The sequence below is a fragment of the Melanostigma gelatinosum genome, assembly GCF_949748355.1.
Source record: "Melanostigma gelatinosum genome assembly, chromosome: 4".
In the NCBI taxonomy this organism is placed as follows: domain Eukaryota; kingdom Metazoa; phylum Chordata; class Actinopteri; order Perciformes; family Zoarcidae; genus Melanostigma; species Melanostigma gelatinosum.
The window spans coordinates 8,017,155-8,089,243 of NC_136637.1; the positions used below are offsets into that span (position 1 = coordinate 8,017,155).

Sequence of the window (72,089 nt, forward strand, 5' to 3'; positions counted from 1 at the left end):
AAGAAATAATTTACGGATACACTTTTGAGGCAATCTAATGGGTTTCAAATATGTTTCAAAAACGGTAGAATTTTCTGAACCGACAGAGAAGCCTGTAGTCCGTTTATTGACATTTAGTCATTTTTAAAGATCAACAGTTGATGGCAGCATGAGGGTGCAACACATCTTCACAATGATGTGTCTGTACATTGAATGTTTAGCTTGTTTTAGCACCTAAATGAACATGTGAATATGTGAAACGGACTGAATTGGTAATCACTAGTTTATGGATTCATCTGGTCAGCTCTATGTCAGTGAGTGTCAGTGGTGGAAGAAGTATTCAGATATTTTAAGTAAAAGTAGCAATACAACACCATAAAAATACTCCAATACATGTTAAAGTCCTGGCTGTTCTGTAAAGCATCAAAAGCAAAATATCCTTGTGAAGCAGCACATTTCTATATCAATGGGTGGTTTCATCAAACATTTATATTAAATCTTAATCTACAAACTGCAGCTGTCAGTGCAGTGGAGTGGAAGTTTAAAGTAGCTTTAAATGGAAGTACAGTACTCAAGTAAAGTATGCGTGGAAGTATGCGTACCTGTAGTAAGTACTTACTTTCCACCACTGGGGTGTTTCAAGTGTGTGTGTCTGTGAGGCCTCTCCCAGGGTCTTTAGTTTGTTTCGTTGGCAGTGGTGCTTATTGTGTGAGTGGGTCTGTCAACCACAGGGCCCTACTGCACGGTGTGGTGACTGTACTCGGACTCAGTGGGAGCACCGGATGTCAGAGGATCTTGTCAAAGGTTTGAGGATTTAGAGCAGCAGCGCCAGCAAGTGCACAAGTGCACAAGTGCAAATCCGCCACTGTCATTCATTTTCCAGCCCTTTGCATGCCTGAAATTTCCACAAGCAGCTGCAGCTTTCACTGTGTCAATCCTGCTGACGTGTGACTGACGCTCGAGGGCGACTGTTAAATTGAGAACCATCTTTTTGAAGGAAATTTCTTCTGCGTGGTTTGAATGATTTCAGACGACCAGTGTACAAATCAACAGCTGAACCAGCTAACCCATGTCCCAAAGCTTTAACGGATGGCTTTGTGGCGTCCACACACACACACACACACACACATACACACGATCTCTGTGAGTGATTCTGTAGAAATGACATTACGAACCAGATGAGTTGGCCCAGATGTTTGTTTTGAAATGCTGATAGTGAGTGAATATTTTGTTCTTTGTGTTCTTACGGTGCACTGTGGCATTGGTGATGCATTGAATAACGTGCAGTAAATGATGCCTCTTGGGAGGCAGTACCAGGGACTTGGTGTGGTTTGACTGAGAGTACCAGAGGAGACAAGTACAACATATCACTCTAAGTAGGAAGACACTGCCACCTAGTGGGCAAAGGTCTGCAGAAACGTTTACTGCTGAAAAACTTGAGCAGACTTTTCTGGAAAAATGATGTCAACTGCGACAGGTTATACTGGAGAATCAAGTGGAACATGTGCACCAATAATTTAAAGGGATACATACAAATACATTTCACTCTTTACAGCCCAAAGCCTATTTCTTACTGTTTACTTTAACACCACAATTTACTTGAAGGTTTTTACTCGTACCAATTGTGAAACTGTGAAAGCAGTATTGGACATCAAATTCAGTGATCGTGATTACAAATCAGAAAGGGATTTAGAGTTAGCCCAACATTATTAAAGAAAACTGATTCACAAAGGTGTAAAAGTGGGAATCCTGTGTGGGAAGTCACAAAGTGTAAAGTGTCAAATGAACAGCTGTTAACCTCACTGTAGCATAATCTAACAGCAAATTAAAATGTTGCATTAGGAACACATCAGCAGACTGTCAAGTTATCACAAAGTTTCCAGGAGTGCACTCTCTCCATGCTTCTTCTGATAGGCTCCTAAAGTGCCCTCTTGTGGAAGAACTTGATAATTGCGTGCATGTGTAAGCAATTCCGTACATACAGTATGTAACGTGACATGAAGGAGAGCAGTGCAGATGATCTGTTGCAGCAATCACCATTTTAAACAATATATCCAGCACATAGATAATCTTTTCTCATGTTGCCTGCTGACGATAATGGCATCCCCTCAACATTTCAACAAGCCCCTCCCCACACTGATTCCTTTTATCTACAGTGTGTGTGTGTGTGTGTGTGTGTGTGTGTGTGTGAGCGTGTGTGTGTGTGTGTGTGTGTGTGTGTGTGTGTGTGTGTGTGTGTGTGTGTGTGTGTGTGTGTGTGTGTGTGTGTGTGTGTGTGTGTGTGCGTGTGTGATGCATCAGTCCACAGTGGTTCATAGTAGGTCAAATCGTGTCAGTTCCAGTACCGAAAATAACAACATATGGGCCACCTGACTGAGAACTGCTTTCATCTTCTTTTTTTGGTGTCAATAACAGTCTATTGCAGATAATGTATATATTCTTGATGTATGAGTATTGGTTTTTATTACCCACTTTGAATCTTATTTCCCCCTTTCTCTCTGGTTGTCTACCTGTCTATATAGTAAGTGAATAGTTTTGCTGTACAGCAGTTTTGTTTCGGTCAGACTCCCTATTGGTTTGTCTACTCTTTTCATGTCTCTCCTTGACTTCTTATCTGCTTACCTGCACTTAACTTCTTGTCGTAGTCTTTTCTAGGTCAATGCTCTGCGGGTGTGTTCTGGAGGAGAAGCAGTCCCTGACCAATGAGACCGGACAACTGCAGGACCTGACCGATAAACAGAGCACACTAACGGGAGAGATCAGACACATGAAGGACCTGCTGGATGTCGAGGAGAGGAAGGTTAAAGTCCTGCCGAAGAAGGTAAGCGAGTCCAGAGTTTGCTGGGAGTGACATGCCCACAAAGAATGATCACCCGATAACATATCAGTGTTGTGTTTTCAGCCTGTGCAGTTTATAGTTGGGATCAGGGTTGGTTATACTCTGTCAATGACTGTAATCTATTCCTTTTCTACATTTCCCAGGAAAACCTAGTGCTCATTGAATTAAATCACTTCTACGCGGCAACAAAGAAGTGAAGATATTTGATCATTGGCTGGTTTGTTGACTGTCACCACATCACTTTACCTGGTTAAATAGACATATTGATGACTTTTAGAAAGGTTAGCTATTTAGACAGGGCCTGTGGCCCCCTGAGGTGGACATGGTGGCAATTCCTCTATAGACCAAATACACACATATAAAGGTCCTCTCAACTTCCTTGTTTCCTATCATGTCCTCAAATTAGATCTCCCCACATGAGGGAGCCTGAATGTTCGTATTGTTCTGATAGTTGTAGTCTACTTATAACATTGAATGTAAATGCATTTATTCGGTCTCATTTACAAAATGATTTACATATACGTTTTCAAAAACAAATAAAAGTAGTTGTGATTGATCAAACGTATATCTCTTTGAAATGGCGGATTAACCTAATCAGGATAAAATGAGGTGATGCAGAAATGGCAGTAAAAATGGTCATAATTCACTCTTCTTGTGATCTATAGATAAGACCTGTTGTGAATGGGGTCACAGTGGTTTGTCATTTTTTAAAACTGGTTCCTGAGTATTTCTCCCACATGGGACCAACACTCCCCAATCTTACAGCCTTTGTGAAGAGACCAAACCTGGCTGAAATGTAATACCCACTATCCCAGGTCTGGTTGACTGTGTGTTTAAAAGTAGGGCATCCTCATGTTCCTTCACCTTTTTACTCACCATGACAAAGAGGACAGCTTGTTTCGGGGCGCTGCAGTTCAAAAGCTGGACCTTAGTTGGTAACTTGCTTTTCTTGTTGCTTCTTGGAACAATATGTGTTGGTAAGCTATTTACACTGTAAAATTAATTACAAAACAATTTTAAACTTTTTTGTGCTGTTTGACAGCGTTGTGTGTCATATTGACTTTCTATGATCACACCAGAACAAGTATTGTCATTCTACAGTTAAATGTAATTTGCATTGTTTATTTATTATTTGATAATAATGTAAGAAAACTGTTTCTAAACGTGTCGCGGTGACCATGAAGTGTTGTAGAGAAAACAGACATTTGTAATTTATATATATTTCTTGGTCAAACAAGACAAGTTGTGTTTTGCGAATGCGAGCGCAACAGCAGTTATGAACACATCCAATTAATGCCAAGCTATCTGTGGCCAAACACAGCGTTGACTCACATGGACCACGTTATTATCTCTCTTCTAAAAGAAAGTTGTTCTTGGAAATGGAGAGCACAAAATGAAGTGGTAGCACACAAGTTGGGATATAGAAAAGTGGGAAAAGTTAATGTTATGGCACTGAAATTCTTCAACTGCAATGAACATCACAATAGCCACGTTTATTTGTAAGACAGGCATTGTTTATTCAAAGCTGCCCTGTATCCGGAAGTACCTTCACTGTACTTTGTATTCTTTGTATTCTTCTTATCAATGTGTTGCTTTTTTCTCTTCGGAGGTTTCGAATTTCAAATCTCTAATGTTTCAAACATGCAAGTTTACAATAAACAATGAAAAGTAATAGGATCAGAGATGCTGCAATTGTATTCTGTTGGTTTAACCTTTACCAAATGTCTCAGGTTCTCAGGGGGAGTGTAGGTCGGGTAGAGGAGCCGCCTCCAGGTCATCTGAGGATCAACCACTCCTACAGACTCCACATGACGTCAACATGACAGAAAACAATGCCAGAATAAGAAGAAGCAGCTCTCCCGACACGGAGGAATCAGTTTTGCCTCCAAAGTTTCTGAACGCGTCTCATCTTTCTTCTCTTAAAGATCTGGTGTCAGACAAGAAAATCACAGGTTGCGAGACTTTACCAAACCTCTTCACTCAACTCAAAACAGCATGATGAAATAAAAAAAAAAAAATGTTATCGGTCAACTGAACACAAGTTGACCTGGAGTACTTTTAGCAAATACGTTGTCATGTTTGTTTCCCTTTGCTCCAGTGTCAGATGGGTACAGAGCAAAAACATCAGCAATATTTAGCATTTAAAAAAGGTAATTCTGCACCAGTATTTGTCCAATTTAAAACTTTTATTCGTTTGAGAAAGGCAGTGAGTCATATCAGCTCTAGCAGTGTTTAAATAAACGCCGCACTTGTTCGGGAAATTCACTGAATCAAAAGCACTTTAACAGTCCACTCTAGGTCGAAACACTGCACTACAGCTGTAAAGCCTTTGGTGGTGGGACACAGGGTGCACCATTTTCAACCACAAGATGGCAGCAAAAGCATGATAAAAGATGTGATGCTTGAGGGATTTTGTATTCTTTATTAAACCAGTCAGACAGAGAGAAATGTTGTTGAACAGGTGCAGACACTTAAAGATAGCAACTGTAACCATAAAGAGAACAGAAGACAGGAGGAAGCAGTATAGTCCGCCATTGGGAGCTTTACCACAGCTCACACATCCCTCCATCATTGGTCACTAAAAACCTTAATTTTCCTTTTCCTTTCTTGTATATGCTTGTGATTTATTCATAACGGAAAGGACATTTGTTGCTGTGAGTATGAAATGTGGTCTGACTTGGAAAACTCTGGGATGTACAGTATTACCAAGTTAAAGATGAATGTATTTACTTTCCAGAAATGAATGAATCTTACTGGTCAAATTACTGAAGAATTCGATTTTTTTTAGAAATAGTGAAATAGTGAACATCCTCCAGCCTACCAGAGACAAAATAACTGGTTGATATCTGATATTTGATTAATGACCAAAATCACCAATATACCAGTCAGTCCAATATATCCCAGATTGCAACAATTATTTAGCCCAGGTCTGAATACATACGCTCAAAACAGTTGTGTGTCATTTTTTTGGCACATTTAAATTCATGATTGACAATTTCACCAAAGCTTGTTTTTATATTATCACTATAGAGCAATTCATTGAGAACTTCTCTCTCTTTTTTTTGCAGTTCGCTTAGCTCTCCGTGTCTCTCTCACTGGTCCAAGTGAGCTTCTTGACCCTCAGCTCCTCCTTCACCTGAACAAAGAGGTCAGTAAGTTATCTAACACACTTAAATATCTTGAAATGCATAGAAATGGGAATTGTGTTCTTTAAAACATTTAAAAATGTAAAAAGTATTGTGATTTCAGAGCGAGCTGCTATACAGCTTTCCCTTGTTGTAAAACAATGTTTGGTGGATGTAGTTTGGAGGGATTGTACAGAGTTACGTCATTATTAGTGAAGATTAAAAAGAATATCAACAGTTAAGAAGCGAAGCAGTAACCCCAGTCAGTCAGTTGGACTGTAGGCTAATGACATGAGATACTGTTTGAAGAAAAGCCAAACAACAAACACAACGCCCAGCTAATCAAAGTGCAGCAAGTCTAAAGGCCAGAGGCCCAATCCTCTGTGTTGGCTTTGATCAGATTTTATGGTTTCATCATTTATTCCGAAGTAAACAATGAGTCAATCCCACACAGGCTGAGTAGATGAAGTAATTTTATTTTGAAGTCATTGAATTTCAATTCATGAACTCAGTGGAAAATCAGACAAACAGCAGATTGTAATTAAAGACGGTGGATTAGAGGATTAGAGTCTCAGGAGCTCAGCCTGCTGATGTAGTGGGGGTTTAAGGGTGAAAGCCATTTTTCATCTTACAAAGAAGTCAAAGTTGACTGCTAATTGAAAATGTTGAAGTTGGTGCTTATGACTGTTCTCGCTTTGTTTCTTCTGTTCTATGAAAAGCCAGGAATCTACAACATTGGAAGGAAGGCAGGACTCTTTTCAATGAGAATAGTGGGAATAAAGAGAGTGACCTCCGCACCCTGATTTCATCATCTAAAATCTATCCCACAATCTTTTTATTTATGAGAAATCATTTTTTTAACTTTCTTCTTTGTTGTTGTATGATGTTTAATGTGAGTTTAACTTTTGTGTTTAGTTTAGTCATCCATTGAAGTTGTTTGTTGATATTTTACATTATTTTTAATGTGTGATTGTGTTAATATACTATGCCTATCGCTGATACATTTCTTGCTCTTTAAACATCTTGACACCTTTTCATTTTTGACCTTTTTTACTTTTTGTTTTCTGTCACCCAAACATAAACAAACAAGCAGTCTAGATTTTGATGCTTCATTATAGAATTATACGTTTAATATTTCATAAAAAAGTATCCAAAAATATATATAATTCATCTTTTGTAGGCTTTTGTGGCTCGTTGCTGTGAGTATATTCTGTTTTTCCAGGTATCTCGCTTTCCTGAATATCTATTTTATTGTGTGTGAAATATATGTATATATATATGAAACAACTTTTCAAACAACGTTTTATATTTAGTTTAGTCATCCAATAAAGTTGAAGAACTTAATTATCTTGAAACAAGCCGATGTTGTATACAGTCATGACTGTTGGCCCCGCCCACCAAATGGACCAGCCAATAGACATCGACGCTGAGTCTTTAGGCCCGCCCTCCTTGCTGGTGACCGTGAGGAAGTTTTCTTTTAAGAGGGTAGTGACTAGCTTGACAGCTCGCGGTAAATAAAACGGATCAACGGATAAAAAGGATGGCAGCCTTCCTTGAGTCCACGCTGCCCGAGGAGGAGAGGGAGTTTCAGAAGATTATAGCTTTGACCGGAGGTAAAGAGCGGATTTATTTGGTGAGCGATACCTGTACAAGTAAAGAGGTCGACGGGGATGACGCTGGAATATTGCAGGAGTTCATCCGTGAAATGTTCGCCAGCAGCAGCCCGGCGAACAACAATGGACAGACCCAACCCGCTTCGTTAAACAGTAACGGAGAGACTGCCAGTGTGAACCCCATGTGCGGCAAGCCAGAGAGTGTTAAAAGCAATGACATGCCTTTAACAGCGAGGTCCAATGATTTGGATTTGAGAGCATGTCCGGGGGAAGAGGACGGGGACAAGGTGAAGAAGCCAACGCGCGATGGCAACGCTCAGAGAACAGCAACAAGGAGGGCGAACATTTCCAGCCTAAAGCGAATCATAGACTCTCCTATCATCATATTCATCTTCAGACAGACATTCATCAGCAAACAATCCAACGAACTGTGCTTAAAAGAGACACTGAAGGACGTAAAGGCACGCACGAAACATGCCAGAAACGCCCGACCAGCTCTGATTGGATTAATACGCACGAGACAGGAGAGCGCCGAGACTCACCAGTGTGCGCAACTGCTAGAGCGCCTGATCCGCGCAGTGTTCCACAAACAGTCACCAGAGACTGTATGGGTCGGCAGTTTCATCCCGAAGACAGAGGCCAAAATGCTCAGCATCAAGAAAAACGCCTGCAAAGTGATATGCTCATCTCAAACAGCAGGTGTAATAACATACATCACCCACGTTCTTTTGAGTTGTACACGTATCAATCCACTGCAGATAATATATGCATCCTGCAAGTGTGTAGGCTTTACTATAATGTAACTCTTTTTATCTCGTTTGCTCAAGCACACGTCAGCAGTGTAGATCTGTCAATTTGGAGTTTGAACCTTGGTGTGTTTAACCAGGCCACCATGCAGATTTGATGAAGCATAAAATATTAGATTGCCAAAATTAAGAACTACAGATTGACTTGTTTAAAAACACATTAAAGGGAAGACTACTGTACAGATATATCACACGCCTACAACTCATTTACATAATTACTGCTGATTAAATTAGAATTAACATAGAAGTGACTAAATGAATATGATATTCATATTATAGTAGACACATTTACCTATGATAAGATCATTGTAAGCTCAGTAATGAGCACTGCAGTGTGAGAATAGTTGGCAAACACTGTAGTGATTTGTGTTAGTGCACTCCACTTGGTCAATCCACGAGATTCACATTTTTCTTCCCGGGCATGGCTGCAAAGGCCCGGGACCAAAAGGAGCATTCATGAAACAATCAGACCCTTAGATAAGCTGCCAAATTGTTAAACGCTCATTATTGCCTTTCAGATAATACTGGGGATAGAGGGAACCAGCTTTTCTGGCCATTCCAATGCTTGTTCTGGGCTCAGAGAAGAGGCCAGGCCACCAACTCCTCATCCGGGCAAAGAGGTAGCAGTATCGTTCCAAAGTTCAGACTGAGCGATGAAGACATTTCCATTTCCACAGGATTCTTTCAACTCGTCTTTTCTTCATCCAAATTCTAAACTAACTTAGTTCAGGGATGCAGTAGACTGTAGCCTAACCCAAAGCACTACATGGGCAAAAGGCATAGCTACAGGCTGCCAGTCTAACACGTGACCAACAGCTAACCAAAGACATTAGCACATTTACTCTTCATGGGCTTGTCTTTGGATCAGATTTTATGCAGTGAGGATCAACAAAACAAATGTATTTTGCATTTCAGTAAAACACTGTCTAACCTTTTTCAGAAATTTAAGAAATAGTTTTCCTCTCACTAACACTGATATATATATATATATATATATATATATATATATAATTTATTTCATTATAAGTAACATTGCTTTTCAGGTGACACTGGAAGTAAAGAGGAAGGCATCCCTCTGAAAATCAGCTCGTTGTCTGCTGGACCTCATGTGAATGAAGAGTCAGCTGGAGGAGACAGCTGATGTCATGACACATGGCCTGCAGACAATCCTGTTTTAACTGTGACGAAAGGGTTAGCCTCACAGTGATAGAGCCTTACTACATGTTAGTGTTTCTTCATAGTGCTCAATAATCCCACTGCTGAGCTATCATGATTGTTGTCAAATCCGTCCTGCTGATTTACACATCGTCTCTGATGCACAAATGCTAAAATGTATTTAATGTGTTTGGGCTGATGCTTATTCAGTCATATGAACTGTATTGCATCATTTAACACCACTTTTGAGACCTACAGAGATGTGTCTGTTATTTTAGTACATGTTGAAACCACAGTATGATGAGTTTAAAGCAAAAGCTCATGACATAAGTAGGCCTACACCATTAACATGATGCATAGAACAGGGCTGGGTCTTAAGTGAGTCTTCATCAATAGAGACCAAGCAGCTTCTTTTTCCTGCTGAGGTGCCTCAGAATGTGAATCCAGTGATGCTGAAGTACTGTGAATCTTTTCTCCTTTTTCATGTTAATTTGTTAGAATGATGTGCCTTAGATGAGTGCTAATGACAAAAGCATTATCTGCAATAGAAGTGGATGAAACTACTTTTCACAATTTATGTATTTATGTAGGATATTCATTTGTAAATAAACACATAAGCTTTTGTGAGTGTGCAGCTCTCTTTATATGGACATTCACTGTCAATTCTTTTAGACTTGTGTGGAAATTTGGTTGAAAACTCAGTATCAATTCCTTAATTAACACTGTACTGTCAAATATGTATTTATTATTACTGAAATGACAGCCACATTGTACCTTTGATTTCTGTAAACCTATCATGGATGTAGGTCATGGATCCATGTATGAAGAGAAGAACAGCAGTCATCTCCAAAGCCTTCCGTGCCAAAGAGCCAACTGATAGACCTCCTTTGAAAAAGCCAGTCCATAAATCGAATATTTTCAACATCATCTCCATGATTTTTTTTAAGTGCGATTGACAATTGTAAGATCGTATTCTATATTATTGGAGTCCTATTTATTGATATCAAAACCAGGAGGATATTATATTAATAATATTATATGTCTGCGCTTTAATCAGGCGTAAAAAAGGCCAGCCAACACTAAGGTCCTCTGGAAGGGGACTTGCGGCATTGGGCAAAAAGAAGGTAGCCGAGTCTGCGATTGTCCCCACTGTTGTGAATTTTCAGATACGACAAATCTTTTCTTTTCATTATCTCTCCGAAAAAGCGCACGGAATTCCACTGTTGAACAAGAATCGTGGGGCTGAGGAGGGAATAAAGAGCCAATCATGATAACATCTGCCGGTAAGTCGTAAAAGGTGCTTTTATTTTGCTAGCTGCAACTGTAGCTAGCCGCCATTGATTTAGCTGAGTCACACGGCTAATGTAGCAGTTGTCAGTCAGTCGTTAACCGGCAATAGCTTATAAACCCACCATCAGGAGGGACGAACACCTTGAAATGTGACTTTGCTAAACCTAGGCGACGGTTCTGATTACTGCAAGGCTGTTTTAAATACAGTAATTCGCAATAAGTTATCGTAACGTCGATGCTAACAGTCAAGTCATCAGTAGCATTGCACTATACATGATCTTAGCTCTACAGCCTTGATAAGATGTTAATGTTTTTATGGACAGGAACGTTTTTCATCTTGAAAATAATTATCAAATAATTATTTTACTATTATAATAAACTTTTGATCAAATCCTGACATCTTATGATTATAGACATACTGTATTTCAACCGAATAATGTGCTAATAGTTTTTGTTTCTCTCCTTTTCTAGCTGGAATTATTTCCCTCCTTGATGAGGAGGAGCCACAACTCAAGGTAAGCTCTGGTTTGAGAGTGCCTGAATATGGCAACCTCATATAGTGATTATGTAACGTCAGATCATATCTTGTCAAACAGAAGTAAAGAGATTACATGTGAGTGTGTTTTTTTACTTGTTTGTAGAAGCACACACTTTAGTACACTGGCTTTCCATGGGAGGTCTCACAAATAGCCATTAATAACGCTCTCAAACTAATTTAAATGTATTAATGTACGGTATATCAGATTAAAGAGTGGCTCCTGGAGGTTTCTTTAGATGTTTGGAGTATGGCATCTTGTTCTCTATGTACCCAAAAGGAGGCACATACTGCATCATGGCTAATAAAGACTTTCATTGGTCTGTCTGTCCTCCACATGCATTAATTGATTTGACTTCCAATGCATGATGGGTCAGGAAGAAAAAGGTTAACGCAACAACATGTCTTTTTCCCATTGCAGGAGTTTGCTCTGCAGAAGCTAGATGCCATTGTGAATGACTTCTGGGCTGAGATTTCAGGATCTGTCGATAAAATGTAAGTATTACTATCGATAAGCAATGGACACTATAACCCTATCTGACATAAGAATGATACATCAGGAAGCAATAACATCAACTCTTTAGTTTTATTCTTTCTATATCTTCAGTTGGGAGAAAGATCTAGAAATCTATCTTGACACTGAATGCACAGGGTGCAATGTGCCTCATAGTCACCAGTAGTTTACTGAATATTCTTTCAGTGCTTATGAAGCAGATCTCGGCATCCTTCGTGATTTGGTTTTTGGTTTTCTTCTTGATTTGGTTTGCTGGTAAAAACTGCTCTGTGGGACAGATGCATATAATGTAGAAGTGATCATTTACACTTAATAGTTAATACAAAAAGATCTCTTTTTGGTTAAGATTGTCAGCGTTATGTAACCATCTGTTGTCTTCTCCCAGCGAGGTCCTGTATGAGGATGAGACGTTTCGGAGCAGATCGTTTGCTGCCCTGGTGGCCTCTAAGGTTTTCTACCACCTCGGAGCCTTTGAGGAGTCTCTGAACTATGCTCTTGGTGCTGGAGATCTCTTCAAAGTCACAGATGATTCAGAATATGTGGAGACTATCATTGGTGAGTAATCAAACAGAAACACATGATCATTTACTTAACTGCCATTCCTGTTGTTTGGATACTGCTGTAACCCTCATACTAAAGGCAGTGTGAAGTAAATAACATAAACGGGGGAAAAAACACCTTTTTTACCTCCAACTTACAAACCTCAAGCTTTCTGGTAGGAAAAGCCAATGGATGACATATGGAATAAGATTTTGACTTTAACCGCTTCATTTAATCCGGGAGTAAAATGGAGGCCCTCTGTTTTTTGTTTGCTGCTAGCCAAATGCATCGACCACTACACCAAGCTGCGGGTGGGGAATGCAGAGATGCCAGAGGATGAGGAGAAGAAAAGCATTGACCCCCGCCTTGAGGGCATTGTCAACAAAATGTTCCTGCGTTGCCTCGATGATCACAAGTACAAGCAGGCCATTGGCATCGCCCTGGAGACCAGGCGACTTGACATGTTTGAGAAGACCATCTTGGAATCAGTAAGCCCCTCACAGCTGATTTGAGATAGTTTAGGAATACCTACGGTGAGCTTTAACACTCACCAGGATAGCCCTAAGTCCAAGAGTCTAGCAGACTTTGCATGATAATGCCCCAAAACGTTGATGGAGATAATGAGTCACTTTATTCAAATACAGTAAGTGTTTGTCATCGCGACATTGACATATTTCACAGTACAGGACGGTGATTTTGATCACTGCTGTTGATTGTACATTTCTTCCTTTTCATTAAACAGGTTAATGATTTTTGTTTTGCTTCTCTTGTCATGCAGAGTGATGTGAGTGGCCTCCTTGCCTACAGCCTGAAGGTTTGCATGTCCCTGATGCAGAACAAGAAGTTCCGCAACGAGGTGCTGCGGGTGCTCGTCAAGCTCTACATGAACTTGGAGAAGCCTGATTTCATCAATGTTTGTCAGGTAACAATCAGATCCTCAAATGCACATTATGCATAATTTCCCTGACCAACTTGTCAGTGTGATAAATACATGAAAAGATTGGGCGCTAATGTGACGACTAGTTTCTGTTCACTCACTATTTAGTATAAGATATTTGATTGACTGAGTTAATCCAATACAAACCCTGATTTGTAAAGATGCTTTCAGATCAGTTTCTTTGTGTTTTTTAAATTGGTAACTATCACTATTTTTTATTTTTGGTCATTCAGCCCCAATAACTTGTCTGGACATTTTAACATGTTCTATTACGCTTTCTACTTTTAAAATAATGTAATACTTTGATTGCTTGTAATGTTTAGTGTGGGTTTGGATATTTACTCTGCTGATGCTCCTATAATATACACTCTGTTGTCCACCGAGCTAAAACTAATGCAGTCTAATAAAACAGTAACTGGAATTATTCCTAATAAATCCGCAACTAAGTGTAGTTTAGCATGAGTTTAGCTTTATACTCAAGGTGGCATCTCATATCTTTGCTTAAACCTACCAGCATTAGCGCTGAGTCATACCTACAGCTATTGCTGTGCTCCAATTGGAGACAATATTTTATACTGATGAAATGCATTTCTCTACTTCCATGGAATTAGATTTCCCAAAAAGGGAGTCTGAACCTATAAATCCCTCTCTAATCACCTTTTCTCCTCCCCTCTCTAGTGCCTGATCTTCCTGGATGACCCGCAGGCTGTGAGTGACATCCTGGAGAAGCTAGTGAAGGAGGACAACCTGCTGATGGCCTATCAGATCTGCTTCGATCTGTACGAGAGCGCCAGCCAGCAGTTCCTCTCCTCCGTCATCCAGAACTTGCACACAGTTGGAACACCTATCCCTTCAGTCCCCGGCTCCACAAATACGGGCACTGTGCCCACACCAGACAAAGACAGGTGGGCGTGGAAACACAACAAGGACACACACATGTGACATGTTCACAAAGGCTGAGGGATTTTTCACTTCTTACGGTTTTGATTTAAACTCTAGAAAATACTTACCTGCTAGGAAAGTAACCAAAACCTCAGCATTTATAAGCATGGGAGGAAAAGATTCATCTCAGTCTGCAAGTCCTAAGGCACTGTATGGAACATTGAACTTACCAGTAGGGGGTTCATTACGCACGTTCAGATTCAGAATATGTAGATGCCTGACAAGCTTTGTTTCTTTGGTGTGTGTCTGTTTTATACCTGCTGAAAATAACCTAACTAAAGAAGTTAACGTGAGAGCGTGAATGAAACTGTACACCGGCTCATTTGAGTCAAATTACTTTACTTATGATCAAATGATTCAACACTGAAAAGTTTTTTTTTTTTGTGTTGTGTGTTACAGTGATGCAATGGAGACAGATGAAAAGGCAGGCAGCTCCCCTGCTGGAAAGCCAGTAGAAACGGTACGCTCTTTGGGTCGCTTTGTGCTGTAGCACTCTTTTCAGCCCAGTTGCTGGTAACTGTTCTGTGTCTAAATAGAGCTACTTTGCTTTGGTTTGGTTGACGACTCATCGGATTGCTTCTCTGTGTTACTGTAGAAAGATGAGCCTAAAGACCAGAATGCCAAGATGATCAAAATCCTTAGCGGGGAGATGGCCATCGAGCTGCACTTGCAGTTCCTAATCCGAAATAACAACACAGATCTAATGATCCTCAAAAACACAAAGGTAATGTGGGCTAGCAACAAGACGACTGGCTTAGAGAACACAAATAAATAAGCTATTAGGTCCGACGAACTACAGCTTCCTCCTGACTTTTTATTTCTTTTTTTCTCCGTCACTCCAGGATGCAGTTCGAAATTCGGTGTGTCACACAGCCACAGTAATAGCCAACTCCTTCATGCATACGGGAACCACAAGTGACCAGTTCCTCAGGTGATTGTGCTAGCAGAACTGAACTGTATATTTCATAGCTGTAGAGAAACAAAGTTACTCAAAGTGACATTTCACCATTGATTTTGTTTGACGTTGTAGAGAAAACTTGGAATGGCTTGCAAGAGCCACCAACTGGGCAAAGTTCACAGCTACAGCAAGTCTGGGTGTCATCCACAAGGTAAAACTATGATGATAATCTACAGCAAATTTAAAAAACATACTGCATTACATTCCGGATTTAAATTTGAACATAACATGCTGTGTTTTTCAGGGCCACGAGAAGGAGGCTCTCCAGTTAATGGCGACCTACTTGCCCAAAGACACCTCCCCTGGCTCGGCTTACCAGGAGGGAGGAGGCTTGTATGCTCTGGGACTCATTCATGCCAACCATGGTGGCGACATCATTGACTACCTGCTCAGTCAGCTCAAGAACGCCAGCAATGATGTTAGTTTTCTTTGACGTTTACTTTGAATGCTGGTTCTTTTTCAATTATATATGAGAATGTTACCAACACAATGATTGCTGAAAGAGGGGAAACATGTCAAATAAGACATTTTGTCTCTGAAAAGTATAATGCTTTAGGATCAAAAAGCCTCAGCTAGAAGTTTGTAGCCGAGACCAGCCTCTAGTTTAAGTCACTGTTTCAGGCGCCTCATTTATGTTTCAGTGTTCCACCTCTCATGGTCTGTTTTTCTTCTTCTGTTTCACAGATTGTCCGTCATGGTGGCGCCCTCGGTCTTGGCTTGGCAGCGTTGGGAACAGCCAGACAGGATGTTTACGACCTTCTCAAGTCCAACCTGTACCAGGATGATGCTGTTACTGGTGCGTCAGCCTCGGACAAAATACATTTCTGAAATGCAGGGGGGGGGACCAGTTTTTGGTCCAGACCCCTCTGCTTACTAAACATAATCATTTCAACCAAAAGGACAAACATCTTTTATTATTATTATTATTATTGTTATTATTATTATTCCGATTCGGCTAAACAAATACAGAGAAAAGGTGTCTACTACGGTATGAATGTTAATCGACCAATGTCGCTGATATGCAGTACTGTTAAATATCATCTAGTTGTGTACACTAGTACACATATGTTTATGAACTAAAGGATGAACAAGCCATGCTGACAATATCGTGTAACCCCTCAGGTGAAGCTGCAGGCCTGGCCCTGGGTCTGGTCATGCTGGGCTCCAAGTCAGCCCAGGCCATCGAGGACATGGTGGGCTATGCTCAGGAGACGCAGCACGAGAAGATCTTGCGCGGTCTGGCTGTGGGAATTGCTATGGTCATGTACGGACGCATGGAGGAGGCGGATACCCTCATTGAAAGCCTCTGTAGAGACAAGGTAAGGCCGAAAAGCCACCAGAAAGCATGTCGGGGATCAAGGATCATTTATTGTCCTAATGCAACACAGGGATGCAGAGTGAAATTCAGCTGTAGACGATTGGTAATACAATAAACACATGACAAACAAAACAAAAGCAGTAGTACATTCCTGCAGTGCATTTTTAGATTTTACAGCAGCTACAAAAACACGTACACCATGGAATCAGAGTTGTTTTATTTTCCAACAATAAAGATTGTTTTTGTGGCATTGGTGCAGTTTATGCATATAGTGACACAGTATGGATTGACACAAGCTTGATAAATCCAGAGAGAGAAAGATATGAGGAATGTATGAAAAAGATCATTCTTACTAGATCATTGCTCTTCATAAAACCTTCCGATCCAATGTTTCATTCCACTGTTTGATGTATTGAGTTCTGTATGTACTTATAACCCCGGGGTTATGTGAGTATTTCATGTCGCACGCGAGCCTCTTCCTCTTAACGTTGTGCCAAGAATCCTTCTATACCGGCTAGATGTGCGTAATGACTCAAACTCTGTTGATCGTAGTTGTGACTCCATCCACAAAGTCTCAAAGCTCTGCTTTCCTTCACTGTCCATGACAGGACCCCATCTTGCGGCGCTCTGGAATGTACACAGTGGGCATGGCCTACTGCGGCTCCGGTAACAACAAGGCCATCCGACGCCTGCTACATGTCGCAGTAAGTGTCTCTGTTCGGCCCTCTTAACAACAAATTATTTCACAGAGTAGAAGACGGGTTTATCATTTTGGCTGTGAAGCGATGCCAAAAGCCAGGGCTGCACGACTGTGGCTGGCAGCTTGATTGAAATTTGTTTAATATGGTGATTATGATTGTTTATATGATCCATACTAGGCTCTATTGTGATTCAGCTTTAACATAGCACATCGGGGGTTTCCTGTTTGTGTATGAATTCACCGTGAGGTTAACGATGCAACACGTAACTTAAACGTGAAAAAACATAGGGTTATGACTTCAAAGTGAATTAATGTACATGCCATTCATTGGGCTTTCAGTGCAAATGCAACATACTTCTGGGGTGTGGAAAACTTGTTGTCCTGTAGGTGGCACCTTATACAAGCTGAAGTTATTAGATGGTGTGATAGATATTTCTTTACACCGTGAACTGAAAGGGAGCTACATCATTAAAGGTAGCTACTTAATTGCAGGATTTGATGAGTCTCAGTGTCATCTTTGGTTACTTGAGTTCTTTCATTCTCTTACTTAAGGTGAGTGACGTGAATGATGATGTCCGAAGGGCTGCCGTCGAGTCCATTGGCTTCATCTTGTTCAGGTAAGGACCAGACTTATTTACTTGAGCTCTAACCACTCCTTTCCTCACATGCACCAGAGGACTTTCTCTTTTGAAGTAGCGTTGTGCAAATTGGAGAGACGGTACTCCTTTTTTGTGAACCATTGCGATCCCCTTGTAGTATTTTTAAAATGAAACATTTGTTTTTCATTATTTTTGCTCCTTTTTTTTAGTTTTGGTACTTGAGATGTAGTAGAATATGAACACCATGTCTCTGGTGTGATAGGAGAATTAAGATGGCACTGTTGTGTGGGATTTACAATGACTCCCTGGTATTCATGGACAGTATTCCCGTGTGAGAGGAAGCTGGACGTACTGTCACTCACACATTCTCTTCCCAAGCTATTTATAGTGATTCATCACTCAGAGACCATAGCCGTGTCAGACAGAGCGTGCAGCCAATGCACAAATATCAGGGTGTACGTTTTAAGCCCAAACAAGGCTATGTGATATTCTGCGTGATCAATTGGCCGCTAGATAAACTTTGTGTAAATCTTCACTGTGTTTAGAAAGACTTCTCAACCAGAACAAGTCGGTTCTCCAACTTCCTAATGGCTCAAGGAGAACTCCCTCCACTCCCCCGACATATACACCAGCACACACAAACGTCCGCTTTAATGTCTTTTGTCTTAAGTCTCTATTCTTATAAAGGGATTTTCGTTAACATTGACACTGATTCGGTCTAATAATAAATTAGTGACACACTCCAAACTCGCAGACCAAGCTGGTGGAGCGTTATCCAAATCTCTATCTTTGATTAACTCTGTTTATTTTATGTTGTTTAAGCTATTATTTATTTTCATGGCATCCGTATTCTGGCTTACAAAACTGCTACAAAGGGACTGAATATAATGCTAAGTACACTGTCCCACAGCTTTCTTAGTTATGAGTATTCTGGTATTTACTATTTGCTGATTTAAAAAAAGTTACGTACTGTTGAAATAAAGAAGCATAATAATGTAGATATCGACCGTAAAAAAGAAAAACGATTTGTGCAGTTTTCATTCAGAACAGCAACACAGAAAATATCTAGTTGAACACATTGAGGTTTATATTTCATCTGGGTTTTGTTCGTTAGTATTTACAGTCTTTTATTTTGAAAACTTCTAACATGTCAAACATCAGCCTGCAATACACATACAAGAGTGCTCCTCAAAGGTCCAGCAGATACAATAAGTATAATTTCAAGAGTGCAATGTATTTTATGTGTCTGCTGCAGAAAAGATTTGAAAGGTAGAGTCTTTTGTCTTAACAACATATAAAAGCATGTGGTCTGAGATGGTTAACAGCATATTCAAATAGCCCAATGAGAAAGGATCAGCATAGGAATACATTGTATGTCAGCACAGAGAATTTAAAGGTTATCATTATGTCTTCATTCCTAACATGTTTGTCTGGCGGCCAGAAGTTTGTTGACTTTTGATTTTTCATAGACGAGGACGTACTCCTGTGTTCTAGTGTACCTGTTACAGGTCATCACAAGGTTTCATAACGTTTGAAAACTCAAACTCTCTTCTGGTATGCTATGCGCTGTCTTTGAGCATTCACATTATTCATTTGGCCTGTGTTAAAGGCCCAGTGAGACATATGTTGACCACATATTCACATATATAACAGTAGAGTTTGACTTATGCATGACATGTGTGTTTCTGAAATGATCATAATTGATAATATTGCCTTTTCTTTTAGTTTACAGTGAGCACGGGCATTAAACTATTTGTCAATTAAATTGAGAGTAACAGCAGATTCAGAATTATGCATTTTGACTGTTAGCTGTGGGGCTAGCCTTCATCTTCAAAGAGATTTTAAAAAAAGGTCACACCATTAATATGATCCATTTTAAAGTGCTCCCTTTTATTAAATTGTGTGGTGTTTCTATACACAGCTAACATGTTCTTCCTGCTTACCACCTTCATAATCAGTCGGAAGCATTGTGTCTAGCAAAACACCGCTGGAGGACTGTACAGGTGCTTGCCGGCTCCTCAGTGGACTTTGGTAGCTAACCATGCCGTTCTTCATGCCACGCTTCATGAACAGTTTAGAGTTTTCTGTCACGGAGGATCTGAATGAAATCCGCGTACGGGTCCGATCCACGTTTGATGCCCTCTGGTGCCTTTCTGGGCCGTGACTAGCAGAGGTTTTGTAATTACAGGTCATGTAACGCGTGAACGCTTGCCTGAAAGTTTTGTTGAATAGGGTGTAGACCAACGGGTTGATGCCCGATGACACGTAACCCACCCAAACAAAGATCTCCATGAGGCGGGCTATTACACGAACATCACAGCTGGTGCATAGCACAGAGGTGATATTGGTGATGAAAAAAGGGCACCACATGACTACGAACAGGAGGAAGACGATGCCGAGCACCTTTGAGGCGCGCTGCTCATTGCTTAGAGTCTGCATTGACTTCTTGCCAATTGTCGACATTCTCCGAAAGGATATTTCATCTCTCGTCGGAGAGTTTGTTGCATCCGCATATGTTTTTGTTTGCATCCTGGGAAGTCTGCTGTCCAGATTGTGAAGTTGCTCTGCTTGAGGTGGACTCGCAGCCTGTTCCCTTTGAAAGACTGTGGAGACTGTCGGGTAGCTAAAGCGCTGACTCACCCTTGACCTGAGCAAATACACCTTTTTGCGCAACACCTGGACCGTTAGCAGGTAGATCACCATCATGATGGTCAGCGGGATGAAGAATGCTGCCAAGGAGCCAAACATGATGAACTTGTGGAAGGTGTCTGTTTTCAGCATGCATGTGTGGTTACTGTTGAAGGTGACGTTGTTGGGAAGATGGTGGTTCTTAAGCCCCTTAATCGGAATTGGGATGGCAATACCTGGAAAATGAGAAGGACAGTTAGTATTTCCAAATATTGATGCTCTATTTGTTTTCTGTAATATAATTTTTTTTTTTTTTTTTTTCCAACACTAATTACAGAAGTTTTTGGGTTTTCATCTGAGGGAAAGAGATTCCTGTGTTAAACTTTAATTCTACGTATGATGGTAGTCGTAGAAATACCCAAAAGAGTCATGTTTAATTAAAGGACAGTTTTTGGAATAACCGGGCATGTTCTGATTGGAGGATTTCCTTTTGCGTTTTTAAAAACCAAGTAAACTAATCACCCATGGCTCGCTATGATCCTTCGTAATACGAGCAACAGTATAATAGTTTATACTCTTGACTGTATACTGGTAGTGAGTTGAAGTGCTGCTCACTTCATTCCATCTGATCTTGTGGCTTTGGTCGTTAAATGAAGCTCAAATGAAATGAAATCCATCAGGCAAACCGAGTGCTTTTAGTGGACCGAGTACTGGGCATAGAGCATTGAGCCGTGATGCCTCAGTGAATTTGGCCATCTTTCATATTTTTACACTCTAGTGTTAAACATAATGGACAGAAGCTACGCTTTACATTCTTAAAACAAAGCACTTTTTCACCTAGGGACACATTTCATTTGCTTTGGATGCACATTGCCCTTTGGACAAACTCCAGTTGCTCATGAATTTTGACTGGGTTGTCTCCTAAAGACTGGCTTCATTCAATGTTACTGATACAGTGTGAGAATACAGTCCCATCCCCTCAACCAACCCACTGCCTTCACATAAACACTGCAGCTGGCAGCTTGCTGTTTTATACAGTATCTACTTTTATTGCATCTGGCAAATATTTCTTTGTCTTTTAACCAGGTCTGCCAAGACATCAGACTGTTCCTGAGAAATGACTACCGGTAATCAAAGTAAACTCCTGCAGAGTTGTAAAAGTTAAGAGAAATCTGAGTTGTTATACTTACAAATGGATATGAGCCACACCAGTGCAATCTTCACCATCGCTTTGGCTCTCGATTTGTACTGGCTGTGTTGGATTGGCTTCTTGATGGCAATGTAGCGATCCAGTGAAATGGCGCATAGGTGCATGATGGATGCGGTGGAAAAGAGCACATCGAGGAAAAGCCAAATAGGGCAGAGGGGCTCCGGAAGAGGCCAGTCAGAGTCTAAAGAGAAGATGAGAAGGAAATTAGTTCATCGCTCTCCACAAATAAGCTGTCGTTTTCAATCACTTATCTGTGGTCGTGTCTCTACGATGCACTTGTGTGGTATAGTTTCATTCCAAAAATAATTATGGTCCTGCACACCACCAGTTATGGGAGATGTACCACAACGGCATGGGATTAGAAGTAGCACTCATGCAAAAGATTGGCGTTTGTTTATCTCTGTGAGGAATGACTTTACTGGAAAAAGGAGGGTTCACTGACTGTTTACGGAGCTAAAAGCTCTTTATGTAGATGGGCCGCAGACGATGCTCAACAGTAGTGTTTATTTTCACTTCCAGGCATAAAATTGGCAAGTAATTGTTCTGGCATTTGTCCTGTCACACATTGACATTGTCGGAAATATTCCGTTGCATAATTATCTTTTGGTATGCCACCCTCCCCTTCTTTTCCTTGCACCACTTTCTAGTCACAAGTGGATATTTTGAGTCATAGTTTTGATTTGCTTTTCATCTGGAAGGCTTATTCATTGACAAAACACGTACCAAAGATATACTTTGAGATGTGTTTAGTCCCAATGCCGAGTTCAATAAACAGTGTAACTTCAAAGGTCCAAGTAGCTGTACAAGAGTGACATTTTTATTTGTTTAATTGGATTTAGAAACTTTGAATCGGTAACCTTTCGGTTAGCCCTCTGCAATGGGCCCAGCGCTAGGTTTTTATGTTTTTACATTGTGTTTATGTGAACACACAGTAAGGAAAAGAAAGTTTACTTTTGAAAATGAAAGATTGTTTCACAGAGGGCATTAGATCTCTGAGTACACAAGGCCGTGGTCAGTGGATAGGAATTAATGTGATTGCTTTGTTGTTGGTTTACTAAACTCATCTGCGTTTATTTAATTATTTTGTATTCAGTCTGTGTATTGGCTGTCTGCTGAAACCATTCTGTATTATGTGGTATTTGTGTTTGTGGCTTGTATTTAATGAACCAAAACTCATTGCCATATAAACATAAAGCAGAACGGAGAAGGAGAAAATAATTAATATGGCACGCATGAATGCTTTCACACCTTTACTGCACTTACTCTCAACCTAAGGATTACGGTAGACTTTTTTTCATCAGGGCGTGAGATAAACCATTTGATCCCAATGTGGACCGCATGTAGACGGATTTATTACGAGTAGAGATGCAATAGTCGATGAACCGCACGGTCCTTATTCATGGAGCCTCTGCATCAGGGAGAGATGAAAGCAGCACCTGTGAGCAGACTCGTGAAGGCCTTTCAGAGCAACAGTTCTCATGCAAAACATGATTTTTCTTTTAGACCACAGATCACGCTATACTCCACTCCTATCTGTGCGAGAGACATCATTATGATCTGGCTCATTATCCTCCTGTTGAATTAATGGCGAGCTTGGCCATAGCTCAGTGGTTTGCAGTTGAGTTAATGCGTAGAGAATAGAAGTCTGAATCGGTTCCATTGCAGCTGTATTTACGCAGCACTGTCACAGGAATTAAAATAAAACCGTTTTTATTTCTGTGGGTAATGATCACACAGACCAGTAGTGCTGTGCAATGGCCACCAAAGCACTGCCAGAGGAAGTAGCATGTTTATTTTCCAATATCTCTCGTTATATTTCATCGAGAATAATTTGTTTAGCGACAGTCAAGATTGTATCTAGTGTTGCTCACACACTATTTGTATCCTCCCTCGCTGTCCGTAAGTATGCTTGCCTGTTTTGCTTTGAGAATATTACGATTAAGAACGGTTTCAATTTAATGGGGGACTCTCTTTGTAAAATGTCGCCCCACAGACACTCTTCACACTCACTCTAAATCATTGCTGTCCTTTTCTAGTAATGGTTTATGGGTGTTATAGGTCTTTCAGGGTAATGAATGTTGCCAAGAAATGTATCCGGGAGATGTTTTTCCAGGTGGAATCAAGTATTTATTGCTATTTTGCGGTACAGGTTTGTTTCAAAGATAAAACGGGGTTTTCCAACGCACGACCCGTTCTGAACTTACCGTAGAGAACAGTGAGGAGGGCAACAGGCATCACGAGGAGTCCCACCAACAGATCAGCCACAGCAAGCGACATCAGAAAGTAGTTAGTGGCGTTCTGCAGCTTTCTTTCAAGTGACACGGCGAGAATGACCAGGATGTTCCCTCCGATAGTGGGGACTATGACCATGACGATGAGCAGGGCGGCCCATTTCAGCTTAACCTCGGCTTCTCCTCCAGACTGTGAGCCGTTCGCCTCGAGCGCAGCTGCGACTGCTTGAGACATGGTGCTGCAGAGGGCACAGCGGGCCTTAGCGCGGGTCGGGGCTCTGATCCTTCTGGTGTTGGACACTCGGTCAGCATGGTCACTGTGTCCCTCGGGCAAGCGGTGTGGGGCGTGACGGCTCGGGGTCAATGCACAGGATGCTTCATCCCTGTTGCACTGGGCGAACCAAAAGAAAGTAGCTCAAAATCAGTAGCGGATCCACTGTTTGGAGGGAATTCCAAAAAACAAATGGGTTTCCACTTCAAACTCCAATGCTGGCAATAATCCCGACACGATTATTACTTCCGCTGTGAGATGTTAGCGGGGGTCCTGACTTTCCCAGGGAGTTCATGCTCTTGTCGTCCACTGTGCCACTTAAAAGAACAAACAGGTTTGTTAAAGAAACAGCAATACCGTGTTACCCGCTCGCTTTGATTTGTCTGAATAGTGGTCTAATAAGATGAGATGTTTATAAGATGAGAGGAGGAGGGTCTTTACCATAATGTGGTAATGGTCGCCACACTCCACACCACTCCTTTTTCAATATTTGGAAAGGAGTTGGAAAAATTCCGTAATGCTTTTTGCAATTTCTGTTTCTTTTTCAACTAAAGAACAGATTCTTTAAATGTCTATAGAAACATGTTTCTATACATACGATAAGTAAAAAAAAATAATGCGATCATTGTTTTTATAAAACCAGTACAATAATGTGAGATATTGAAGTTTTTTTTACGTATAAAAACGGACATTAAAAATCTCCATGAAGCTTTAAATTCAAGATACTTGCATCACTCTGTCTACACAGACGTGCACACGAATGGCCGTGGAAGCGTTGACAAAGAATCAAACTTGATCAGTAATTAAAAGAAAACGCTGTCAATTATCATTAAAATGATTTTGCTTGGTTTCTTACCTGCTCCTGAGTAACATCTGATGTTCATTTAAATCCTTGTCTATGTCGAGTAACTCCTCGAGTATTTTTCCGTGCCGCTACGTGTTCACTTTCATAAACACTAAAGCAATATTTAGTTCTCGGAGAACAGTGCAGCTTGAGGCCCCGATGCATTTCAATCTCCGTAGCCTTCTCACTTTAATATCTTTTTTTAAAGCGCCCTATCTCGCCTTTACATTTCCTCCCTCCCCAAAATATGAACGTGACGGAGAATGCCCTCTCTCAGCGGTGGAACCTAAATCTGTCTCTGTCTGAAGCAGTCCATGATGTGGAATTTGTTTTTCTTCCACATGTTTGAGGAACCCCCAGTCTTGCTTCGCATCAGCGACCGCGATCATTGGTTTCAAACCTCCGTCTCTCTCCCACTCCCACTCGCTGCATCTCGTTCACAGCCTGCGATCCGCCCGCACACTCTCCCGTCTCGTTCGCTCTCTCACTCCTCCCCTCCTTCCCCTCTATCTAGCTTGTGAGTTGGACTCTGTATAAAACAGATGAATGTCTTGCTGCTGGCAGTGTGCCAGAGGTTCTGGGAGGTAATTTCCCTCAACACAGCCGTCCCACTGTTTATATTTGTCACTTTCTGTTCTCTCCTCCATCTGAAGCGAGCAGTGGTGGTGGGGGGGATCTAGTAGTGGTGTATTGGAAGAAGCCCTCTGTGTTGTAAGGTGCTTGGGAACTGTACTTGTACCCCCATAGCTATTTTATGTCATCCAGCGTGAGCTCATTAAGTTCGGGGAAGTCATTTAAACACCCATCTCATTTTCTTCCTGGCGATCACTTTTGAAATTTAGACCCAATTTGTTTTTCCTCCTGCTCTTTCTGCCTTAATGAGTCAAAATGTGTTCTCAATGTTTTGCTTTTAAAAGCAGATGCAAAATGTTCAAAGATGTTGTAATAAAATATGTCTGGAGTTTACAGTAACCAGATGATGATTCTTCTCAGGAAAATGTGTGAAATACTGCCAATAACTCCCCACATAGATCTGTGTACCCGGAGGTCTCCCAGGAAAGAGTCGGCCATGGAGCAAATGTTTTCGAGGAAACATGCCTCCTACTTTGCTTATGGTGCTAATACCTCATGCGACGGTAATTCCTACATGGGCTCCTTTTGTTCACACATTTCAAATGTGTTTAGCGTGTTCAGTCCCCGGAGTTGCTACTGCAGCTCTAATGTCTGTCAGAAAAAGGCGAGTGCATGTTGCAAGCTGACCCGGTGTGATTACTGTGAAATATCACCCAGCCCACCGTCACAGCTTCTTGATATATATTTTGTTCATGATGCAAGGTACAGCTAACGGTGGGCTGCCAGCAGCATGCTGACTTCAGCTTACACCACATCAAATGCATGACGCACGGGCACATTTTTGAATGAAAACCAACCTCACTGACTCAGATTGCAACCTTCGTTGACAGAGCTACACTTTCGAACTGCTGTAGCAATCAGCACTTACTGTTGTGACATTTTTATTCGTAATATGTTCTTTTGGAAATTTGCAAATTGTCAAGATTATTAAAAAAATAGATCCGTTGTTGATACTTACAGGGCTTCTCTCTCATTTCCCTTTTTGTTGCTCTTGTTTTTAAATTGAATTCTAAAAGCCATGCAGCCTCTTTGCTTTCGTTAACACAACATTGTCCAGGTACTTTCACAATGTATTTGGGTGACTGGTTGTAACCGACAGGAAGCAAGCTCATGAGATCTGCTCTCTAACAATTCGAATGCATTAGTAACTGGAACAATCACATCTCGTGTGTCAAAATCGACCTATAATTTGTTTAGCTACGCTTTATTCCGGCTATTTTTTTTTTTTTTTGCCGACCTCTCAATGTGTATGTTACTTCCCAGGGCAGAGGGAGTTATTAGGTTGCAGCTATATCAGCCGCTGTCACTCACCATTATACATGTGAGGCATGCACATATAAGCATACCGTCCATTAACCAGTCAAGTAAAAAGCCTGGAGCATTTTTGTAACCTTTTTTAAGGAAATATTTCTGAGTTGGCTCGCATGACCAATAAATTACAGGAGCACTGTACACTGCTCAAGGGTTAATTGTTGTAGTGTAGGAAATGGTTATTTGTTTCCAAAAGAATAAATTTAAATGTCCACAGCAGGCCGAGTGTGCTTGCAAGCCTTTCGCAAGCGTTACATGTAATATGTTGTAATTATCGTTTCTCTTCTCACCTCTTTGAGTTTTCAAGTAGTTCAGTCCATTTTAAATCCATTGCACATTATGAGGATGTTTAAGTCGGGCTTGAAATACAGATGTCGTTGCTTCACTGCCCTTTCAAACTAAACAAATGCTGGATATTGATTTCTTCTCTCCAGCAGAGTTCTTCCATTTTGCTGATTGTTGAAGGTAATTAGCTTATCTTTTACTTTGAAAGGGTTGAGAAGGCTTTAGATTAAACGATTTGAAAAAGCCACTGCAAAGTTTTTGCAAATTGTGCTTCAAGCTGCTGTAGTCAGCTAAAAGGAAACTTGAACTTTTGTAGGCCCGGTTCATACTTTTTTTTTTCATCTTATAATTAACAGGTTTTACAGTCCGTATCAAAGCATAGATTGAAGGACATCACCAGACTACCACAATAGAATAAAGTAGCCTCAAAGGTGAAATTGAAAGATGATCTAGATCTCCCAATGATTGCCATTTGTGAGCTTGATTATCCCGTAAAGCTTTTAATTCCAAACAGACTAGTGGAGATTATACTTGGAGAGCATGCCACTTCAGTATATTGATGTACAGGAATCTATTGAGGCTATTTATTGGTTCAAATCAATGGAGGCTGAACCCAAATCCTTACGCCTCCTTATTGTACATTTAGGCAAAGCTATTAATGGTGTGTTGAATGGAGACAGAGGGACTCGATCGTCTTGGTCACCTTCTCTTCTTTCACTATTTAGGGGTCAATAAAATGTAGCTGTAGCCATTGCAATAATGTTTTTGTTTTATACTCTTTCTTAACTTGCGTTTGAAGTTTTATTTGGTTCAGTCTAATAAAATCTGAGCTCGTAAAAGCAGCTATGCTAGAAGTCCTTTCATTTAGCGTATGAACTGACAAATGTATTAAGCACAGTTATTATTTATTTCAGGAATCATTTATTAGTTTTCTTCATTTTCTGTTTTCATCCGTTTAATTGCTTCGCGCTGCATCATTAAGCAAAAACACAAACCGGCTTTTAGAAGCTGAGGGCCAAGTACAGCCGGGTGATGTAGCCTTGCTTCTTTTCTTTCTTCTACAGCAGCCTCTTCAGTGGGAGGGAAGTGTTGTTGGGTCAGTTTACACAAAGTGACATTTTAGTGAATTGTGGAAAGTAAAACCACAGATTATGTTGCTGGCTTCTTGACTGGACTTACAAAACTCTTTGTTCTTATCTCTTCTTATCTTTAGTGATAATAGCTTGCAATTCCAACCGCCTCCTTTCACTCCTGATGGCTGTTTGTGACGGACCAAACCTTTCTGTTAATATTACTCAGCGCCTTTGAATTTAACAATCAGCACATCTGTGAGGCGAAGGCAGCGCTGGTGTTATCAATGCCTCCATTCACAAGCAAATTGTCAGATGGCATTGTTGGTTATATAACTGATTGCCTCATCATTTTACCCCTTTATTTCAAGTTAAGTATCTCTGTTGGACCAATTCAACAAATACCCACAACACGAAACATTACTATTTAATCTCGCAAATCTTTTTGTTGAGATCAGGAGACCACCATATTGATGATGCTTGGAAAAGTTGGCATTCACACCGGGTGACCTAAATCTAATGCAACGAGTCTCTACATTAGTTTTCATCACCAAGGCGGTGCATGTATGTGGCATGTACCGATTGCAGAGTGTCTCATTGTGGCTGGAGAGCAAACGGCACCGTTGGCCTCTCATTTAGACCTCATCGAGTTCACCCGGATTGCCGAATAATTGCGCAACACTTTGACTCACAATGCTTTTGTCATGTAGTCAACAGTACGTTAGGCATATAGATATGAGTAACTTATTTAGTGCGTTTGTTTTTTTACTACACTCCATAAATCTTGAATATTCCAATTACAATTTTTTTGGTAATAAATGTTTGTTAACCAACATCCACAAAGAGAGTTTGTAATGTATATGAGGTGGAAATAATTCTTAAGTATGGTTTGGCTCACTGATTATATTCTCCCTATTTCACGGCTGCACCGATGGCAGAAAATGAATAAGGACATAAATCAAAGCCCCACATTTCATCCCCATGTTGTTCCACTTTTCTCTTCTCTCTACACTTTGTCTAATAACAGGGAGTCTATAGATGCTAAATGCACCTGTGGCATAAACATTTTTATGGTATTTGGTCCTTAGCACTTTGTGCCATGTTGTACAAATGGCACCATATTGGTGAAAATACCATCCTTTTGATAGATGGCCAAAGCAAGCATTCCCCATCATCTCAAGATGTCTACAGTTGTGACCCACAACTGTAGACATCAGTTGTGGGTCATGTGGCTCTTTTGCTCAAGACCGCTAAGGACCGTAAGTTCTGAAATTTAGTCCTGTACTTAAATGCAATTTTAACGTTCTTGTACTTTACTAGCATTTCCATTTCATGTAACTTTATACTTCTAGTCCACTACATCTCAGAGGAAAATAATGTACTTTTAATTCACTCCATTTATTTGTCAGAATTAGTGACTACTTTGCAAATTCAGATTCTTAATGCTAAATATGTATCAACTCAGAAATTATAATTCATTATAAAGAAGTGTATATAGCCAAATTAGTAAGTATATGAACTAGTTAAAGTTAGCTTCACCTTTACCAGCAGCAACATTAAAGTGATGTGAATAATAAATGTGCAAGATTTCCATTGCCTGTCAACGTCTCACTAAGAGGGCCAGTCAAGCCTAAAACATATTTTAGGTTGATCATGAATCTCTGATGGGATAAAATAGACCTGTGGCAGACCGCCACAGTCTAGGTCCTGAATGGAAAAACACTGGCATAGTTTGTAAAAAGCTTCCTGCACACGTGTACCGCAGACAAACAAGTTGGGATATCAGAAATTGATTGCATCACCGTTACTCGTTAGGGACACTTTCCTCAACCTGCTGTCATTTTTCATTTGAAGAGAGCAAAAGATTCTTCGTGCTCTTTTTCTCAACTCTGTGTCGTTAAACTTCAATTCTTGACTCGCTCTTAATTTCTCTCCGTCTCTCTTCAGGACCCCTGAGCAGTGTCCCAGTGTGGTGTCTCTTTTGTCAGAGAGCTACAACCCACATGTGCGCTGTGGGGCTGCCATGGCGCTGGGTATCTGCTGCGCTGGGACAGGCAACAAGGTGAGTGCCTCCCCCATAACTTTTTATTTTTCTCTGTGGTGAACTGCTGCAAACTAAATGCAGTGTTTAAATGTAAAGTCTTACCAGGAAGCATAGGAAGTTTGCTGTCTGAACTGTTTGTGGACTTTCAATGTGAAACATGCAACTGTGTTTGACGTAACACAAATATATTAAAAGAGGGGAAAAAGGCCTGTTTCAAAATAAAGGCCTGGCGACTATGTGAGAATGGAAGTCTCATGCTCCAGCTCTCATTAAAGATGCTATATAAGAGTGAATCATATTTACCAAACCTAAATTATCCTAAAATGAGCCTACAAGACTGTCCTCTTCTTTTGAACCTCATCTGGTTCAGGACAATTTTCAAATCATGCCAGACTTTGATCAAAGACCATAATCGTAATTACTGAATATAGTGATTTAAAAAAATAAAGTAAGCAGTTACTTGGAATCTTTTGACATGAGCTTTGATTTCCATGGAATATCAGCAGCACCGAGGAGCTCATAAATTGTGGAAAGGTCTCGGTAGATTTGCTGATAAAATAGTCCAAATTGGCTCACAGTCACAAGGCACCTGTCATCGCATTTGGGTTCATTGGAGTCCGAAAAGGAGAGTGAAGAAGACAGGAGTCGAGGTGCTGCCAGTTCCTGAGTTGTCTAACTCTGTGGGCTGATCAGTCTCAGGTGGCAGAGCTGGAGCGGAGTCACGGCTCATTGCCTCCTGAGCCTTGAAGCACTAAAGTGAATGTTTTTGGACCAGATCGGGCCCGAGACATGCTGCAGCTGATCGGCTCCAAAGCACTGCTGCTTGGTTATCCCGGATTAAGACCTCTAGCACAGTGATTCTTAACCATAGGGCCGCGGCCCATGATAGGGCCGCGGCCCATGATAGGGCCGCGGCCCATGATAGGGCCGCGGCCCATGATAGGGCCGCGGCCCATGATAGGGCCGCGGCCCATGATAGGGCCGCGGCCCATGATAGGGCCGCGGCCCATGATAGGGCCGCGGCCCATGATAGGGCCGCGGCCCATGATTGGGCCGCGGCCCATGATTGGGCCGCGGCCCATGATTGGGCCGCGGCCCATGATTGGGCCGCGGCCCATGATTGGGCCGCGGCCCATGATTGGGCCGCGGCCCATGATTGGGCCGCGGCCCATGATAGGGCCGCGGCCCATGATTCAGTTTTGCAGCTGTGGGCCGCGAGGGCCGCGGGACCGCATAGGTTATCAATTGAAGACACCAGAGATATCACTGTTATCCATCAGACGCTCAGTTACAATACAGCTTCCCACCACCGGGTGGCGGTAATGCGTCAGTCAGTTGTTTAACAAGCTGCAATAAGCAGAAGAAGACACTCAGCTAGCCGCTAGCCTGTAGCGAAAGTTATGGATAAGTTATTAAAAAGAAAAAATGAAGACGACAGTGGTGCCATACCCCCCAAAAGTCTAAATGTGTGCGCAAGTACAACCCTGACTTTCTTAAGTCCGGCTTTGTGAACGGAGGCAACGAGGCAGAGCCGAGGGCTCAGTGTGTGGAATGTGAGCTAATGCTATCAAACGAAGCACTGACGCCTTCAAAAATAAAGAGACACGTAGCGACGAAACATCCAACGCTCGTGGGAAAGTCTGTTGGGCTTCTTGTTGTGTATGCAGCTTTACATACACATGATAATAAATGTCTTTGTGATCATCACATTGTATCATCTCATTTATTTAACAAGGGTTTTGCCTGTTCAACACCGGCATCCTCGATCCCCTCCCCTTCCGGTCCTACGGCTTGTTTGCGCAAATACGTCACAAAACATGTCCGTGTTTGGTATCCCAGCATGCCCAAAATCCTCATCCTTGCAAAGAAATCATCGGTTTTCTTTCATTTCTTATGGTTTCTCCACAAAAGGAGCCCACACACACTGTCCAAAGTCGCCATAACCGCTGCAAGTCGTATCTTGCAGCATTTCGACGGAAAAAGACACATTACAGACCTGACAACGTGCTAGCGGATGTTACCATGGAGCTAGTGGCTTCAGAAAACGCTAGTACTTATAGTACCAACCTTATCCTCCTCTTCCATAAGCCGTCAAACAACGTTTGCGTAACTGAGCTGTTCTCATTCTCGATCGTGCGCTCCGTCGCAGCCATTACGCACAGCAAGTCCGCTACTCACACACCATGTCTTCGACCACATATACATAGTTTTTGCAATTTGCAAAGGCTAATAATAAAAGTAAAATAATATAATATCACAATATAAAGGGAGAAACACCTTTAGTGTGTCAGAATATCATGTGGTTACCATGTGTCCATTTGGGTCTCCAAATGTCCTTTTAGAGCTCGGCCTGGATCTCTTCATGAAGAAACACTGTAGAATGGTCATACTTTGTCCAATCTTCTTCAAATTTGAGGCAGTTGTTCACTGATAGTGTAGTTACAGCCCTATACTGTCCTTTACCTGTACAGATACAGCCACCGGCAGTTATTTATACTGAAACATACTTTTTTATTTAATGTGGACAAAAATCTTAAATTTTTACTGACTCCAAAGGCCCACTGCTCTGTTTCTGTATGACCTGCAGGTTGTCTGACACTTTTGATGCATATAGTCAGAGTGGGCCCCGGGACACTTTGTACTTGAAAAGTTGGGCCCCGAGGTCAAAAAGGTTAAGAACCCCTGCTCTAGCACATTAGGTCCTTGGTGAGAATAATGATGTTGTGGCAAGAGAAGCGGGTCACTTAATAAGAGGGAGCACATTCCTTCGCCATCATTTATACACCTTGGGCTTGGGATGTTTCTTCTTTTTACTTTGTATGTCGAAGGAAAAACGTAAAAGAAAGAACTGCGCAGGAAAGCGGTTTGACCCTTTTCTGTTTGTTTTGCTACTTTTGTGCCATAATGAAAATCTTAAATACTGTTCAGCTGCTTTAGTGAGTTGGGTGGAAGCATTGTTCACCAAAAACCAACCACCATTTCAGAATACGATATGTATATATATGATACACTTTGTATAAATATGCGTGGACATTGTGTCGTGATAAAGTGTGTTCGGCACTGTTCCATTTATTTACACAAGCCTGTAGCCAGTTTGTAGCAGAACTGAATTGAATCTAATTTAAAGTTCAGCTCACTCTGAGGCGAACAGTCCACCGCTGTACGTGGATTAAGAGGATCTTAAGCAAACCACATTATGTGTCATCCCTCTCAGCTGATTGGGTCTGACAGTAAATACTCTCAATTAAACCCCTCGACAGCCTAGCGGGAACAGGATGTGGTGGACTGGCGTTGGCTTTGCGCTCCAACTTATCATCCTGGTACACTGCTGTCTCAGCCAGCTGAGCCCAGAGCACAGATGAAACATGGTTTATTTTACCTCCGCTGTCATCGTCCCAGTTTGTTTCTCTTTCCTCTGCGGAGCTGACGCCTGGTGTGGTGTGTGTGTTCCAGCCATTACTGCTCAGCTGAGGACAGAGGGGAGTTTAGAAATACAAGAAGGAAAGAGATGGTCCTCCCTGTTTTTTACATTCACAGTGATCATTGGAGGAAACTTAAAAAAGGCGGGGCCTCTCGTAACTCAGTTTTCCTGGGAAACCAGATACGGATGACACTAATTGTATTAATGTGTGTGGTCTGGTTGCCTCTGTTGATAACAGACGTTCCTTGTATTCAACTGTTGCACTGATCTGCTCAGTTGAAAATGGCAAAATATGAAATGTTTGGAGTGAAATGCATAAAACTATCATTGTCACTTAAGATGTCATTATTCCATCTTTTTTTAGGTTGTACTAAAGGAGTAGCCTTGCAAAGGCGTGCTTAAAGGTTGTAGTAGTGTCCATCATTGTTGCTTTTATTTTGCATTTTTAGCGTAGCCACCTGCTTCATAGTAGAAATCCTTTGTCCCCCTTGATGCCGTTTGTGAGCGAAACAAATATATGTGAAATCGCCTTTTTGCCATTGAAATGTGGGGAATGCACAGGACATCTATCACTACCAATTTAAACGGTACAGCAGCCATTCTGACAACATTTATCCCCAAATGATGGTTCTAAGACTCGCTGTTGGGCTGCGGGGCGCTCGGCCTTGAGACTTCAGATTTTCTGAAGTAATAAACACTTGCTCGGTCAGTGCAAAGTGGATAGTCCTACTTGCAGCAAGGTTTTTGGTCCTAATTTTCATCACAGATATAAACTAAACACAGCAGCGAGTAAGCAGTAAAGACAGAGATCAATATTATTTTACATTTCACCAAAAACTGCTGGTCCTTATCCTCATTTGAAATACATACATGGGAAATTCATTTGATTGAATCATTGTTTATTTACATCAAAGATCTACTTTGATGAGCCATTCCTTGCTTCCCAATGTGAAAGTGGCTTGCATACGGGCAGTCGATGTTAATTACAAGACCCGTAAGGGTTGTGCAGCTTGTAAATAGGCAATTACTGAACGTACACTTGATTTTAAACCAGATTACCAACTTTTCTGCTCTGCCTTTTGTCTGCACAGGAGGCAATCAATCTGCTTGAGCCGATGACTAATGACCCGGTGAATTATGTGAGACAGGGCGCCCTCATTGCCTCTGCCCTCATCATGATCCAGCAGTCCGAAGTCACCTGTCCTAAGGTAAGATCCAAAACGTTTGTGTTTTGCTAATACTTTAGCCAGCAGTCATGGCAGCCAGGATCTGCTAGACCTCGTTCATAGGTCGAGCAGACATTTACTCAGCAATAGCTGTGGTCTGGAAGAGTTCCTCCTGTTTTTAAAGAGTGAGGAGAAAGAAAAGAGGAAGACTTGACCAAAAGCAGAAAGCATCAGAGGTCCGTGTCACGGAAGGCTGGAGAGTGACTAGTCCTGGTATAACTGCACACACTCACCCTTGGAGCACCTCGTACGTTGTCATAGACAGTTAAGATTTGCCAGACACATTTTCACTCATCTGCACAGCAACGGTCCTAAAGCTCAAGGCGGTATGCAGGATTGTGCTTGAGGCAGTTTTTTATTTATTTTTTTTCAAACGGTGGAATGTCGGATGGTATTCTATCCATGACTGTTTATTTCAAAGTCCGTCTCTTTGTAATTTCTAACTTGTAGACAGAGGTATCGGGCCTCTAGTTTTAAAGTGGTAAATTGGCCCCAATTTGACTGCTAACTACACAGCACAGTGTTTACTCAAGGTTTCACCGTGGTGCTCGAGATCTGCTGTTAGTGCCGGGACTCCCACAGGTATTACACCATCATCATGGGCGTGGCCATGCTGACGTGGCTTTGGTTTGAATATTGTGCTGACAGCAGTTTGAATGTGGCTGTCGCAGGCTCTACTGCGATTTGTGAAACGTATCTTCCCCTTAATTTAAAGCGCCTCTAACAAGGAGTCACAGAATTCAACAGAGTGGCACTTAGTGGTGTAAATGAATGTCATACATGTCATGTTAAAATTCACATTTTGACAATTCTTCTGGAGTCAAAATTTGTATTTTAACAAATAAAATGTATTTGGTCATTGGTGTCACACCATCAGTTCTGTGACGTACATTAACAAGTCCCCCCCCCCCCACTATTTTAGGTTAACCAGTTCAGGCAGCTTTATGCGAAGGTGATCAACGACAAGCATGATGACGTCATGGCCAAGTTTGGAGCCATCCTGGCTCAGGGAATCCTCGATGCAGGTGAGTCTGAAAACACACGTGCACAAGACATATTTAGCTGTTCATACAGGCCGGTGGTAGGGAGGGGTCAGGTTTTTCGAACACTCATTCAATTGTAAATAATAGAATAGTTCATGTATCATCTTGTCTTGAAAACGTGGCATGTTCAGTTCCACTCCTTTCCATCGGCGCGTGGGGGCGTTTGGGTTGGTGGGCGTCCCCGTAATTTGTAACATACTGACATCGGCCGGTACCCGAAGCCCAGGTATCTGTATCGGGACTGAAATGACCGGTGCATCCTTAGTTCCAACAATCTGCTCATAATAAACCCTTAATTCATAGAGTTGGATTGGAAAATGTCCTGGCGATCTTTGAATAATGATCAAATAGTTCCCAGTGATTGTCGAGTAATACTTCTGCCTATAATGCCCATCCCTACTAATGTAGTCTGTTCAAGACACCAACTTGATCTCACCAGTAGGCGATGGATGTGACTGAGCAGGATGTGGTCCCACTTGCCTCTGTGCCCTCAACCCTCAGGGGAATTCCAAATGACCCACATTCTTAATTACACTGTAAAACAAGTGAAGTGCTCTCACCTTAATGTGGGTTTGTGGTTTGCTGTGTATGTCGTCAGTTGAGTTCCTTAAAGCTCGAGCGAACCCAAAGTGACCCTCTCTGGTTGGCCACCCGTGCACCGTGTCTCTGGAACAGATCATGCTACGGTGCATTAGCACCTGGCGCTCCTACCTCTCAGCCACATGGCCTGTTGGTCTCCCACTGGTGATTACTGTTTGTCTGATGCTCTCTGTGTTTGTATGTATGTGCGAGTGTTTGTGGACACAAGTGTGCCGCATATGTTTGTGCGTGTGCGTGTGTGAGGTCCTAGAGAGCTGCACATCATCACGTGGAGCGCTACATACTCGCGTACACACAGAGCACCCACATATTCACGTGTATACACAAACCCTCAATGCAGGCTGCAGCAGAAATCCATTTTCTAGCACGAACATAAAACCCTGTGAACCAGAAAGAAACCAGCTCTGTTTACACACCGCTGTCAAAATTCACTATCTGGTGTTTTCAACTTACACAAAGTGAAGTCTGTCAAGTATTTGCACCGTTACTTGAAAGGATAAGTGCAGTGAATGTGTATTTTTTTTTTTTTTGATGTTGTGACTCATGAATGTTTTTCATCAGCCATATAATTGCCTCTTAATTAGCTCCGCCCCTCCTGGAGCATGATTCGACGGGTTGTTTTTGTTCTGAGCAGGTTGGCCGTTGGACCTCGGTCGCATATCAAATCGGGTGCATTAATCGTAATAAAGTCAGCAGACACGCCAAGATGACCCTGCGTGAGACCGTCCAGACAAAACCACTGGTTTCATGTTTCACACAGCAGACGCACTCCCCACTCTCCCTCGGCTTGTCATGCCAAACTCTTAATTCTCAGTGTTTAACCCGTGTTTTCAGTACAGTTCAGTGTGACGCTCACAGTTTAAACACATTCATGCAAGAAACGCCACTCCTCCTGTACGAGTGTCGGATGCGCTCAAGCTTGTGTGTCGTGAATGTTTTAAGTATTCTGGTTCTTCTACGGGGTTCGCCGATTTTGAGGTGCTCGGGTAATTGTGTTTAATTTGACGGGCGGAAGCGGTTAGAGGTCAGTTTCACGATCACTGGCGATAATCACCCGGGAAACGTCACGCTCGTTTTCTCACCCCTACATGTTCGTCGAGATAGACTTTCCCTCCTTTAATTGGCTTTATTCAGGGAAAAAACACATTATCTTCCGTTTGACAAGATTTGGTTGGTTTCACCTTTCTTTTCTTTTCTTTTTTGTAAAGAGACACAGCGAGCAAGTTGCTTGTTGATTTTGTCATACAACCCCTCACGAGGATTCACTCCCATCCCCGTGCCTCCCTCACGAACTTATTGGAATGAAAATTGGCCCACTAAACGTAGAGTTGGCAAAAACAGTGGTTGGGTGGGTGAGGGAGAGGACCTGCTAGTCAAGTCCTCTCGACCTCTTAAGTTTTCAAGAGACTCTTAAGTACCCGGTTGTGGCGCAGCAAGCGGACCTCGCGGCTCATTCTGGCCAACGTTCAATCTGCGGGACTGGAGCGGTTTCAACACCAGTTCAGATGTCAAGATGAGGCCCCAGAGCTCAAAGACAGCAGATGATTTAACTGGTATTGTCTGGGAAGATCTCATTTTTAGCTGGAAGGGCTACTCCCTAGTAACCTACCTTCCTTTTTAAGGGAAAGTATTTATTTTGTTCCCTAAAGAAATGACAGATTCATCCTGGTTGCCTCCTACCGTCTCTTCCTCCCTTTGTCTTCCCTTCTGCAGTCCCTGCTTATCGTTTGTTCCACAAAGGCCACGAGAGGTCTGTTAATCTTTGGTGCTGCTCCAAGGAGCGCCCTTGACCAATGTTCCCTCTAATTTTTCATGTGTCTGGGCATACACACAAGCTCCCTGAGCACACTGAGGACCACTGTGAGCAACATCAGATGTGCACGCTGTGGCCACACACCAGTATCACACCTGTTCAAAACCTTGGATCATAGCAAGTTACATGGCTTATTAAAAGAATCAAATTACAGCAGCAATTTTCACTAGTTTACTTTTAATATAAGTGATTTGACAAACTTTAAAGGAAAAAGACAAAAATCTTGTTGTTCATGAGATGTGTAGTATGTTTTATGTGACAGTCCTGCTTGGCCATGGGAAGAGTCTTGCTTTGGCCTGTGTGAGGTCCTGTTGTGGCCTGTGTGAGGGTCCTGTTCTGGAAGAAATGATACATATACACCTTTCAGACATAACATTTTGTTCACATTAAAACATTCACATTTTGCACAATGACGTGTGCTGTAGCTTGTGTGATACAGTGTAAATTCCTGTAACTCTGTCTGTAAAATATGTAATTACTCAGTTTTTTATTATCATTTCTACTACCCATAAATTATCTAGTAGTAACATAATTTAATGATTAATATCCATAAGTAAAAAATCTTAATAAATGTCACTAGAATATGCACAAATCTGACTTAATTTTTACCTTATTTTTCACGTCTGTCCTTCTCACTTCTCCAATGGTTTTACACTTTGTCCAGGTTGATGGCTTCGTCTGCTTCTTGCTTTGACTTTATGTCGCTGCCCGTTCGTTTCGCCATGATAAGGGGTTAGCATTTGCGTCTCGTAACTCCGCCGCACTGTTGATAGCTAGCTAACCTGCACGGCGCGAATGGGCAGGGCAATAGTGTCAATGCTATGATTGGCTGCGTAGCGTAAGTGAACCGAATCGTATCATTGGCTGGACACCTGTCACTCACTGAGTTACGTTGCAAAATAGTACAGAAAACAAAATTATTATTATTATTATTATTATTGGTTTAATTGATTAGATAAGATTATATTAGATATTAATTAATACGTTTATGTTGAATTTTATTTTATGCGCTGCATAGATTTTCTTGTGCGCTGAGAATGTGCGAGCAGTGCGCGATTGCTCAAGCGCGCAGCTTAGAGGGAACATTGCCCTTGACCCCTATTCATCGCCCTCTTTTTGTTCAGCTCTTCAGACGAGCTGATACCAACCTACGTTTCTGTTTTGTCGAGTACGCACGTTCACCACGAGTAACCACACCGAGGCCAAACACAAATAATGAGCCATGTCGTTGAAAACTTTTCGGTCTCAAACTCTCTCACTCTCATTTCCACCGTCTTCCAACAACAAGTCACACTCGGTAGCAAAAAGACCAGACCGAGGGAAAGTAGTAGATCTGTCGGCTCATTTCCACAATGCTATCAGACATTTACGCTCACAATCTGAGCCGGTCGGCGATTTAAAAACGAGCACTTTATAGTGGACGTAAATCGACGATACAGAATATCCCCGAGCGATTACATTGCAGCCCGTTTAGCGGCTGTCGTATACTGGATCCATTTCCCAAACAATAGTGTCCAGATTGAGAAATGCTGAAGTAATCTATAATTATAATTAGTAGAGGCGTCTGTTATTTTAAGGCAGCTGTCAAACTTCTTACGGTGTAGAGTAATTGTTGATCTCCTTTGTAGCTCACACCTAATGATAATGAATGAAGTTTCTTCTTCTATGCAGGATGCACTAGACAATGCATTCTTTGGTTTCATTGGCTCGTCAGTTTGTCGCTGTAATATTTTGCCCGTGGGATCAACAGATCAGATAACTCTAAGTCAAAAGACGACCTCCTCGGGGTGGTGACCGCCCTGGTCGTTGCCCTCATTAACCTCCCGCTCCTTCATCGTACCGCTCCTGTGCCAAGTGGACACGGGTTAGCTTCACAATGAGCGATCAGTGTGGAGCCGTTTTAACGATTACGTTCCTGCCTCCAGCTACCTTTGCTCACAGCAATCTATACACGGGCAGGTTGTGTCGAGTGCTACTGGTGGCAGTGGTTTCACTCGCAGCTCTCTTCTGCCCAAACACAGTTTTCTACCTGCAGTTAAATTGTCCTCTACTGAACAGCATGTATTTTGACATACACATTCTATCACCAGCAGTCTGTAAATACTGTGGCAGCAACTATGTTTTTATCAGAGATAAACAATAACAATTAGCGCAAGCTGTATAACTTCTAGTATGTTCACTCTACATGTTCATCATATTCTACTTTAGTTACTTTGTATAACGTTTGTTTTTAACTGGTGAAGGACCAATGTCATGTCTGTTTGTGCCTGAAACCCTCTCCCCCTCCTCTGTCGTACAGGTGGACGTAACGTGACCATCTCTCTGCAGTCCAGGACCGGTCACACTCACATGCCGTCACTGGTCGGCCTGCTGGTCTTCACCCAGTTCTGGTTCTGGTTCCCCCTCTCCCACTTCTTGTCTTTGGCCTTCCAACCAACTGCTATAATCGGCCTCAACAAGGACCTGAAGGTACTGAAGTGGCTCCACTCACTGTGATTTGGTGTGTCACGGTGACATCGGGATCCTAAACGGGTGCCGTGAATTAAGGGATATCGCCCCATCAAGTGTCAGACACCAGAGACTCTTCCACACTTCATTGTGTTGTGCAGCCCCAGCTTTACAAGGCCCTGGAGAATACAGTTGGTGTAAAGACAGGGGGGGGACAGCAGGGTTTAACAGACTTTGTGCCAAAGGCTCGTCAGCACCTGTTTAACTACACAGCACAGACTTCACCGCTGGACGGGGAACATCCTCTTCATTTACAAGTTGTTCTCGTAAATGAAGAATATAACGATGAGAATACCTGAGAAATCTGTCTGCTCCGCGCTGCAGTGAGTTATTTGGTGTCCCTGGTCACACATCGTGAGCTCTGTTGGATCAGAGGGGCCGCTGACTCATCTACTTTCAGAACACTGTTATCACGTGAAGGCTCACACTAAACAGAAGGCAGCTGGTTCTGCTCTGGCCGGAGAACTTCCTTTATGTTTATCTAGGTAAAGCTGACGGACCGCTTTTTCATTTTTACATTAAATGACGCCTGCAGCTAATAGGTGAGGGAGGATGTTGTAGTGAGTGTTTCTTTATTTTGTCTAGAAAGATGAATTTAACTTCAAAACCTAACTAAGCCGAGCTCTTTCCAGTGACAAGTGGGTAAAACAGTTTGATTCACCACTTTTTTAGATTTAACCCAAATTACACTGGGTGGATAGTAGAATCTCTAAAATCCTTGAATCGGTGTTGAACTACGACATTTGAGGCGACACGAAGCTGCCACGTTTTAGAGGTTTTGACTCGTGTGTCTCTGACGGGCAGATCGTGGTTACGTCGTGTTAAGTTGCTAAACTTCTTTTCTCTTCCTGTTCAGATGCCCAAGGTGCAGTACCGCTCTAACTGTAAGCCCTCCACCTTCGCCTACCCACCAGCTCTGGAGGTTCCCAAAGAGAAAGAGAAGGAGAAGGTGAGAACTACGCCACGACAGATCTTTTGTTTTACTTTTTACTTTTTCTCAAATGATTACCGTAGTTGAGCAAAGCCAACCTCACTTCGTATTGATTTGTGCATCATCTTTAACCCTAACCCTTAGGGCTGGGCGATAAATCGATTTAATCGATTAATTCGAATGTGTGCTTTAAGGCGATGTGTTTTATTGAAAATCGAGAAAATCGCCCCCACCCTCCCCCCCCCGTTGGGTTCCCGTAGTTGAGTGCGCGCGCATTGTTTACAAACGAAAACAATGGCGGCCAGCAGTGAAGCTCTCGTTCTTAAGAGAGGGAAGAATGTGTCTTCGGTGGTCTGGAAATGGTTCGGGTTCGTGTCATCTGACACAGAACAAACAGCCTCAAACAGAGGCATGCCGCCGAGTGGGAGAAGCGTTGCACCCTGAGGAGGGAGCAGGACCGCGGGAGCACAAGCGACGCTGTCTTCCTGGCAAAAAATATTTAGAAAAAACATGCACTACTGTTTAATACTGTTGGTTATGTTGTGAATGCACTTGATTTTGTTTACATGCACTTATTTACTGTGCAAAATATGTTATGTTGATGTTAGATCAGATGTTGCACTTTTGAAAATGTGAATGTTAAAGGGTCACATACATTTTATTTCATGCTGTGTTTGTATCAGTGTATTCAGTTAGAAAAGCTTACTGTAAAAAGTTACATTTGCACAGTTGTTTACAATGGAAGGCTACTATTTAATGCCATTTAATGTTATGTTTAATTTAATTTTATATTTAAATGATTCAGGGAAACAAAAGAGTGACCAAATACTTTTTGTATACTACAGGCACCTTTCTACAATGTTCAGGTTTTGTTTGCACTTTATTTTTATCAACCTACGAGGGAAAATCATCACAAAATAAAATAAAAAATTGTTTTCAACAGCTTCTGTCATCTGCAAAAATTTGTGGGGGAAAAAAATCGATTTAAATCGTGAATCGGATTTTTTGTAAAAAAATCGGAGATTTTTTTTTTAAGCCATATCGCCCAGCCCTACTAACCCTCGTCACTTTCTTGCCCGTTGTATTCATTATTTCAGCATCTCGGGCCTAGTTTTCTCACTTTCACAATCGTAGATGCTCTCGGGGAACGTAATGAAAGAGCGAGCAGCGTTTATTCTGTGGTTGAGGAGTTCTGTATGTTTTAAGCCGTGTTTGCAGAAGGTCTGAGCGTCTCTGGTGTAGTCTTACACTGTGGAAACATCTCTGCTCTCTCTGTGTGCATGGCAGGTATCCACCGCTGTTCTCTCCATCACAGCCAAAGCCAAGAAGAAGGAGAAGGAAAAGAAAGAGAAGGAGGAGGAGAAGATGGAGGTGGTGAGTTGAAATGCACAGCACTCGAAAAAAACCTCTCTCTCCCCCCATTACTAAAAATCGTAATTTATTTCCTTGTTTGTTTTCACTCACTCACAGCAGCACTGCTTTAGTTTAGTTCATCAAGAGTAGAGTTGTATCTACTGTAACAGAACGATGTCATAAATGAGCCCATTTTAATGGCGGTCTGCCTAAAGTCAAACAATTTGACGATTTTAAACCCTTCCAATGTCTTTGAAGTAAAGTATTTCTTACGTTGTTGGACTCTCTGTCGAGAGACCGTGTAACATTCAGGTGTGTGCTCTGCGGTGCGTTTATACCGGCATTACTTTTACGACGGACCACATGGCAGAGCAGCCCCAGCGTGTGTCCTGGTAGTGATGTCTTTAGTTTAAGCATTACATACCACCATGTGTCTTTTCCAGACTGCAGAAAGAGGAATGACACACTTCATTGATCACCTGCTGGTATGCAGGTAAAATCCTAAATATCCAGGTACTTAACGGTGTATCTGAGGTCTCTCTTTGCTCTTTGACAAAACACGTGCACAGCTACCTTTTATATATTTAGTTCTTTCACTCGCCCACACCCAGTGTGTTCACGGAGAGACTCCGTCAGCCCGGAGCCGGTGTAGCGTTCGGGGTGATTTTCTGTGGGCGTTAGCGGCGCGTTTGATCCGCTCTGACACGCTACATCTCCGCTCCGGTGCTGAGAGACGAGCTTGGAAATGTCCGGCCTCCAAACGGCTCGGTTTTTGAAGGAGGAGGAATCCGCTCACACGGAGGTCAGACGACGGTTCACAATTCACTCGTCGTCATTTTCTCGACAGCTTTATCGAGCTGGCTTTGGTTTTGACCGTTTTTGTTTACGTTTAGCTCATTTATTTTCCCTTTTAAAAGCGTCGCTGCGGTGTCCTTACTAAATGTATCAACGCTGAAATCTGTTTTGATTGAGATGGAAATAAAATGTTCGGGAAAGTACACCGGGTATTGATGAATACATGACTCACTCTGGAAATAAATGTGTGGACATTTTTCTGTAAAATCTGACATATTACCGTATACGCAATCTATTATTGATAAAATAATCAACATATTAACGATTGTTGCCCTAAAATACTGTTATTGTTATTTTGAAATAGGTAAATTAGGAGTGTGTGTGTGTGTGTATAACATTTAATGGTTACAAGGCTAAGGATAAGATGGGAAGGCGAGAAAAGACAGCCTCAATATTTCAGAACATCTGCAGGAGAGGACGTAGTTTGGTCTTGAAATACAAAAGTTGTTCTTTCCTCGGCCCGTTCTGTCCTTCTGTGTCTTGTTAATGCGTCTCCAGTGTCGGCCTGGTATCCTTACAAATCACTGGCCATCAATAGCACGACTGAATCACAATAATGTATTACTCATAACTCCTCTGAACTATCAAATAATGTCAAATGTATACCTCAGCAATAGATTCTGATTATAGTGGGTTTAAAAGTGTCATAATTGTGGATGATGAGCAATTTTCCCCTGTGAAATATCTGAATTTATTTTATGTTTTAGGGGGGTTTTTCTACATGAAAGACAAAGTACAATATATAGTATAATATACATACCAATAGAGAGGTCAAAATAAATGTGTGAAACGCCAGAAACGATCGGGGACAAGAACAGTACAGATAAAAAACACACACACACACACACTACTAGGACATTATGAAAAACAATCCCAGTAGTCCTGATGCAGAAAATGCTGCGTCCCTTTCACAGGAGGTCCAGGAGGCAGAGAAGGAGAAAGAGAAGGAGAAGGGAGAGAAAGAGGAGAAGGAGAAAGAGAAGGAGAAGAAGAAAGAGGCGGAGCCAAACTTCCAGCTCTTGGAGAACCCGGCCAGGGTGATGCCGGCTCAGCTCAAAGTCCTCAACATGCCCGAGACCTGCCGCTACCAGCCCTTCAAACCGGTAACAACACACACCTGTCTCTCTGTCTGTCTGTCTATCTGCCTGTCTGTCTGTCTGCCTGTCTCTCTCTCTGTCTGTCTGCCTGTCTCTCTCTGTCTGTCTGTCTCTCTGTCTGTCTGGCTGGCTGGCTGTCTGCCTGCCTGTCTCCTTCTGTCTGTCTGCCTGTCTGTCTGTCTGCCTGCCTGTCTCTCTCTGTCTGTCTGCCTGTCTCTCTCTGTCTATCTGTCTGTCTGTCTGTCTCTGTCTGCCTGTCTGTCTCTCTGTCTGTCTCTCTGCCTGCCTGCCTGCCTGCCTGTCTGTCTGTCTGTCTCTCTGTCTGTCTGCCTGCCTGTCTGTCTGCCTGCCTGTCTCTGTCTGCCTGTCTGTCTGTCTCTCTCTCTGTCTGTCTCTGTCTGCCTGTCTGTCTCTCTATCTGCCTGTCTGTCTGCCTGTCTGTCTCTCTATCTGCCTGTCTGTCTGTCTGCCTGTCTCTCTCTCTGCCTGTCTGTCTGCCTGTCTCTCTCTCTGCCTGTCTGTCTGCCTGTCTCTCTCTCTCTGCCTGTCTGTCTGCCTGTCTGTCTCTCTCTCTGCCTGTCTGTCTCTCTCTCTGCCTGTCTGTCTGCATGTCTGTCTGTCTGCCTGCCTCTCTCTCTGCCTGTCTGTCTGCCTGTCTCTCTCTCTGCCTGTCTGCCTGTCTGTCTCTCTCTGTCTGTCTGTCTCTCTCTCTCTGTCTCTCTCTCTCTGTCTGTCTCTCTGTCTGTCTCTCTGTCTGTCTCTCTGTCTGTCTCTCTGCCTGTCTCTGCCTGCCTGTCTGCCTGCCTGTCTGTCTGTCTGGCATTAGAGTTGATTGAAAGCCCACCATACGGGTTGGGTGTGAAAGCACCCCGTGTCTATTACCATTATTATTATCTGGCTCCGTTTTGTTGATATGATGTCGAGACACTATTTCCAGGTACAGCTCCAACACATTTCTAAGCCAACATGAACAGTAAATGTTAGCTCGTGTATTTAGCGCTAATGTATCAAAAAAGAATAACTATGAAACCACAACATGGCGATCAAGTCAGAAATCACCAGAAGCTGCTGTGATGCAACAGTTCAACCACAGTTGAGCCAATGCATCGAAGACTTGTTTACATACTAAACAACAATTACATTATAATTAACGATGTCAAAGTGTCAGAGGATTTCTTTCCTTCTCAAAATGAATCCTTTAGATCAGGATCCAGCCTGTTGGTTGAGTCCAGAGCCTCGCACCTCTTCAGGCCTGTAAAGCGGACGACTGCGATCCTGCTGTAAACGTTGACAGTTTAAATGGCAGGAAGGCGTGCGGCCGTCCAATGAGAACTCACCGAGTCCCGTTAAAAGGAAGCACTGTCTTACAATGTACGACGGCTCGCATCAAGTGCCAAAAAAGTTGTCTTAACGTTTTGTAATGCTGCTTTCCCTTTTAAGGGTTTGTTTTTACATTCAGTTCAGGAAGTGGAGAGGTTTTACAGACTTATCTTGAAATCTGGTGAGTGTCCGGAGGTTTATTGAAACCCTAGTATGCGGATCAACATGCGGTAATGTGAAGTTTCCAGTCTTTGGGACTAGAAGAGTTTAAATAATCCTTTTGTGGACTCACTCAGTTCCATTAAAGAATCAAAGTGAAAACCCAAAACCACACGGTACTCTTATATGTGATCTTACCTTTGAGTGCATCAACCAGTGATGGCACTCGACCCATTGGCTAAATGCTGTTGGCTGATTTTTCCTCGTCTTGTCACCAGCTCCACTCAGGCGGCATCATCATCATGAGAGACACCAGTGAGGAAGAGGAGGACCTGGTGGAGCCCGTCTCGGCTCACGGCCCCAAGATTGAGGAGGAAGAGCAGGAACCAGAGGCCCCGGAGCCCTTCGAGTACATCGACGAGTAGAAATACTCTCGCAGCAAAGGTAACGCACTGAAGTTGTGTTGTGTGATAACGCGGGACGCAGGTCTGTGCTGGTGTTTCCAAGCCTGACCCAGTTTCACTCGTCGGTGCCCGAGGAACGTAAATACCCACTGGCATCTCCAAACAGCAGCTCGGAGGTTCAAACCTTCACACCGGCTGCTTCGTGTGTTTGTGTTGGACCGCCTCAGCTCGCCTCCACATGGCGCCGCTGCGTGTGATGAGACCGATGAGGTGTCGATGACCAAATTAGGGCCTCGATTGCACACTGTGGCACCTCTTAATGAGGTTCAAGCGCCGTGACGGAGTAAACACGGCAGAGATCGTTGTCAGGCTGACTTGGGGTCAGTGAAAAGCGGTCAGTGACCGAGTTTTTAGAGACGGTCACACGTTTGAAATGTGTGATTAACTGCAGCAGGCATCTCAACATGTCGGCGCAGGAAAAGGTGCAAAGTCGTACTAACATTAACTGTTGCAAACAATATTTGGATGCCAATAATGTGGCATATTTTTGAGGATGTTCGGGATGTTTGGGTGAAATTGAACCTGCATGTTTTTCCTTTCCTCAGGCATCTGAAGAAGTGCGACGTCAGCATGTTGGTCCAGCGTCTCCCCTCGTGCATCCATCTGTTCATCCACCTACTACCTGCTTCCTCTTTTACACGTTTATTTCCTGTTCCGTCTCCTCATTTGCCAGACAGGGAGTGTTTTACATCCTCAAATTGTATAATTTTCTGTCCGTACAATAAAAAAGTGATATATATTGGAGGCTGGGGACTGTGTTTATTTGAGTGGGTATGTTCACCGGGCCTGCAGCGAGGGAGTTTCTCTAATCTCAGACGTTTAGACTGGTTTACATTTTCAGCACTCAGCAGCAGCGGCTTCAGTCTGTCTGTACAGTGATCTGAGTCTACTGTATACACACTAAAGAACTCTGGGTGGTAGGGGGGGGGGGGTGCCTTGGAGGTCGAAAGTCAGGAAAACTCAACAATATGCCCATAAGTGATGATGAACAATCTATTGAGGTGTGACAGTTTCTTTAAAATGTCTCTTCTTGTTTTCAGTGACGGTTATGATCATTGATGTCTATTAAAAAAAAAAACTTGTAGTGGTTCTAAGAATATATTTCAATCATGTGGTTCGATGATTAAACAACACTTCGGTCACTTTCGATACGTTTAATTGAGTGGATCTGGCTCTGTACTATTTTCTTAAGCGCTTATTTTTGATTTGTTATTTAGGTCATTTTTTAACTTAAGGCACACTTTAAGTAAAAATAAGTTCACAAGACGACCAAATATATGAGAAAAAAGGTTAAGATAAAATAAACTGGGCTGTAAATGTTCCTCGGCTGTCGGCTGTAATAACCATGAATACACTGCCTGCCTTTATGAATCCATATGTAATGTATTCACGTCATATTGTCTCTACAGGCTTTCTAGGTTTTATTGGTGCAGTGTTGTTTCCCATCCCACATCACTTTTTCTTTTCAAAGAAATCTTTGAGTCGCTGCATCCGAGGCAAATTTAGTTAAATTTAACATACTATACTGTGACGTTTTTATGAATTTTGTTCGACGGGTTTTTTTCGACATACTATATTTTGACTTTAATCGATATATAATAACTGCTTTTTTTCATTCTATTTTAATTTCACTTTTTTATGATTTTTTTTAACATGCTATACTATATATGTTTTATATTATAGTATATTTTTCATCATGATGAAAAGTCAAAGTATAGTCGAAAGTCTTTCGACTATACTTTGACTTTCATCAATATATTATGCTCTGGCTTTTTTTAGGACATTTTTTTCCGACATCCTATCTTATTCACTTTTCATGACTTTATTTAAATGGACAATACTATGACGTTTTTGTGATTTTCTTCATTATATTGTAAAATCACTTTTTTGACATTCTAAACTTTTTTTTTCTTTCAGGTTTTTATGAATTTTTGTCAACATCCTTGAATCCCTATGACTTTTTTTCTGACTTCTCTCTGACATACTATACTAAGACTACTTTGTTTTTCAAGAAACACTATAGTATGACTTTTTGTAGTATTTTCTGACATGCCATAACTTACGATTTTTTTTATGATATACTTTACCATCCGTTTTTATTGCATATTACTGCATACTCATGAATTTTCATGCAGTTTTTCATGACATACTATATTTTGATAAGCTACATAAACATGACTTTTCTACGCAATTCTTTTTGACACTTATCCAAACATGTATTGTAAGTAATATATCGATATCATACTTTTTTTTTCTTGTGGTTTTTGGCCTTCAACCAAAGATAAAGTTGATCATTTTGAAATGGCCAGTTTCCCCAACCGAAGTGTGATTCTAGTTGGAGAATGAAGCTTCATGTGGACAAGTGGTTTGGGAAAGCTTGAGGAAATGACAACACAGGCAGTTGTTTTCTGCATGAAATGTGTTGGAATGCCGCTTATTTGATTTTTAATACGTAAGACCAGTGAAAAACATCTTAGCTTTACAGTAAGTGGTCGTCAGAGATGACTTGCAGCTCATCCACTTCCATCAATGCACATTCTGGCCAGACATTTAGTCTAATCAACTCCTCCCTTCACATTCCCAGATACTTGGTCACGGAGGACTGTTTAATAACTTTATCGACTCCACCGTCTCTCTGTGTATTTCCTCATCTCGGTTGTCTGAGACCAAATCCATCATCGTTATCACTCAGCATGTGATCCTGTGAGGTGGAGGAAGAAGCATCTGCTGTTTGACTGATGCAGAACTCCACCTCCGACTCTACACATCCTAAATATAGACGCTGTTGACTCCACAGCTGAGGGATGTAACTCTCTATTCCAGGATCACATTCCTGGAGATGCTTTAAGCCCATGTAGTCTCCACAGGAGGGGATGTTTACCGTAGTTACATTGTTCTCGCTCCCCTTGTTTCCATCCTCTTTTCCCAGCTAAGATGAGAAGAGGTCTGCTGAAGCATTCACTTCCCGTACATGCTGTTGCAGAGCGGGTGGGGTGTAGATGTATATTAATCAGTCTGTGTGGAAAACATGCCTTTACACACAGCCACGTCTCATACTTCAGACTTCTAAAACGTTTATACTCACGTTTTTTTGTGATGAAGTGGACTTCCCCCTCATACCTCTGTCGTGTAAACTAACATGTGATATGAATCAGTTATTCACCAAAGAACTGCGTAAAGCTCTGTTGTGCTCTCTCTCTCTCCTTACACCAGAACGTTTTGTTGGAGCTTTGTCTCGTCTATACTCTACTGAACATGTAACATGTAACATGTAACATGTAACATGGCAGTGCTCGATGGTTTGGTGCCCTTGGCGAAATTAGCTCAGGGCTCTGTTGTACACTTTTGGCGGTCCAAACTGAAATCTCTCAACAACTTTTGGCCTTTGTAGGGATCGAACTTGTGAACTTTTGCCTTCACATTCATAACTCAAACCTCTGAGCTTGGACTTGTTTTTTAGGAAATGTCAAAGAAGGGTTGGAGCTCCAAATTCCCGAATAAGTAGGCCTTCAACGGCGAAGCACCATAGAAGGCAAAGGGATCCCAGTCCTGCCAGCCAAGCTGTGGAGAGGAGATGGAGACGGGCAGCCAACCAGCAGCGACTAATGTCTGTCAGTAAACTGACAAACCAAACATCAAGAGGAGGAGGAGGAGGAGAAGGTTGATGGTTGGCATGAGCAGACGGAGCATGTAGTCACCGTCTGTGGATGCAGCGGTGACTGTGCCGACGAAAGGATGGAGGGTTCAGCAGGGCGGTTAAAGCAAACAAATGGACCCACCACAGAGCTCATTGGTCGGGTTAGCGAGTGTGTAGCCAGCGGGAAAGGGTTGAAAGTTGCTGAGAGCTCTTGGCTGGTAGCGAAGACCAATGAGTGATGCGCCGGTGGTCCATGATACAGCTCTGGACTGAGCAGACTGTTCTGTCTCCTCGGGATGGAAGTTCACGCTGAACAAACTGTGGTGAATTCTGGCCCCAGCGGCCTCCTGCTCGAAGGCTTCCTGAATTCTCTGACCGTGAAAAGATAGAGACCTCCTATTTTGTGTTGAAGTTCAGGAGGAAATACTGTATAATTAGTACAGTTGGTGAAAGGTGGCACCAGTAGCTATGTCTGATTGCAACAGGTACACTCAGAAGCACCCCGTCTCTCTGCCACATGCGCTGCCCGGTTCCTCAAACGCTGCCCTGACTAGTTTACCGTGTTGACGGCCCCTGTGCACCCAGAGAGGGCGACTGACGTCAAAACAGTCTGAAGAGTTACATAATGCTCTGTGTCGTCGCTAGCATCCGCTAGCAGCAGCTGGGCAGGACAAGTGACAGGTCTAAGCACCGCGTTTAAACCCTGAATAACACATCATTGATTTTCTTGAAGCCTCTGAGCTTGAATTCCACAGCTGGTGTGAGTTGTAGGGACACTTTCTGTTGGCTGTTGGCTACACGGACTCGAGGAAACTCAAAGTTTGAAGATGGGTGTTACTTTAGTGATTCTAGTTTATATTTTGTCATGTCTTGACTGAATGCATTTGATTACAAATGTCCCTCTCCACTCAAACGCGTTGGATCAATTCATCGTTATGTTTTGGTCTTTAAATGGGGTCTGTTGACGGTAAGATAGTGCCTTGCTCAAACGCTGTTCTGGGAGAATAGGGTGGTTATTTTCCTTCATGTTCCCGGCTGCTCTCAGAAAGTTATCAGGTTTTTTTGGGGGGTTCCCACTGTTCCAAATACATGGGATAAGAGGAGCACTGGCTCACTGCTCCGTCAGTCTGAAAGGAGGTTTCCATCCTCTGGGTGTCGGAACAGCTGGACACCAGACCTCCCCAGCTGGGGAAACCTGTTGGAAAGACTGACAGCTCACCATGGCGTGGAGCACTGCTCTCTGGGGAGGCTTCACTCAGAAATGAAATCTCCACAAAATGGAAAGAAAAAGAAAAGAAATAGAGGCAGCCGGCTCTGCCCATTCTGGGAACGCAGGCTGGAGACAAACTAAACAAGCACTAGTTCTGGAGAGCGAAGCGTACTTCTGCGTCCTAGTGAAGTTGGTGCATGGTACAACGCGTTACCGCACGTTGTCTAACACCTCAGCCGCCACCACCTTTTTCCCCTCCTTGTCAGCGTGTTGGAGGGATACTGTGGTATGAATAGTGTGTGCTCATAACACTGCGCCTATTCATGCCGTCTGTTCATTCATCATCAGCATTTAGAGAATACAAGCAGAACTGTTTGGATTCCCAGCACAAGGCCGCTGCAAAATATGAAACCTGAACCTTTCTGTTCGGCGTGAACACGGGCGGAGTAAATATTAGCCTTGAAGATTTGGAGGCCAAGGCTGTGCTGTTAGCAACAACACTTAAACAGAGCCGGGATGAAGTCTTTTCTCTTCAAGACTGGAGATTGAGAAAGACAAACTTTTCTCAGAGTTGGAGAAGAAAAACAAACTCTGGCTATTTCCTCACCATCACTATTCCACACTTGAGTATCTTGGTAAAAAAGCAGCGATTGGGCAGAATGAAGGAGCCGATCAGATCAGATCTGGACAGGTACTCTGCAGAAAGGTGTGCAAGTTAGTCAAGTAGACTCTAACTTTGCTTACAGTAACGATTAACATTTTTCTGTAACTGTAGAGTCAGTATACCGGAGTGAAACAAATCAAAGGTTGTCTCTTATTTCAAGAATATTCAGGCTTGTTTTTTGCATTATGAGGAAGTGAAATGATCTCATCCAACTGGCATTATCTTTTTTTATTAGTTTGATGAAAGTAAGACCTCAGTCACCACTGGCCTCAGTGACTTGTTAACATGAATGTGGTCTGTTGTTTGGTCCCTGGCAGTCTCAGCGGCATTAATGGGGCTTGGCCCCGTCAGCGTTTGTTCACATGGTGTTTTTATGGAGGGGAAACGTCTCCAGTGGCGGCCCTTCATTTCTCCACAGGCGAGCAGACCACAGACTTCCTGGAAAAGGCCCGGCGGCCGATTCACCGAGCAGAGCCTGTGAGCCGAGCACAGCGGCCGGACCAGGTGACTTTCAAATTCAGATCTCAAACAATCTGGCATTTATAGATGGTGAGATGAGTATCTTATGGAGTGCAGGCATGGTGCTACAATCCCACTGAGCAGGAGAAGTATCTCATTTTACTTAATAACATACTAATAGGAATTCAGCTTTTTTTATGATCATGTACTTATTTGCACTTCTCCCTCTTAGAATTAGCATGTACAGTATGCCATGTCTCTCCATGTGTTGATTGTATTTCTTACTACTGCACATGGTTTGAACAAAACTGACAAATATCAATATCAGATACAAAATCCAGTATAAGAGGCTATAATTCAAAAGCAGAGGTTCTGATGTGACTTCTGGATAGAAATGTGTGAAATGGTGTTTTTCCGTGCATCAACACTGCTGAGACGTCCTCTTTCTGAAAGTTTAAATGCAAATTTCGAAATGGCCACGTGGGAATAAAGTGAAAGTCTGCAGCCATCGACAGTAAATCCACAGTCATTATTTCCTGTCACTCTGCTTTCCCTTCATCCTGCTTTGTCACATCGACGGTTCGCACACAACATTTTGTGAGACGTGAGAAAAACAAAACAAAACTCGATCTCTGTTGCAGAAGCTTGTTTTGTGTGTTTAACACGAGCGTGTCCAGAAGTATTGAGATGAATTATGATCGTCTTTCATTGTTTTGAAGAAGCGATGTGTTTTCAGGAACATTAGTTTGAAGCAGACTAAACACACATGCTGGTCTGCTGTGTACACACACACACACACACACACACACACACAGACTGTAAGTCATTTGAAGTGGTGGGCACTACTGGCATGCGTGCCTCTCATTTAACTAGCAGCAGAAATAAACACGCTGTAATTATTAAAGGTGGAATGGGATTGGGGAATACATCCACAGATGTGTATCAAGATTGGCACAGGGAGAAGATCATGATGTCACCAGTGGACATTAATGAATGAAGCCTCTGTGTATTGAGAAAAAACATTCATTTCCATCCCAGTTTGGGGTTAAACACAAAGCCTTGGCTGAGTTTAACATTCAGAGCGCTGTAGTTTTAGTTTATTGTTGTGACTTACTTAACAGGTGGAGGTATTACAAATGATAAACCATAAACACAGAGAGCAGAAACATCACAAATCAAATGCTAGTAGGATTTGGGTTAGGGTGAAAATGAACTTCAGGTAAAGTCGGATAAAGTAAATACATTAAACCCAGGAGTAAACTCAGACTTACACACAGTTGCCTTTCAGGATCCTGAGCTGCAGTTTCAGGCTGCAGAGGTCGAGAATAGTTTCCTCCAAATATGAAAGATTGAACGCAGCCGTCCCCCTGCTGGGCGGATTACACTGCTAAACTTAACCCCGTGAAGGCCTGAAAAGTACAGCGGAGGAGGAAAACACAATGTGATGAAGTTGCAACAAGAAAGTAAAAAGCATCACGAACAAAAAAAAAAGAAAGTAATTTCTGATCACCTCCTGTACACGCTAAATATTCCCCAAATATTCAGTGAAACGCCTTTGTGGACAATTTCAAGCATGTGTGCATAAATAGATAAAGTCACTTACTCTTCATCTGCCTGCAGGACGCCTGCATTGAAAGACATTGTTGAACAAGTTGTTTCGCTGCAAATGTATTTCTTGTTGACACATTTTTTGTTTGAAAATCCTTCAGCCGCACTTTAAAAAACTGTGGTTTACATTAAAAGTAGAGTCATTGACTCAGAATCTCATTCAGCATGATGGGCAAAGGTAAAATAAGAAACTACAAAATGCATTTCCTGCTGAAAATGCGTTGGAATGCTGAAAGCTGAAATTAATTGTGAAAAAATTGCTGAAAATGAAGAAATGGGAGACTATCTGTCTGAAAAATGTTGAAGCCTGAAAGCATTTAAACTGCACTGCTGAAAAACCTTCTAGTTGAAATGTCGAACTATGGTGTCTGTAGCTGAAAGTATGAGGAAGAAGAAGGCTTTGAAAATTGAAGTATAACAGGATTTGAAGATTTTCTCCATAAAGATCCCATTCAAAAGAAAATTGCAAAAAGCTTAATTCAAAAAGTTTAAAGATTACAAATATGAAAAGTCAAAGCACCCCTCTCCTGAAAGAGCTGAACATTTTGATATTTGAACAATTTCTGTAGCTCAAACTAATTTCAGAAGTAGTGACATTTGTAGTAATAGTAGTAGAAGTTGTAGTTGAAGTAGAAGTATTATTAGTCGTCGAAGTATTAGTATTTAGAAGAAGTAGTAGCCTAGTATCAGTAGCAAGGCAAGTTTATTTGTACAGCACATTTCAACAACAAGGTAATTCAAAGTGCTTCACATGAAACCATTAAAAGCATAAAGGCAAAAGTAAAGGAGATTTAAAACATACATTGAAACAATAATCGATGTCTCCCTGAGACATTACGCTGCACGCAATCAACCATACACTGCCGCAATTCTGCAATTACTCGCACACAAACCACGTCTGGAAAAGATCTCTGCCGATCTGCGTTTTATAGTGCACGCCTTGCACGAACTCGGTCCCGGAGGAAATGGCGATATATTGTGCAGTCCTTTTAAAACCATTAAAAGTATCAAAACATAAGGCAAAAGAAAAGGAGATTTAGTGTAAGAAATAAAATACAGTAGTAAAATGCAGAAATGCAGGAAATTGATGAATATATTAATTGAACGTGGTTCAATTAAAGGCAGCAGCAAACAGAAAAGTCTTCAATCTTGATTTAAATGAGCTGAGGGTCTCAGCAGACCTGCAGCTTTCTGGGACTTTGTTCCAGATATGTGCAGCAGAAAAACTGAACGCTGCTTCTCCATGTTTAGTTCTGACTCTGGGAACAGAAAGTAGACCGGTCCCAGACGACCTGAGGGGTCGGGATGGTTCATAAGGTAGCAGCAGATCAGAGATGTATTTTGGCCCTAAACCATTCAGTGCTTTGTAAACCAACAGCAGGATTTTAACTGATAACGTGACAGTAAAAAAAACGTAACTTGACAAGGGGAATACTGTAATTAAAAGTCAAAATACCAAAGAAGGGAAAAGTCACAACTGAGGGAGTGACCCAAGGTGTTTCTGTACCATCTGAGGAGGATGCTTACTTTGTAGAAGTGTGCATGTTCACTGGGGTTTATCACACCGTGCAGTCCTGATTGGTTTGAAGCTAATCCCTGAAGGAACATTTGCACTAATATCCATCCTCATACAGATGAATACACACACACACAAGTGTATATATACCTCTGCCTCTTCTGCACGCTCTCTCTCTAATATTCATTCATCAGTGACTTTTTCTGCTCTGATCTTCAGGCGAGATGGACCAGAGGAGGCTGGATGTCCTGGAGGATGGAGAGATGGACCAGAGGGGGCTGGATGTCCTGGAGGATGGAGAGATGGACCAGAGGAGGCTGGATGTCCTGGAGGATGGAGAGATGGACCAGAGGGGGCTGGATGTCCTGGAGGATGGAGAGATGGACCAGAGGGGGCTGGATGTCCTGGAGGATGGAGAGATGGACCAGAGGGAGCTGGATGTCCTGGAGGCTGGAGATCCAAACATGTGGAATGACGGGAGAGCCAGGAGTGTGCACACACATCTGATGCCTGCACTCTCCGTCCTGACAGAGGATCCCGGGCTCATCTTTCCTTTTTCTTCTTCTGTGGTGTTAACGTCCAAAATAAATTATAACTCTAACCCCGGCTAATACAGAAACAGTGTCTCATGAGTCTTGTTCACATTGTGACTTTAGACCCACAGGACCATCTGTCCAGTCAGTGTTTTCTCTCTGAGTGTTATCTCAGACATCACCAGTTGTTTGCTGCATGTGGCTGGACCACTTTTATGGCATATTAATAGAATAGAGGTATGGTTATTGGAACACACACAAACCTTCACTAAACCACTGAACTGTTTCGGTAAAAAATACAACACAAATGAGCTTTTATGTTGGCGGTTTGGGAGTTGACCAACAAATGCACTAAAAGAGATGGTTTCCACAACCAGTGACGGTTGGCCAATAGAGGGCCATGGGGCCTGGCCCCACACAATATAGATGAGTCAATAGTTGTGTTTTTGAACAATTGAATGTACCCAGTAATGTGTAAAATATGCTTTTCCTGCTCGTCCTCTCCGCCTGCGTGCACGTCACAGAACGCGCAGCTTGGTGCCAACATTTGGGCCAAAAGGCGGGTCTATGAAGCAGTTTAGCTAAATGCTGATTAAAGACGTACATGAGTGACAGTCAATCAGCGTCCTCAAATGGATTCAGTTCAGGGCCAAAGTCGTTTGGCCCACAGCTGCGCGTTCTCTCCAGCGCGAGCACTACTCCAAGACCCATTTGAGAGGAGAAACCTCAGGCCAAGAGCTGATCTGAGATCAGCCTGACTACACAGCAAAATCGGAAGTGTGAATTTAACTTGCATCGTGTTAATTTTAACACTTTTCTGGTGTTTATGTAATCCTCACCGGTTCAGAGTTAAATTAACACTTTAACTCTTTAACAGTGTTAAATATTCAACACTGTTTAATGACATGTGAAAGTGTATTTTTAACACTAAATTGTGTATCTATACTTACATAAGGTCAAATGTTTTCACCCTAAAGACAACAGTGAACTACAACAAATCATTGATACACTTCTTTTTATTCAGAAAATCTCTTCCAAGCACCATGGGCACAACTTAACTACATACACACACACGTGCACAAAATTGTTGGTACCATTCCGTTAAAGAAAGAAAAACCCACAATGGTCACTGAAATAACTTGAAACTGACAAAAGTAATAAATACAAATTTACTGAAAATTAACTCATGAAAATCTGGAGCTGATTTAGATTTTTAGGATAGAAACTGTACTCCATTCTTAAATGGGTTATCAAGTCCTGGCAGGCCGCATGTACAGCTTGACAAATGAAACACTTCAGCATTTTTAAACCACGTGTAAGACTTTTGCCCGGAACTCACGGACTCTTGGAGACTCATCTGTTGTTGTAACATCGATGTTGGAGACTGTTGTCTGCACGAAAGTGAAGCGCTGGACCAGGGTTTCATCATAAGACAGGTTGAACACGTAGCGGGATTTAAACAGTTCATCAAAAGCACCCAACGAGCTGGTGGCTTGGCAGGGGATGAGCTGTTTGTCCACAACGATGTAGAAGGCATCAATTCTGTTTTTGGTTTGGCCAACAGCAAGGATGTATGGTTGTTCAGCCTCTCTTCCCTGCAGGTGTTCAACGATGCTGCAGCATGACTGAAAACAGAACAACATGAACACCTTAGAGTGGAAGCTCAGGATCTGAGCCATGCAGTGGTACTTGTTCCATGAGAGTTTAATAGATCCTCCAGTTTGACCAGTCACCTGCCCATGTGTTGCAAAATGTGAGCTTCACTGGGAGTGTGTTCCTCCCAAATGAAGTCCCAGTACATTTTTAAAAGGAACACACTCCCAGTGAAGCGTGCGTAAGAATCTGAATTATCACTTTAAAGTAGCGTAGGAGAGGGATGAGTTAGCAAGTTTTCAACTGCTCACTGCATACCTGGGTCTGTTAGACAAAAGAAGAGTTGAGTTGCTCTTGTGTGTGTCCAAAAAGTCCTCGCTGTTGAGGAATTGTTGTAAAGTTTGCAATATAGACATTCAGATGAGTCCTTTTTTGCAAACTTAAAATCTCTTTTTAATTGAGTTAATATAACTGAAAAACTGGCTTGTGGGATTTAAACAGATGATACATACCTTGTGAAAGTGTAACATTTTACCCACTGCATCACTGGGACTTATTTTGATCCTCTTCCGTTCAGCTGTGGGTGGCAAGAGATGGAGAAGGAGCAGCAGAGAAGCCATGTCACTGTCCCAGTCTACCAGGAGTAAATGAGACAAAACAAGTCATTAGTATGTACTTGGAATACACAAAGTTAATAGCATCAGCCATTTATTAAATAAACCAAGGATATCATGAGCTTACTGGTGTGATCGTTCTCTGAAAGGTTTTCAGCAGCTGTCAGAAGTCGGCACAGCTCAGTTGACTGAGTCAGGTGTTTGGCCTCTTTGATAACCATGGGCTTGAATGCTGTATCTCACTTCTCAAGCATCTTGGAAGCTGTTTCAGCACCAAACAGCAGCAGGAAGTCTTGATTCAGCTGTTGATCATACCTAGACGCAAAACAAGAGAAGAAAATCAAGCAAATGGTGTGTGCACGGTTAACTACTTACATCCAACCAAATGAAGGACTAGAGTTTAAATAAAAGATGAGCACAACTCACGAGTCCTTTGACATCTAAAAAACATGGAAATGTTTTTAAGACATCTGTGGCTCTCTGCGGGTCATGCACTAGGTCCTGGTGATGTTGCAAGGTCATCTTCTGAAACACTCGTTTCATCAGGAGAGTGAACAGGAAATTATATAGCCTCCCTACAGGCATCTCCATCAAGCTGCTGAAGCTCTGTGGCTGCCTTGACTGGCCGTTGGTATTTATTCCTGGACATGGTCTTGAGGCGCCATGCTAAATATCCTGTGCCTTTTTCCCCATCATAGAAGTGCTCCTGTTAAGTTATTTAAAAAATATGAAATTACAAAGGTCACTCATTGATCTCATATAAAAAGGCAATTATGGGATTGTGAATGAATGACTTCACAACAATGGCAATCAAATCAATATATTGAATCTTTTGTGTGTTTGTATATCCAGTCTTTTGATGTTTTGAAGAAAAAAAAACTCTAGTCTGTAAAACCGGTGTGTATTGTGGAAGTAATCCTTTTTAAAAACTTACATAGCCCTTTGGAGAAAAGGGATCCTTCAGCGAAGGAAAGAGTGTAATGATTCCCAGGGCAAACTTCTCCTTCTGGTTACGGGAAGGAATCCTCCTTTAGAGCAAAGACGATAAAAGAAAACATGAAGTTGAAATGCCCCCTAATAACTATAGGGAACCACCTTTGTTACTTCCCTGCCATGCATTCTGAAAATGAATTGCATTCCTTCTTAATATAAACCCTTTCAGTCTGAAATAGTTTAAAATTCTACAATTTATTGAAGAAACACTTACCCATGCATTGCCGTCATATGGCTAGCCACTATGCTGACAAGCTGTCTACGGGTGCGGTGCTTCAGTGAATTTTCGGACTTGTACTCTTCGAGGACATCCTCACCTCCAGGTTTCATGAGCAAGGCATTTTCTACCATCTACTCGCATAAGATAATTTGTTTTAGTGTACAATTCAGTCTTAATTAAACAATAAACACAAATTGGTCTATTCAGACTAGGGGAAAAAAGGAATTCCCTGCATCAGAGGAAGGTTTCAACAAATAAAAAATAAATAAAACAGCAGTGCTGCAAAAGAAGATGAAAAATCAGGTAATGCAGCAACACTTTTCTGTCCTGTCATGGTGGATAGTCACATCTGTGATTGCAAAATAATGTGGCATACATATTCTCAAAGAAATGTACTGAAATACAAGAAGGCTATTTATTATTTTGGCCTGTAATTAAATATGTTCGGCCGGTTTGGACACCAGTGTTCACCAGGCATATTGACTGATTTTTAACGTTAGCTAACATTGAACGTTAACTATATTAGATATTGCATTGACAATAATTCACTTCCGAATAGCAAAACCATTTAACTTTGGCCAGCTGAATAACATTGAAACACACTTAGCGAAGCAATACATTTGACGTTCTACCAGAGAAAATGCCCCTTAATTGACGAAGTTAACTGCTTGCTAGCTAGCAACTGTTGTGAAAAATGTAGCTGTCTTTCACACTTGGAGCGAGTTTAAGAATGAAACAGAAAGCTCTCAGAGGCGTATAGTTAAATCAAAGCAATAGATTTATTTATCAACAGAGTTATTCAGCCCAGCCATCAAACAAGCTTGGGTGCTAATGGATGAACTTCGCAGAGATTCACCATGAGACACGCTTGAACACATCAGCGTGAACCTTAATATAGGGGGTCCACCCCTTGATACACATTGGTCAAAGTCAAAGATGCAGGCGTGGCACGTTTGTACGTTATGGCGCCTGGATGGAGGCCGTGAATGTCCATTCACCTTGGCCCCTCCCAATAGGCGTTGGTTTCCATCAGTGTGAGTGAGATGATGCATGCGAGAGGACCTAGAGAAAGAGTGTGTGGAGAAGCCGGGCTCAGCTGGGGCGTTGTCCCTCGCTCGAATCTGACTCTCCATTGTGTCTTCCTTATCTTCTCTAAAGATGGCGTCTTGTTTCTTGTGACGCAGTTAAATAAGTAACCTTTCTCCTGCTTCTCTCTGGCCTTGCTGTGTTGTGAGCACTGTATAAGTGGTTAATAGAGCTGCATAAGCTAATGGTTATTAAAACTACAAATATGCTAGTGATTAATTAAACTGTATATATAAGCTAGTTGCTACTTAAAGCTGCATATAAACTAGCTGCTGATTAAGCTGTATTATAAGCTAATTGCTGATTAAAGCTGTATATAAGCTAATTTTATCAACAAATCCCTCTCTTGACGTCTGAAGGACGTCACTTTCTTTACCTTCCTGCCCTGTTCACACGCTGGTGTCTGCCTCTGCCTCTCCTGACCCTACCAGGCTGTTCTGCTCTTCCCATACTGGGTAAGCTCCATAAGGAGGGGGTGGTGATGGTTCCTTGGAGAGGGCAGTGGTGATAGGACGGCCAACCAAAGAACGAATACAGGGTATTATACAACATCCACATGAGACCAGTATTGCAATGAACACACCCACTGACACTGCTATTGACAAGATCAGGTGCTTCCATTTTCCAAACATGTTTTCCATCCAATCTCCAAATGGATTATTCACACCTGATGCTTCCTGCATTTCTTTTGACAGTGCCTTCAGACTATTCAGTGCTTTTGTGACTGAACCGTCCGGCGCAGTGTTGTTGGGGATGATAGTGCAACACAGGTCTCCAAACATTGAGCAAAAGCTCCAAAGCCATTTTGTTTTGCATAGAAATCAAAGAAGTTGGGGCCAGCTGCTCAGCCAGACCCTCTATTGCATCCCTAGTATGATTAGCCAAACGAAGAACATTGTAATGCACATAATTGATACGATCAACATTTTTATTCACAGTTATCCATGGAATAATACTTGCGATACTCTCAAAACCTGCTGCAATTTGATATACCAATTTGTATTGATTAGGCACTCCTCTGGTTCACTCCGATTGTATCTATGTAGGTTGGACCTTTGTCCAGACTGAACTATCCTACTGCAGTTGCGTTATCAATTGGTGGAAATATGGATGCCAGAGTCATGCAATTTGATGGAGTAGCCATTTTAGTCATATTTGTCATGCATGCGTATCCTGTTGGGTCAGATTCAGGATATAGTGGTGCTGGTTCGGTGAACATAGCTGGTCTAGCTGCAGCAAAAGCTATACAGCCACTCATTTTGTTTTTTATAGCATTATCAACAATCCAATTTAACCAAACATTGTCGTTTCCATGTCCTGTAGCTAATTGGATCACCTGTTGGTGGTTGCTGAAAAGTCAAATTACAAATTACAAAACAAATTATGCATTTTGCGTCAGATTACCTCTGACCTCTGCTAGAGGTCTGGACGGCTCAGGTGCTGGGGCACAGTGTGACAGGTGGTGCCAAGGTGCTCCTGCTTTACCTATGACTTGGACCGAGTGTGAAGTAACCTCCTTCACTTCGTACGGCCCTGTCCACCTGGGGTCAGTCCACTTTTCTTATGAACTTTGACCCTGACCCAGTCACCCTCTCGGATGAGATTTTTTACCTTTTCCTGGTCAGCTGCACTGGTTCGCTGGACCTGTTTGGAGAGAGCCTCCGTGAGAATGATTAATGCAGTCACATATGCCTTCATTTCAACTTGCTGCACATCTAGGTATATGTACATCTATGTATCTATGTATATCTATGTATATGACTACCGTCTCTTGGAGGACCAGGCATTTGCCTCCCTGTCATTAACTCATGTGGTGAAAGATGCGTCTTATTTCCTTGTGCGCTCCTCACTGCCATTAGAGCTAGTGGTAAAATTTCAACCCATGTCAGCTTTGATGCTACACATGTCTTTGCTATTTTCGATTTTAGCGTCTGATTTGCCCTCTCTACCAGTCCTTGTGACTGTGGATGATACACTGATCCATAACTATGTCTGATTCCTAGTCTGGCTTCTACTTCCTGCAAATGCTTATTACTGAAATGTGAACCATTATCGGAGTATCAGCTCTGTCTGCAGCCACTTCACTACTGTCTGTGCGTCTTCTCTTTTAGTTGGGATTGCCTCCACCCACTTTGAGAATCTGTCAACCATTACCAAGATGTACCTTTTTCCTTGTACTCTGTTTTCATGTCTCATGTCAGTAAAGTCTATGCTGATGTCTTGGAAGCAGGCTGATGGTACAGGATAAGAGCCCATAGGTGTTTTGTACGGTTTCTTCACATTATGATCCCCACAGGTGGTGCATTCGTCGCAGAAGAGGGACACCATACTTTCCATGCGTGGGTGCCACCACAGTGCTTCCACCCTTTGTAATGTTCCTTTCTTTCCCTCGTGCGTTGGTCCATGTGCCTCTGGTATCAGTGAGACACACAATTCTGCTGGTGCTACCACTCTGCCATCATGGGATCTCCAGAGTCCACTTTCTCCTTTTGTTGCTCCTTTCCTTTGCCAGCTTCATCTGCCATGTCGTTTCCCACACTTATTCTGGTTCTTGCTTTGCCATCATGTCCTTTGCATTTCATGATTGCCACTCTGTTTGGTAGGCTCATAGCTTCCACCAGTGCCATGATTTCTTGCTTGTGTTTGATGGGTGCGTCCATTGATGTCGTGTATCCTCTTCTTCGCCACATGGGCCCATCAACGTGAGCTGCTCCATGTGCGTAAGCAGAATCTGTGAAGATGTTTACTGATTTTCCTTCTGCTATTATCAAGGCTTGTATGAGCGCTTCGACTTCTGCCAGTTGTGCTGATGCTGGTTGAGGTAGGATACCTGATGCTACTATTGTGTGTTCCATGTCTTCGAATTGTCTCACCACAGCATAGGATGCTGTGTTTCCTTCATCTCCTTTGTAGCAACATTCCTCCTGTTTCCTAGACAATATGTGCTCTTGTGCATTCTTTTTGAATTTTCGATTTTCTTGCAGCTCCGAACGTGAATTTCTTTGCTTAGGAGGATTCTTTGATGCAGCTCCTTCTCTTTTCAATTTTCTTGCAGCTCCAAACGTGAATTTCTTTGCTTAGGAGGATTCTTTGATGCAGCTCCTTCTCCCCCTTTTTTCTGATACAAAACTGCATTAACATCCCTCTTTTTTGTTCAGAAACATCTAGGTGGAAAGGGAATGAATAGTCAATTCTTGAAGTGCCGATGCACGTGACAGAGTCTGCGTGAGAATGGTGAACACATCTTCTGTTTCTTGTGTTCAAACTAAAGGGGCTGAGGTGTTTCATGATGGAGGATGCTTTCTCTGTGGGCTGTGGGCTGTGGGCTGTGATTTGTTAAGGCAATATGTGGGTCTGGAACTGGATATGACGCAGGTATTGTGGCTAATAGTTGCAGCAGTGTCTCTGTTGTTGCCAGGTATGTGAAAGATATTGCTGTTCAGCTTGATTCTGGCTTCTTGGATGCTGATTGCCTGTCTCTCTCTGATAATTTCCTCTTCTTCCACGTGGTGAGCCTTGTTGCTGCTGCTGACCACGCGTGGGGCAGTCTCGTGCGCAGTGACCTGGTTTTCCACAGTTGTAGCAGTAGAAAGTTCTTCCGTGCTGTTTCTTTTTGTCTTTAGCAGGCTTTGGAGCCACGTCAAGCTTTGCCAGCTGTCTCATTAGTGACACTTGTAGTGCTTCGAGCTCCACATCTGTTCTTTCCACAGCTGCTCTGTATTTATCATAAGTGTGTTCTTCGCTTATTTGTTGCAGCTCCTCTTCAGTGGGAGGACAGTTCAGCAGTTCTCCATCCCAAATATCTTTAGCCTTCCATGTCTTTATCATTCTTTTGTAGGCTTGTTGTTCCACCGGCCAATGTTTGATTCTTCCATTCATCCTGCTCTGATCCTGGACATCATTCTCCAAGTTGCACAGATAAGAGGTGTATTTTGCAGCCATGCCGTATTCCTCTGCAATATGCAATAAAAAGTCTGAAATCAGTATTCCCAAATGTCCACCAGATGGAGCCAAAGCTCCTGTCCACTGTTCCTGTTGCAGTTCCTGAAGTGGCCACAGAAAAGCTAAAACGCATGTCAAATGTTTTTTTTTTTTTTTTTTTTTCTTATCATGAAGCACCAGCAGAGGGAGCCAACGCTTCTCCCAAGTTTTCTGGTGCCTGGTGGAACTCTGATCAGTTTCATTCACACTGGCGCACGTCTTAAAACCTGCTTTTCTCTGGAACGTGTGTGTGTGTGAAAAGTTGATCTATTTTATTATTAACACATATGGTGAAGAGGACGGAATCAGTACAGTTATAGATTTATTTCGAAGTCTCTGTGTGAATAGACACCAAAAGCTCGTCCATTATACTAAGTTGGCAATTTTCAGCCCTAATCTGATGGTTTAGCAAGCGTTACTTTCAGGGTCACTGTTATATTTTCCTGTTGTACGAAAGAATGACGGAATGCTCCTTTCGGCGTTTTTGACCTACATACAGTGACCTCACAACTCCGCAATATAGCTTTACAAGTATAACGCATATTATTTAACAGTGTATGAATATATGTTATTTACAAATCTCCCTATATACCCCTGCTAGGTGTGAACTGCTATGTTTTAATTACTCAAGCAATGGCTGTAACTAATTTTTTTATAAGGCAGACAGTGTGCACCTAACCCCCACCTTTTTAATTGTCTTCCGCTCTTTGTCCTTGCAGGCGGACACAAATCAAGGCCGCAGCTGTGCTTTCTTATCAGGAGTAGTCTAACACTCCCTAATATTCCCAGCGCCTGTCTTGACTGAATGAATAGAAGCTTTGTATCAGCTTTAAACCTTTTTTTTTTTTTTTTTTTTATCTGTCTGGTTGCACGAGTGGCTGCTGTGTTTCCGCATTAAACTTTGCTGATAGTCCCTACGAAAGGCAAATTCCACTATTTCTGAAGTCTTTATACCTACTCCAATAAAACTAACACTTAGATTAACCCTCAGCTGTCTCTCAGCCTATTCTAGTGATTTATGTGTGTGTGTGAATGCAACGCTTGTGTATAATGTGTGTTTTTCCTGCTCTGGACACCAAACTTTGAAACAACACACGAACATTTCAACCACAAATCAAGATCTCAACTGCCTGTCCCTCACAGGAACGCACAAACTTTTTACAGCTTTCAGCAGTCCTTCTCTCATATACACGCTTCAAACATTCACTTTCATTCAAACAAAATTGCAACACACTGCCATTTTTAAATGCGCACAGATCACAAATACGGTAAAGGAATATCTTTAGAAATACAGTCAAACAAATAAACAAAAGTTAAAACGTACTCCTCAGCAGCTCAGCTGTCAGCTCGCTCATGTACGCTCCAAATAGTCCCACTCATTCAAACAAACTTGAATCAATAAACTGCCGTCTCAGAATTGTGTAGAAATCACAACACGGTCTCAGAATGAAGTGAAGAGTTTTACAAATGCTGTTAGATGATGAACAAAAGTGAAAACGTACAGCTCAGCAAATAGTCACACGCATTCATACCAAATAATCAAAATCACACGCTGCCGTCTCTTTAAGCATAAATCAGTCACAAGCGCGGACCTTAGAGGAGATGTACAGCTCTTTTTTTCTTTTTTTTTAGACACACTCATCGCATTTCAACAGCAAGTTTCTTTTTTCTCAACCTCATCAAACAGACTGTGGCATCACCGATCTTTCGATCACAACGCAAATGACAAACTGCTTTTTCAGCAACCAAAAACAGTCAGATTATAAAGGATTCTTTCCCTATTCCTCGACAGTTAATCCACTTTCTCAAACTAAGCAAACAGACACCTCTTGGCCACCGCACAAATGACAAACTGCTTCTCAGCAAACAAACACAGTCAAATGATAAACACAAATTAAAATCAAATCTGAAATGCGCACAAATCACAAATACGGTCTAGAAGGAAATTAATATCTTTACAAATGCAGTGAAACAATGAACACAAATTAGAACATACACGGCTGTCTCTAAAGACAATTAATACACAAATTAAAACATACACTGCCGTCCACGAGGACATGGACAATGCTCTTTTTTTTTTTTTAGACAGACTTTTTACATCAGCGTATCTTCAACAACAATTTCTATCTATTGAAACTCAGCAAACAGACGTATCGATGATCTCTCGATCACGATACAAATGACAGCTGCTTTTTCCTACATCACAAACAGTCAGATTATAACCAATTTCACACATATCAAAGAGCTCTGCTCTTTAATACATCACAACGGCCGCTGCTTATTTGTCAAAAACAATGTTACAGTCGGGTATCGAACCCGAACCTGCACCCGGGGATTCTTTAGCTAAAACTCCCTAAACCGTTTCCCATTCATTTTCAATGGTAGTCCTAAACCAGTACGGATGTAATATATCTTTGGCCACCAGCACCAGCAGCGCTGTGGTGCCGTTTTGCGAGAGAAAGATTTTCTCCGGTGTTTGTCAGTCAGTCGGAGCCTGGAAAGAGCATCGACAGCCCGCATTTTCCGGATCTATTCGCTGGGTGGACACTACATTGAACGGTAAGTCATTAAGATGAATAACAATGAATTAAAATGTCATGACAATTAGTCTGGGCTGTCTGACATTCACTTGAAAGCTTCAAAGATAAAGTGAGTTGTGTTTTTTTTGTGTTATTGTGTCGAAGGCGGACTTCTGTATGAGTTCGTTACCTTACAACGTAACGTAATCTGGAGCCGTTAACGGTTCATATCGGTTAATTCATGTCCGACTTTGATGCGTTTTTGTGACCAAAAGTATCACAAGTTAACACGAACGTGCATTCAAATAAAATGAGTTCGCGTTTACGACGCATGTCAGTGAACACAGAGGCTGAGCAGCGGCCGGTTGAGGTTATGGTGAACGTAAGATATACTCTGTTACTTTACGGACACGTAACAAAAGAACAACAAGCTGTGACCGGACCCGGTGGTTCATGTGAATCACGTTAACGTTAAATAAACACGCACGTCTCCGTTGTATCACGTCACGTATCGTCATTAATGCATGTAGTTCATAGTTATGTACATTAACTGCTCTACGTGTGTTTGACAGCATTAGTTATTAACGTTAGTTACTTGGCAGATTCAGGATATCAGACAAAATATACTCAACTAATAAATGATGTGTTATTACAGATTAAACTACCAGCAGTATATAAAGTCATTAAAGTGATGAACACATGCTTTTTTGTACTTTTACTGAAGTCAGACTTTGAGTAAGTAAGATTTGAATGCAGGACTTTCACTTAAAGAGTATTTACACCATGTGGTGGTATTAATACATATTTTTTTACTGAAGTACAAGATGTGTAGACTTTCTCCATCACTGTTAAAATAATGTTTATGTACAAGAAGTGCAAGAAGATATTCATTTAATGACGTTCTAATTCTCGTCTGTTTGCATCTCAGTGATGGATGAAGATGAAGAGCTGGAGAGAGGGATGCTGAGTATCTCTCCTTCAAAGCCACATGTGCAGAGCTGTGAGTAAACATTTGATGTCTTTCATTTCTACCACCTGAAGATTTAAAATCAGTTACAGTTCAGCCGGTTTGCTGACCGGTTAATCGTGTGTTCTATTCAGTGTATATGATATGTTTTTTGTTTGTTTACCAGCTGTTTCTGCATCATCAAACAGCCAGATAACAACAGGCTCCGGGAACAGAAAGAGGTTTTTCACCAAAAACGTTCTGCCATCAACAGACAAGCATGGGACCATGACTTCTTATCCCACGTGAAGCATTGAACCGTTCTGTCTCATGTTTAGGTGTTCTGCTTGTTGTCCTCGTGACTATGAATTGATACCAGTCATGATGAGGGTACGTAGCACTCTTTGTTTTCTTATATGGATAAAAAGAAACAATATGCATGTCTGAAACTGCTGTGTTACTAACACCTGAATGCATGTGTTTGAAGTGTGCCATGTTGCTTCACCTGCCTAGGTTACATCACAATGACTGGCCACTGAATATTAACCCATTGAAAGACAAACACACGTGTATGAATGAAGTATATTCTTTATATATTAATGTGAGAAACAGTCTGTCATTGGATACGGCTGAGAAAGGTGAAGTAACGATACTAACAGTTGTGTTTCTTTGTCAAAATATAAATTACTGACAAGGTGTTTTCCATTGTAGAACCATCTGCTACACTGGCTGCACCAACTCATCTGAAGGCTTCACAAGTAGATGGTAAATACATCCAACATTTAAACACATCTGTCATATTCACTGTGCTCATATCTGTTATAAACCATTGATTATGTTTTGTGATCCTTCTCTCCTTGCAGCCGCCGCTGTAACTGTAAGGAGACCAGTGCCTGTTCCTCAGGAGCTCACGTGTCTGCTGCCAGAAGGAGCGGGTCGTCCAGCAACAGAGGCGACTGTCACAGTCCCTGGTGTGTGTTATTTGACCTGTATTTGCATCTTAAAAATATACTTCATGTCGTGTTCATCAAAACTGTTGTTAATTCTATACAGTTGCTGCTGCACTGTATTCAGACAAGAGGTAGGCAGCACTCCAGTGTCCAGCTTGCTGAGTTTCACAGACTACAGTGTAGCTGTCATGTTACATCCTTGCTTCATCCTACTGTCAATAATAATGACAACATGTTTAATATTCTCTGTAGTGTCAGAGGCCCCCCTGATTTCTCCTGAGACGTCTGCAGAGCCCGCTCAACTGTCACCTGCACAGAGAGATCAACGTTAGTGTGAGAATGTTTTTCATGTCAAAAGATTAAATCAAGACGCACCCAGAATCGTACTAATTTGCTCCGTTTATTCTTGTCTGACTAGGTGAGCCATCACCCAGGACGTTAGCTGTCCCCACCCGTCCTCCTCCACAGCTCCCTGGCTACGAGCATGAAGTCAGCCAGTGGACCTGTTCACAGCAGCAGAGGATCTGGATGAAGACAGAGCTGGAATCCACGGGTCTCTGGCCAGGCTGCTTTCCTGTGCGCAACCTCATGAAGATGGTGTCATTGTGGCGTCTCCCTCCCCAGCCAGAATTAATCCACAGCATCTCTGATCTTCCTCCTCCAAAGTTCTTTCAGCTGGAACTGGATGCTACAAGGAAAAGGGTGGAGGACAGAAGACAGCAGAAGAGGAAGAGGACTGAATCCCAGCCCACAGGTCGCAAGTGTCGATTCTGTCAGATGGATCTGAAGCAGGATCCAAACAGTCCTCACATCCACACGGGGTTCCCTGGACTAACAGGGAAGTACATTTACTGCCCTGGTAAAGTCTTTTCCTTTTACAAAGACCAGGGCATGGAGAAGCAGACGACCTGCTTTTTATGAGACAGAAAAAAAGAGATGGGAGGTTGAAAAGGGAAAGTAAGAGAAAAGGGGAGTGTTTTGTCATTATTATATTTGTTTAACATATTTGTGTTGTGTATTTGTGACCTTGCATTATTGGCTCTGTGTTCAATATTCACTGTCCCTGTTGTGTTTAATAAATATATTTCATTCACTAATGTTCACATGTCTCATTAATACGTGAATCATTATAGTCAACAGTAAAAACTACAATATAATAGGTTTATAGCCAAAAATAAGTCAAGTACTTGATAATCTATCTGCCACTACAATCTAGTGACAATCAGTAAAAGGTAAAGCTGGATAAACATTTCTTGATTTATGAATAGCTCTTTGTCATTGATGAGTGGCTTAGCCCCAGTGAGACTCGAATCTGCGTCCAGGAGCTGAAACCAGCGATATGAAATGCTGCAATTTCATTGGCTGTCAGCGTATGCCAACTATACACGGCTTGGCCCCGCGTGGAAGACCGTTATATTAACCACTACACCATCAGGGCAGCACGTCAACAACACAATTTAACTGCTTTTTATCCTAGGTCTCTTCTCTGGACCTGTACACGTTCTGGCCATTTTCATTAATCTCGTCCGTCATTAACGACACACCGATATAATTAAATTCTGTGCTCTCGTCCAGAAACTTCGTCAAGGAAACTCTAAGCAGAGTAACATTATTTTCCACTGGATCGCTACACACGAATTAATGTCTTACGACTCGATCTTCTTAATACGGGTATTTCACAGTCACTTTTCTCAATACAGTTTATCAATGACATCAATGACATATACATATATCCCCGTCATGTTATGCAATTTCTTCGTAGTCCAAGACGTCTTATAATTACGTTAAAGATTACGCTTTATTTGTGGCAGGAATTTGAGCGCTTCATGCGAGGCGCGTGACCGCGACAGAAGAGGCGCGCGACCGCGTCTCACACTACTTCACTCTACGCTGCCACAAAAAACGTCATTTTTCGCCTTTTATCTAACGTCTTCTGCTGGACTCATTCACACATATGTACAGACACGCATATGTACAAAAAACCCCAAAGCTGGGCTGAACAACCCTGCTGCTGTGTGATTACTCTTTACAATACTTTTATGACTACGCAATACTTACAGTTCGGACAGTCGGATATAATTTAGATCATGTCTATAATACAATATGCAGAATTCAGTTAAATAGGCTTCTGCTCACCTTGAGATGTGCCGGCACAATCAGACTGTCTCCCGAACTGCAAGCTCGCTCCGATGGCAATTATCGGTTCCCAGCCTCAGGGGAGAGATGCGCCGTTATCTGGAATCACAAAGAGAGGCCTGTTAACATTCCAACCCGAAGCTCCGTATCATATGAATCACGTCAGGGTCACCAAATTGTTGTGAAAAATGTAGCTGTCTTTCACACTTGGAGCGAGTTTAAGAATGAAACAGAAAGCTCTCAGAGGCGTATAGTTA

At 42.1% G+C, this 72,089-nt stretch overlaps 4 protein-coding genes across 4 annotated transcripts; 2 read left to right on the forward strand and 2 right to left on the reverse strand.

Moving 5' to 3' along the window:
• Positions 1-7,483: 7,483 nt before the first annotated feature.
• LOC306776018 (uncharacterized protein) lies at positions 7,484-10,018 on the forward strand (the record flags this gene model as incomplete). Its single annotated transcript, XM_079266607.1, has 3 exons — positions 7,484-8,255; positions 8,881-8,982; positions 9,406-10,018. The coding sequence occupies 3 exons, from the start codon at positions 7,484-7,486 to the stop codon at positions 9,501-9,503; spliced, it is 972 nt and encodes a 323-aa protein (XP_079122733.1). The 3' UTR covers positions 9,504-10,018.
• A 601-nt stretch (positions 10,019-10,619) lies between these two features.
• On the forward strand, positions 10,620-47,909 carry psmd1 (proteasome 26S subunit, non-ATPase 1). Its single transcript, XM_079267530.1, has 25 exons — positions 10,620-10,800; positions 11,279-11,322; positions 11,764-11,837; positions 12,242-12,411; positions 12,676-12,884; positions 13,175-13,318; positions 14,012-14,238; positions 14,675-14,735; positions 14,871-14,999; positions 15,118-15,206; positions 15,306-15,384; positions 15,478-15,651; positions 15,918-16,029; positions 16,356-16,552; positions 17,160-17,255; positions 17,804-17,868; positions 30,281-30,395; positions 34,890-35,006; positions 35,947-36,049; positions 40,780-40,949; positions 41,845-41,937; positions 43,207-43,293; positions 45,042-45,230; positions 46,982-47,147; positions 47,713-47,909. The coding sequence occupies exons 1-24, from the start codon at positions 10,785-10,787 to the stop codon at positions 47,126-47,128; spliced, it is 2,907 nt and encodes a 968-aa protein (XP_079123656.1). The 5' UTR covers positions 10,620-10,784; the 3' UTR covers positions 47,129-47,147; positions 47,713-47,909.
• htr2b (5-hydroxytryptamine (serotonin) receptor 2B, G protein-coupled) lies at positions 19,762-24,154 on the reverse strand (the record flags this gene model as incomplete). The annotated part of the gene is made up of 3 exons (XM_079268017.1): positions 19,762-20,714; positions 21,669-21,869; positions 23,893-24,154. 3 exons carry the CDS (start codon positions 24,152-24,154, stop codon positions 19,762-19,764), a joined length of 1,416 nt encoding a protein of 471 aa, XP_079124143.1.
• Positions 47,910-58,098: 10,189 nt separating the features above from the next.
• LOC306776019 (uncharacterized protein) lies at positions 58,099-60,345 on the reverse strand (the record flags this gene model as incomplete). Its single annotated transcript, XM_079266608.1, has 5 exons — positions 58,099-58,419; positions 58,699-58,711; positions 59,245-59,303; positions 59,936-60,029; positions 60,209-60,345. The coding sequence occupies 5 exons, from the start codon at positions 60,343-60,345 to the stop codon at positions 58,099-58,101; spliced, it is 624 nt and encodes a 207-aa protein (XP_079122734.1).
• Between the last annotated feature and the right edge of the window lie 11,744 nt (positions 60,346-72,089).

Excerpts from the sequence above, each read along its gene's own strand:
- psmd1 (XM_079267530.1), top strand. Across the intron at positions 11,838-12,241 it reads TCAGGATCTGTCGATAAAAT|CGAGGTCCTGTATGAGGATG; the intron begins GTAAGTATTACT and ends GTCTTCTCCCAG. Across the intron at positions 12,885-13,174 it reads AGAAGACCATCTTGGAATCA|AGTGATGTGAGTGGCCTCCT; the intron begins GTAAGCCCCTCA and ends CTTGTCATGCAG.